At 36.4% G+C, this 72089-nt stretch overlaps 1 pseudogene; it reads left to right on the plus strand.

The window, feature by feature from the left end:
- Positions 1–25305: 25305 nt before the first annotated feature.
- Positions 25306–47053, plus strand: LOC111140826 (annotated as a pseudogene).
- The last annotated feature ends 25036 nt before the right edge of the window (positions 47054–72089 follow it).

Here is a 72089-nt window from a genome sequence, read left to right on the forward strand (position 1 = left end):
TACCAAATTTACCAAAATGATAAACAAAAAAAAGTGAATTTAAGTTTGTTGTTGAGATTTCTTGTATTAATTTTTGGGGGGGTCTTTATAACACTTAATAAATAACTTGCTCCACCTTTTGTTCATTTTTTCTCTAAAAGCGTTTACAATTTTTATTATTGATTTGTAAATGTTCTTTAGATATATACTAATCTTTGTCCTATCATAAATGATACAAATGTTTAATTACCATTTTTGGTGTCATTTAGGCCTAACTATTTTTTTAAGATTAAAGAAAAATTTTTTTAAGTACTCCCTACACCCATCATGAGACTCAAACTCACAGCCCCAAGATCAAGAGGTGGATGCTCCACCAACTGAGCCACCCAGGCAGCCCCAGACCTCATCTTCCATGTAGTCAGATCAGTCCATCTCTTCATGGTTCTGCTATTGCTCTTTTGCCTTTGAAGTTTTTTCCCTATGTCAAGACATATCCAATACTTACTGACTTTGATTTTATTCTAACTGATAGTTTCATTTTGTTTATTTAGTGCTCTAACTTCATGGAATTTACTTATTTATGTGAAAAGTACACATTCAGCTATTCTTTCCAAAGATTTCACCCACAACTTAGAACCATTTATTGAAATTTTCTTCTGCCCTCATTGATTTGTATTGTGGCTTTTATCAAACAATATATTTTTATATATACTAGTGTTTGTCCCTGAACCATCTGTGCCATCTTATTGCTCCATCTGTCTATTATGTAAGTCCCACAGTTTTACTAATAATATTTTGATGCATTTTAAATTACATTTAATAGATATTATTTTCCAGTGCTTTTTTCAGGCATCTGTTGTCTGTCAATCTCACATCAATATTTCAATCATTGCAACCATTTTATAGATAAGGAAATTGAATTCAAAGAGTTTTTTCAGCTAGTACATGACAGCATCAGGATTTAAACCTAAATTTGTGTAATTCCAAAGCCTCTACTCTTAAACAATTATTCTCCCCCTCTCCCTTCTCCATCCCTCCTCCTCATTGACTAAAGGAAAACTATTCAGTCTTCTTTTTAAAAGCAATCCAGTTTAAAAACAAGTTGAAGAGTGAAGAAAGAACATGAGATCTTTGGATAGACAAGGGAGACAGACATTGGTCAGAATTTCCATGTCAGATCTCTTCCATCTGGGAAATAAGATCCCGGATTCTGATGAGTTCATCATTTACTTCAGTCTTCTGCTCAGTGGTCTTCTCCAGCAACTGGATGTACGTCTGCTCCTTCCTCAAGCTCCCTGTGGATGGCCATAGCCTCTGGCTGGGCCTTGCCCCTGACCTAGGTGATCTCCTCATTTGGCGGCTTGAGTTTGTCTTCCGCGTGAGCCTTCAGCGCTTGGTATCTCCGGCCTTGCTTTTCAATTCTTACTTGTGTTATCCTCAACATACTTCAGCCGTTCTTCATTGATGTGGTAGCCTTCAATGATTTTCTGTTTCTCAAACCACTTGAAGAGGTCAGAGAAACATTTTTCCATGTAGTTAAGGTCTGCAACAAGTTGGCCTTTTTCTTTCAGAACCTTCTAGATTTAGGCTTCGGCAAGTTCTGTTTCTGAGCCTCCACCATGCCCTGGTACACCATCCCCTCAAACCCATCCTTGTGCTTTGCGTAGAGCTTCTCACCGCTGTCCTTCACCAACAGCGTCTCCTTTGGTATCCTTCCGCTGCCGTGTCCAGGTCCTTCTGGTTGCGCTGCAGCACGTCATGATGGGCACCACAGGCACCACAGACCTCCTGGCTTGAGGACACAGGGAGTGACCCGGCACTGGAACACCCGGAGCTCCAAAGGAATCAAGTTTTTGGCCGCGGGTGGGCTCCCTAAGGAAGTGATGTCTGTGTTCCGCGTTGTGTGCACTGCCGGTGTCAGCCGCTGGGGGCACTGGTCTCTGGGGCCTGTTTCTTAGCCCCAGGTAGAATTTAAGGTGTAAGGACAAATTCCCCAAGGCTGTCTCCGTAAATTCCAAACTCCGTAAAGTTCCAAACTGCTTCAGATAATCAACCTCTGCTCTGGTGCTTACGCAGTAGCAGGGTCTGTGCTCTTCACTGGGGTCCAAGGTCGACTCTGGTCCCCGCCGCGGAGTCGAAGGCACTGGGTCAGCGGGCGAGGCCATGGACTCTCGGTTGGACTCTGGTGGGAACCCATGCGGCAGAAGAGATGGCGGTGCCATCCCCAGCCAGCGCCAGCACCACAGTCTGCACCACAGGTGTGTCAGTCAGAGTCCGAAAGCAGGCGCGGCCTCCGCCGCAGCGGGCCTGCCAGTTCCAGGGCCGTTCTGGGGGCCAAACCTCTCCACCACGTACAAATGGGTGAAACTTTGGGTCTCCCAGGTTGTAAGACCTCTGGGGAGAGGAAACAGGACCCTTGTGCACCTCCTCGGGGGCATTTTCCTGCCTCGCCTCTGGTCTCTGCAAGGAAGTTTGGAGGCCAGGTCTCTCTCCCAGCTTCCTTAGTAGGGGTAGCCTTTTGAGGTTGGCATCGTCAGAGAAATTAAATTCTACCCCTATTTGGCCATTGGCCTCAACTTCTGAGGACTTGGGGACGAGGCCTTTGCAACCTTCAAGGGATGGCTGTCCCGGGCAGTGTTCCCAGAACCATAAAAGGGCGACTGGGGAAGGGAGCAGGTGACGCCCAGGTGCACAGGGCAGGCCAAGGCCAGCCAGAAGTCTGGGAGGGACCCTTTCCTAACTGTGGCCTCTGAGGCTACTCCCTGTCTTGGGACACCATCCCTGAAGTGTCTTCCAGGATTTCAGAGGTGAATGTAACGTCTTTATTTAAGGAATATCTAAGGAATACCAACCAGACACTCATCCCGGAAATGCCCTTTGGTTATCAAATCTTCCCAGGGTCTCAAGAGAGCTTGAGGAACCCAGGCCAACCAAGGAAGCCAAGCCAGTCTCACTGGAACACCTCTCTTCAAGGGCTGATTTCAGATCCCCTGGAGAGGGGGTTGGCATCAGTCACTGCTTGTTTCTGGACAATTCCATGGGTCGTTTGGTGTCCAGTACCTTGGTGAGCTGTTGATTGTCTTCCTGGATCCAGATCTGGGAAGAGTTTTCTAAGCCAAGGGTGTTACCCAGAGCAAAATAGCCTCAAGTTTGCTGTTCTTGCTAGGACTTAAAATCCTGTCCTTCCACGGATTCCCACAGAAGTGACGGAAAAATCTGCCTTCACAGCTTTGGCTCTGTCCTTGGGTGACACACTTTTCTTTCTGTGACAGATGAAGAACAGATGATCCTCTGGTGAGTTCTAGTGGTGAAAACAGAAGTCACGGTTTTCTGTACTTTTGTCACCAGTGACAACTTTGTTACTTAAAATTTGCAGACCCATTCTGTGGGCGTGCCTAGATGTTGCAGCAGCTGGTTTGGGCCATGCTCCTTAAATTCTTTACTGCATTGTTGTTCAATTTAGTCCCTCCTTCATATCTTGTCACCAGTCCTATGTATTTTGTATTTTTTGGTATTATGCTTCCATATTTTACCATCAAGTCTTCTAATCATAGCTGTTTATAGGAAAACTACTGGTATTTTTATAATATGTTTTATCTAGATGACTTGTTAAATTTTATATTCTACTTTTTTAGTTATCTTGGAGTTGTAATTAGGTATTCCTGTTAGCTATAAAAAATTGTTTTTTTGCCTTCTCTTTTGCAGCATCATTTTAAAGGCTTGTATATCAGCTGGTGATATGTAATTAATTTCTCAACAGTTCTTTGTGAGCATTTAGGTTGTTTTCAATTCACATGAAAAATCACCCATTTTGTCTGTTGGTGCAATGATCCCTCCTTCAGGCCTATTATTAAGAGGACAACTTTAAGGCTCATTCCCATGTTTGTGTCACAAACCATGACACTTAGTGTTATGGAGAATGAATTTCAAATGAATATTTCTTGGCTTCAGTAAATATCCAAGCAGTAGTTTCCTTCTGTGTGTCCAAAATCCCTCTTTAAAAAAGCAGAAATTTGGGCCCATTGAAAATGGTGAAGCAAGCTGTCAAAAACAAGCAGCGATGTTCCCTCTACCATATAGCTCATTTTCATTAATATTATTAAGAGCTAAATGACTGCATTTGTGTAGCTGTGACTAGAAGATTGATATGTTATCTGCAAAGTCATAATCTGTACATGAGAACAGATTACAACCTACACTTGCTACTCCTCATCAGGTACAATTTGTACCACTGAGAACTTAGTAAATATAAATATCATAAAAAGAGTCATAGTTTTCCCAAAATATTATAACAGAAGCATTTTTTCTTTTTCTATTTAGACACACATTGTGAAAAATAACTCACTTATAAGATAATTTTAGTCTGTTCTATTACCCTATTATATTTCTGGGACCATTTATAGAATATTATAAAATTTTCTTCGATCTCTAAAACGCTGGCTTTCATTATACTTCCATTGCTTTATATATCATTGGTTCAGGAAATGTTTATTCCTTTAAGAACAGAAAATGTTGAGTGCTTACTCTATGCTAATCTTTGATTTGGATAGTAGAGAAGATTGACCAGCAGCAAAGAAGACAAATAAGCATCCTACCTTTATAGGGCTTATATTCTAGTGAGGGAGATAGGCAATAATCAGAGTAGAAACTGCTCTGGAGAAAGAATCAAGCAATGTGAAAAATGTTATTTTCCTAACATTGGAGAATATTTATATTATTGATATATGTACCATCCTACATGTTCTTATAATGTTATATCAGGAGTTCTCCTTCACGAGGCAATACTTATATCTCCCCTTCTCCCTTGAAGCTGGGTAAACTTTTGCAACTGCCTCAACCCCAGTAGAATGAAGCAGAAGTAACATTACCTGACTTTCCAAGGCTAGATCATAAATAGTGAGATGGTTTCTGCCTGACTCTGTCTCTCTTAAGACATTTGCCTTTGCATCCTTGAGCCACATGTAAGAATTCTTACTACCAGGAAGAGGTCATGCTGGAGAGACCCTATAGAGAAAGAAAAAGGTGATTGAGGAGTCCTAGCTTTTCTAGTCCCCAGGTGTTTGAGTCTTTGCAGACCAGGTGCCAGATATGTGAGTGAAGGCTAAGAGATGACCCCTGTCACAGCCCACTGTCTGACTGCAACTTCATAAAAGACCCCAAGCCAGAAATGCCCAGCTGAACCACTCTCAAATTCCTGACCCACAGAAATGATGAGACATAATAAATGTCTTTTGTTTTAGGAAATATGTTTTGATATAATTTTTAATGTAGCCATAACAACTAGAAGAACACAGGTTAAAGGAAAAGAAAAGGATAGGAGGAGATCAGATTTAACATTGATATTCCGAGAAGGCTTCTCTAAAATTGTAACATTTGCACAGAGAATGAAAATAAAATGAATTTTTAAAAATGGAGAAGCAATGCACGTATCTATAGAAAGAGAATTCCAAGCACTGGAAACAGCAAATAAAAGCATCCGGAGGTTGGAGACTCTTAGCATACTGGCCAATGACCAAGGAGGTGTGTTACTGGTGGGAAGTAAACCAGAGGATTACTATAGATTATTATAGATGGCAGGATTCATATCTGTGTAGATACTCGGAAACCCCTGACAAGTTTGGGTATTTTATTCTGTGTGTAACGAGAAGCTCTTGGAGGATTTTGAACAAGAATAATGGGCTCTGATTTATATATTAAAAGTACCCTCTGGAATACTTTTCCCCTGACATTCTCTGTCACTGATTTTGCTCCAGCCACAATGTGCTTTTATCTATTCCTTAAACATACAAAGTTCTTTCCTGACTTAGGACCTTTGAGATTCCTATTCCCTCCTCCAGCACCTTCTTTTCATATCTTCAATGTGTGCTGCTGCCAGGATCCTTGGTCTGTCCATCCAACCCAAAACACCAGTCTAATTAAAGTGACACTTCTAATCATATCATCCTGTACTTATCTGTATATGGTAGGTTGCTCCTTCCCAAATGTAAACCCCATGAAAACAGGGACCATGTCTCTCCTGCTTACTGATATGTCCACAGCACCTAGAATAGAGCTTGGAATAAAATAAGTGGTCCACCAAATTTGTTAAATAAATGCGTGAATAACAACATCTCCTATAGATATTGTGAAGAATAAGAGATACAATGTGTGAAAAGATAACTGGCATTCAGTTTGTTTTTCATGAATTGTTAATTTGGAAAATTCTAGATTTTTTTCCTTTCCCAGTATTTTTCACCTTTTTAACTAAACTCCATCACTATTCTCACTTGGTTCATGCAATATAATGAAAATATCTTCAGAAATTTTGCTCCTTTGAGACGTTTTGCTTTTATTTTTTAGCTTTTTAAAAAGATTTATTTATTTATTTTAGAGAGAGAGAGCACATGAGCCATTGGGGGGGAGGGGGAGGGAGGGAGAATCTCAAGCAGACTCCCCACTGAGTGCAGAGCCTGACCCATGCCAGATCACATAACCTTGAGATCATGATCTGAGCTTAAATCAAGTTGGACATTCAATGAGCTGAATCACCCAGACACCCCAAAGTGTTTTGCTTTTAATTCAAAATTACTCTAATAATGATCCAAATAAGAGATAAATTTCAAAAAGTGTGAATAGGAATTTTATAATCTAAATATCCTCCAAGAGTGTTTTAGGTCTAATAGTCCTCTGCTCTGCTCTACAAAGTTTGTTAAAGCTGGATGAATCAAGTTTATTTGGGATTGAATTTTATAAAACTACTTTTAACTGGTAAAAAGTAATTCAGTAAAATCAAATATCAACATTATATAAGCTAAGATTTAAGCCTACAATAATAGTGAGTCATGGCTAGAGCCAACATTCATATCTCCAGTCATCTCTACTCTAATCCTATACTTAAGGTAATGTTGAAAGCAATCTGCAGTATTAGAAATGGCCAGAGTATCCACACCCTTTTTATAGGATCTCATTGGCAAGACCACTGAACAGAGGTAGGTCCCACAAAAGCAGTCTATTTTACTCATGGTGAATTACTGAGTTATCTGGATCAAATTTAAAATGTGTAAAATACATCCCATAACAGAACACAAGCTCCAGAACCATCACAGTTATTTGGGAGCTTTCAAGACTTTTCTCTCTCCTCCTGCAAACTATTAGGCTAAACAGTAGGCTTGTGTTGGTTTTATTTTGAGTCCCCAGAGCAGTGAGTTTAGGGGGGCACTCCAAGAGTTTCATGACAAAATTCTGAGAGGTTCTACCCCAAAAGAAGCATTTTTAGCATAATTCTGCTAGCTTTCAAAGCAATAAAATAAAAATTTTTCCACTTAACATAAGGCTATCTATGAGAATATTTAATTCATTATTAGCTAGGAAAAATAAAAACATTATGTTACTCCATTATCGAACACATTATAGACACATTATTGAATACACTGACCTAAAGTGCCAAGTTTATCATAGTGTAACATCAATAGCCTAACTATAGTTTCAATACAATGGACATTTAGTGACAATAAGATGCATTTTTAATAAACACGTGTGAAAACATTTGTCAAATGATCTCTTGGTTTCATCATCAATTTTATGTAGATGTGGAGTAGAAGGTCCCTTGACTATGTTCAATAAGTCATGTCCTTTCCTCCAAATATGTCACCCCACATTCTAGATGATCCTTAAAATTATGTTGAGAAGAAAGCTTTTATTGTGGCATTACTTTAGAATATTAACATGCAAATAACTCTTGGAGAAGTAAGACCTTGACCTAAAGTTCCACAGAGACATAAATCACTGGCATCAAATCATTTCTTAAAAAGCCAAAGAGAAGAAAGCATGAGCGGTTTGGTACATGAAGAAGGAGATGAAGGATTCAGAAAAGGAAGTTTATTTTACAAAGGACTAATTCCTCTTACTTCAAAATCTTGCCAAATTATCAAATTGGCCTCATTAATGTATAATAATTTTTTTAAAAGGAGTCTTTGGGTTAACTACGTTCTCTATATTTTTAAAACTTAATAGGTATATTTTTAAAATTTAAAAAGATCATATTCTTCATATTCAAAAATAATGGAATGTCATTTTGCAGTTTTACATATTTTTACATATGCACAGATTTTGTCCAAGTATAGGATTCTTTACCACTTAATAATTTCAATACATACAATGAATGTGCGTATATATCTCAATTCACATCAACAAAAAATACATGACTACATACTTGGAATACTATATTAATATACATGCATAGGACCTCTTTCCTCCCATAAGCTCATAAAATACTGAATATTCATTACCTAATTATATATTTATGCTTAGTCCATGCAAGAAAATTCAGCTGTTTTCCTTATTACCATTACCCAAAACCCCTGATAACATTATAGCAATCGTCTAATTGATTAAAAGAAAAAGGAAGGAGAACAGAAGAAGGCCAATTGACTATGATAGTAGAAGTCACAGAAATAAGATATATTTATATCTAAGAGGATAAATACAGTTCAAAATATATATAACAGCCTCTAATCTAAACCTCCTGAAATCATTGCTAACCTCCCATGATTTCAATGGACAAATTGATTTTATAAAGATGACACGAAATTGGCAGAGCATGATGGTACAGTAGAAGGAGTGCTAGGTTTGTATTCACAGTAACTGGTTCAGCTTCTGGCTCTACTCCTTGCTAGTGATTTAAACATGAGCTTTCTCTATTTCAGTGTCTTCACCTGAACATAAGATGACAAAAGAGGTAAAGATAAGCCTGGATCTATGCCCAGCCTCACCACTTAACAACTCAGTCACCTTGGGGAAGCTACTTAATATTTCTAGATTCCTCAGCCATAAAGTATCACTAATCATAGAACTTACTTCACTGGGTTGTCATGAAGTTCCAGAGAGATAATGCATGTAACTTAGTCACCAGGGTCCTTGGTTGAAAGACACATTTGATAAATGGGGGTGATCATTACACTGTTGAAAAAACGTAAGAAAAGCGGCCCTTCAAACCTACACTGTTCCTGTGAATGTTTATGAAAAACTATTACACATATAAATTCTTTTTAAAACTGTTCCAGGCTTACCATTAGATCTACATTTGTACCTATTTAATTAATTTAACTGATAATGGAGTATTAATGCAATGAACACAGAAGAAAATTGCAGTGTTTTTTTTTACTTCATCATGAATATTGATAGACAAATCTGCTTCTGATTTAATTATCTGCATATGTTAGAAAAGGAAATATTAATTGAGTTTTAGAATCCCACATTGCAATTGGAAATGAATCTTTATATGACTAGAGCAGGAAATGACTGGCTTAAGGCTATGCCTAGATATTAAAATTCCTTTTCCAACTAATAAATCTATCAATTACAAGACCAAATACCAAAAAAATTAAAATCAATTTGAGAGTTTTATGTTAGGAATTTAGAAACATTTGCTAAAAATAACTTAGTTTAATTATATGTAATTATAAAATATATTGCTTTTAGTCAATTATTTTTAAATTGAGCATGCTTTTTAAGTTAATTTATCATTCTCCCTGATATGAGGAAGTGGAGATGCAACTTGGGGGTTTGGAGCATAGGAAAAGAATAAATGAAACAAGATGGGATCAGGAGGGAGACAAACCATAAGAGACTCTTACTGTCACAAAACAAACTGTGGGTGACCGCAGGCGAGGGGGTTAGGGAGAGGGTGGTGGGATTATGGACATTGGGAAGGGTATGTGATATGGTGAGTGCTGTGAAGTGTGTAAACCTGGCGATTCACAGACCTGTACCTCTGGGGCTAATAATACATTATATGTTTATAAAAAAGAAAAAAATTGGTTTATCATTTTATAACATCTAAACCACTGTAATTTCAGGAAAAATATGTAGTTTAAGTAAAAGCCCAACCTTAAATATTTCAAAATATGTTAACATCTATTCTGTGATTTTTTAAAAAGCTATGCTCTATTTAACCAAAAAATAGGTACCTTTTGGTCTTTTATTTGACAGATGTATCTATGCACGTAACACTAAAGAAAATGCCAAACTTTCTGAACCAAGTAGATTTACCAAATAAATTTGGGGTTAAGAAAAAAAAAGCACTGGAAATGTATGAAAATATCCAACATTCTGTATGAATTAAACTTTTTTGTAAGGTCAATATAAATGTTACGTGTATTATGTAATGTTAGCCATTTACTTTGTCAACCACAATCATATTAGTATGTGTTTCCACATATTTGTTCTTTAATACATGTTTACTGAGGGCCATGCTGTGTTAGTTGCTGGATGAAACTAATTTATGTTCCAAATAATAACATTGACATAACTCTGGAGTTAGAAAAGAAAAACTAAATGTAGTTTATTTATTATACTTCAGTTTTTTCAAATTTTGTAACTTGTTTGCTTATGGTGATGACATCATCAAAAGACTGCTAAGATAATCTGTACATTGTTACTATCTATTAACTAGAATATTTGATTTGTCAGAGTTTTATTCTGTCATTTTGCTCAAACAGAATGAACTAAATTACATATAAATTCTAAATGTCTTGATTAACTATTTTGTTATTTGAATTTTTAGTATTTAAAGTTTTTGTGAATCTTATTTTTATTCTATATAGCATGTTACATCATTCTACTAGGCGATAAAATACTAATACCTATTTTGGGAATAGAAACCTCTTGGTTTCATGGCATTATCTTTAGACTTTCCACACCATGGATTTACGTCAATGGATGATAAGTCTTTGGTTCTTGAGGATGTCTAACTAATGTATAAAAGCCAATTGTCAAGATAATAACTTGGATGTTTCTCAATTTTCACATTTGTTTTGAATTCTCTGCCAAAGTCATATATTTATCTTTTAGGAGAAATCATGTTAATGAAAATAAGCATGTGTCTCCAGATCCAGAAGCCAGAACTTACAATGATAAAAGAAATCAGAGGGTGAGTACATTTGTGAGAATTATCACTGATATGCATTGCTTCCATATCTCTTTTTCCCTTTGCCCTTTGTAGGAGTCTGTTTTTGTGAGTGTGCTCTGAGTGAGTCTGCTCAAGGCAGCCACTCTCTTTCTCTTAAGTTAAGATGCAAGAAGCAATGGGTATTAGGGAGGATAGCCATCAGGAGACAGGGTAGCCCCCTTACACTGACAGTGTAAATATTGCAGACCATTTCAATCATGCCTTGTAGCAAAACTATATATAAAATGTTGAGAGTGTACATAGCTCAGGTATTAATATATTGATGAGATTATAGGAAATGAAGTCTAGATCCCTTTAATTTGTTTACATTTTCCAAAAATCATCCTGAAAGCTAAATAGAATTTTTATGATTAATTCCCAATGTCACACTAACTGTAAGATTATTCCCTAATGTATCACTGAACATTGTGGTGAATCACTATAACTTGCTCTTGTAGATATATCTCACCATAGAAGTCAGATTACAAGATTCTGAAGGTCAGGGCCTGTGATTTCTCCTCAGGATTTAGAATTAGAACTTACACCTTTATACATCAAGCCGCGAGAGGAAGAGGGCATGACCACATTACAGATGATACCTGGCTTTGGGAGGGTTGGACCAGGGTGGGGGATATTTGTTATATTTTGTTTTGTTTTCTATTGTTCCCAATATTAAAAAAAAATTTTTACTTCAATCAAACACATATAATTTGTAACTTTTCATTAGTAATTTTTAAAGAGTGGAAACACCTTTTAGAAGTAAGTTTATTTTTTCATTAAAAAAGTAGATGTCTCAATTTATCTTTCAGGGTCAGTCTATATTAAACTCAGAACACTCCTGAAAAATTCTGTGAATTATATTATGAGATTCATGACTTTTCCAAAACTCTCTTCTTAATAGAGTTTATTTTTAATAGGATATAGACTAAAACTATATAGCAATTGAGCAGAGCATTATGAAGCACCATATGTGCTTCTAAACTGAGAAGATGATACACATGGGTCCTGCCAACTCTTCCTCTCTGTCTTTCCTTCCCAACCTGCCAGTCTCCCAGCACATCCTGGATTCTGTCATGACATTGGGTGCCTTTGATATAAATTACTTACATGGTAGTTTCTGTGATTCTCAATGAATGTCTTTTAACCATGAAAAGCAGAAAATAAAAAGAACCCTAACTTTATTAAAAATCAGTCACCACTTTCAATGTATAAACTTTTCCAAATGGGGTAAAAGGTGACAAGCAATTATCTGACCACAATTAGAGACCAGGGGTAGGGGATGAATAGATATTGACAAAATTAGATCACAGTAAATTACTCAGAGCTGCACCTAGCCCTGACAGGTACTGGTAAAAAAGAAAGGGAAAAAAAAGTGTGAGAGAGAGAAAGAGAATTGAAGCAAAACACAGTTGTCTGGTTTCTCTCCCCTGTTTAGGGGCAAGTTTTAGGTATATTCTCGTCCATAAGAAAACAGATGATTCTCTTTTCTGTTTATGCTTCCTTCTGCTGTCTACATTTAAACCCTTGTGTCTAGATCCATTTAAGGCATAAGGAAAAAGTTAATAATAATAATAAAAACATGAGATTGGGGACATACAGCCAACTCAGAGGATTAAACATCTGTGGTACCTGTTCTGGTGGCGAGAAATCAAAATCAGCCTAAGGGAAAATAATGCAGTAGGAAGAGAATTTGATATAATCTTTCCTATTTACCTTCCTAATCCCTCCTCCTTCCCTTTACTTAAATGGGGAGAATGTCCATTAAAATTCTGAATACATAGTAATTGTCTCAACATTTTAATTTATAATTGCCGTTATTGATTCTTTTGATTCTTTCCACATTTTGTATCTCCGATGATCCCCACCCCCTCTTCTCCTCTTTATGGTTCTTCTTCTTTGTCTTTCTTCTTTTACTGTCATGGGAAAAGACAAAGAGGCGTAACTACAGTGAAAGGTATGATGAAGATAGGAATAAGTGATATAATGGCTATGTTTAATTTTATCATTTGCTATTTGTGTAATATTGGTTTTTCCACAAGAGCTCTTATATATTTTATAGCTGGAAGTTCATATCCTTCAGCAAACATCTCATTATTTCCCTCACTCCTCAACCCCTGTCAACCACTGCTCTAGTCTCTTTTTCTAGGAGTTCGGCTCTTTTAGATTCCACATATAAGTGATACCATATCATATTTGTCTTTCTCTGTCTGACTTACTTCACTTACTATAATAACCTCAGGGTCCATCCATGTTGTCGCTAATGGAGGGATTTTCTTCCTTTTACAGTTGAATAACATTCCATTGTATGTGTGTGTGTATAAATACATGTATATTTATATATACCATATATATGTGTATATAAACATATATGTATGTGCTTGTGTATGTATATGTAGGCTTATACACCACATTACCCATTCATACACACACATTGTGAATATATATTTACATATTTATACACACACACACACACACACACACACGCACACAGGCACACACCATATTATCCATTCATCCATTGAAAATTAAGTTGTTTCCATGTCTTGGCTATTGTGGATAATGTAATGTTTATTATTTTTATAATAATTAAGTACCCATCTTACTGGAAGATTGCTTCTTTTTACTCTTCAATTACGCTCCTTTTGAGCTAAGTTATTAGACATGCCATGTTTTTTCCTAGTCCATAGTTACATATTTCCTTAAATAGTACTATTAGGATTACTACATATCTATTCCTCAAAAGCAAGAATTAGAAAGAGAGGAAAGGCACGGGTAGAAGAATGTACCAAAGGGTACAAACTTTGAATTGTAAGATATATATAAGTTCTAGGGGAAAAACAGAGGCATAGATTGAAGTGAGAGGACAGATATTTCTTCCTGTTACCAGAAAACCCCACCCTCTGCAGTCACAATGTCTGCTGGGCAGTCCCTGTTCTGGGGTGAGCCCTTACCTCATGGGCTCCAGTAACACACTGAGCCCCAGGAGTGGCAGCAGCTTCCTGCAGCTGGTATCTTCTGAGTGGTTTCACTCTTTCCTATACTCTGTCAGGACTCGTCCATGACTAATGTAACTAGTTCTCTCTAATATATCCATTCCCCTTGAAACATGTAGTACAGTTTCTATTTTCGTGACCGACCTCCCCCCTGTGGATACAAATAGTATAGTCGGAAGATCCCTACAAATGAAATGAGACCTGATTGCACGTCCTAAGTATGACTAATTAGCTGGAAAGTTTGGGTCAGGTCTTTCAACCTCAGGTTCATAAAATTGTTTTATGGCTCAAATATCATAGTTTACTGTGAAAACTCTCTAATTCACCTCCAATAATAGACTTGTTAGATTCATAAGAACTCTCTATTCCTTTGTAAAACATACTAACGTCCATGTCACAGTGAAAGCTCACAGTTGGCAGTCCTCCTTCCAGGAGTCTCTCCTTCTCTTCCTACACTCTGGTATATGTTCTTACCAGGAGTTGATTCTCTTTTTGTTCCAAGACCTGTTTATGACTGTTGTTTGTGTCGTTACATAAAGTAATTAGTGAGTACCAGAGGTTAAATTGGTTTGGTGACTTTAACTATAGAGAAATATAAGAAAAGAACTGGAAGCAAATAGGGAGTGATATTCTGGAGCACTACCCAGTTGGTAGAAAACAGCAATTCCTCCCCTCGTCCTTCCTGTGGCTGAGGAAAAGCATTTGAACTGGTCCTTTGGCTCCATCCTTCCAACAAGAAAGCAGTGTCCAACTGTCACCCCTTGCTACTAAAGCAAGAACTAATGGTCCTCTCTTATCTGAAAGTGTTGAGCACCTGGTAAGCAAAACCCCTGATACAGCTGGAGTAAAGAAGGAGCAGGAAAAATCTTTTTCCTTTCCCTCCTTGCCAAACCAATACCACAGGAACAAGTGTGGAGAAGAAAGGAGTGTCCATGACCAAAATGAAAAGGTTTCTTAACTATAAATGAGGAAATACTATGTAATTTAATTGATAATGTTATTAAGGAAGCCCACTACCAAGCAGGAAAGATGGGTAACTTCAAAGAACTGCTATAGTAGAAGTATTGAATATTTTATCCATTTCATGTTTTTACCCCCAAGATAAAATTTCACCAATACAGTTACTTTCAAATGATTTTTATGATTCTATCCTTACCAGATAACTGACTTCAACTAACAGTATCTGGGGCTTCTTCTGTAGATGAACTCACATGTAATAAGAGTTGAATTTGGAATATAGGCTTCTTCAGCTCTGGTCTTGACCTCTGTCCACTATTCCTCTCCTGGTGTTTGAGCAAATATACATCAACTGACTTAAAATGAGAATAAAAGCAAATTCTCTTTCCAAATTTCAGGGAAGTTCTTTGGGAAAAACACAAAGGAAGGAAAGATGTTTATTGTTGGTTCCCTATTTATTTTGTTGTTGTGACAACAACAAAAGCAAATTAGTCTCTCCTCTAAAAAAAAGGAGAAAAGTAAAGCTGCAGGAAACCAACTGAAATTGATATGATTTAACCCTAGATCTTATGCCTTCCTGCCTTTAATGATAAGCATAGGACATCTGCTTACTGAAAGGACTCCAGACAAGAACTAATTAAGAACATCAGAATTTTTTCACATAAACTGTTTTTTATCCATCAGACCTACTTAACCAACAGTACCCAGTAAGTGCTAATTAAAATGCATAATCCATGCCATACTGACATTTGACACCCTCTTCAGATTACATGGGAAATTACATAGAGAAAGACTGGGGAGGGGGGAGGAGAGGGGGATTAAAGCCTACATTGATTTGCATGTAAATAGATTAAGCTCTAGCCTATGTAATGTGCTTTGGCAGCTATTGGAAGGCCCAGTCGGACCCAAAAAACCTTCAGAAATGTCCTGTCACAAACCCAGAAATTTCTGTAATTGGGATAAAGGCATTTAAATGACAATTAAATTTAAAAGCTAGGGGCACCTGAGTGGCTCAGTGGGTTAAGCCTCTGCCTTCGGCTCAGGTCATGATCTCAGGGCCCTGGGATTGAGCCCCACATGGGGTTCTCTGCTCAGCGCGGAGCCTGCTCCCCCCCCCCCACCCCGCCTGCATCTCTGCCTACTTGTGATCTTTGTCAAATAAATAAATAAACTCTTAAAAGAAATAAATAAAATAAAAGCTAATACACTCGTTATTCTTCAACACCTTCACATGACTAGTTCTAGTTTTCTGAGAGGTTAGTATAGGACAAGTAAGTTTTGAAGAAAAGGGATCTTCAAGAAAGTTAAATGACAGTGTTTATTGCAGCACTATCTGAGAGTCAGGGAGGTAGGAACTAGGAGAGGAATGTAGAAATGGGAATGGCGTGCCTTAAAACAATTGCCGGGGCGCCTGGGTGGCTCAGTGGGTTAAAGCCTCTGCCTTCGGCTCAGGTCATGATCCCAGGGTCCTGAGATCGAGCCCCGCATCGGGCTCTCTGCTCGGCAGGGGAGCCTGCTTCCTCCTCTCTCTCTCTGCCTGCCTCTCTGCCTACTTGTGATCTCTGTCTGTCAAATAAATAAACAAAATCTTTAAAAATAAAAACAAAAAAACAATTGCCATGGTTTCTCTGAGAACCAGGCTGCTCTACCATTTTGTTACTATCACAAGTTGAAGTAAAATAAACATCTTTCTTTCCTTTGTGTTTTTCCCAAAGAACTTCCCTGAAATTTGGAAAGAGAATTTGCTTTTATTCTCATCTTAAGTCAGTTGATGTATATTTGCTCAAACACCGGGAGAGGAGTAGTGGACAGAGGTCAAGACCAGAGCTGAAGAAGCCTATATTCCAAATTCAACTCTTATTAACAGGAAACAGCTGGCATTGCCTTCTTTTCCAAGACCTCCTGAATAGTTCTTTGCTTTTTAACTTTTGTTTTTAAACTACCTGAGCCAAAACAACGGCAAGCTTGATTTTTAAAATAGGATCAGTGACAAATGCTGAAATGCCAAGTGGAAACACAGGATACAACTAAGCAAAATGCAAAGGAAATTTGGAAGGCAGATTAGGGGAATGTGGGCCCAAATCTGTGCCTGCCAACTGCTCTCAATAAACTGCTGAGGTCAAAGATACACTTGGAAGTTTATTCAAACACACATACAGACCAAGGAGGCAGATGCTGCTGCTTCTTGAACTTTTAGGGAATATTTTTTAATAAGGGTGCTAGAATATTTCCCTGAAATTAAGAATTTCCACCTTCTTATGTGGATGATGTTCTTTCTCCCAGTGACTAAACATCCATCTGGGGTAGGTTAGACCTTTTCGGTATTTCCCTTGATCATGCAACACTAATATATTTTCCCCACTTGGGACCAGATTTCATTTGTGGTAATGGGTTCCGTCAGGTCACACTAAGGTCAAACAGCAACTCTATGACGGAAAAACTGACCAGTACACATTCTCTAAGTGTTTGCAGACCACTCCTGGAAGAATGTTCCATGTGGATATCCAACTAAACATATCCTAAAATCACAATTTACAGGGCTAACAGGAAGAAGAGATGTGTTTAAGATTTTAAACTCAATTTTACAGCTTATAACATGGAGTGAAGATACCTGTATTCTAGAGTACATTACAAAAGAAATTAATATTTATAAACTACTTTGAAGTTCTCAAATATAGTACGCTTTGGATTAGAGAAGCATTGAATCTTTAAATCATCAGGGTTTCAGAATACTTTGAAAAAGCTATTCTTAAGGAAAAAATATTTCAAAAAGTGTTAGAAGTATATTTGAATAGCCTTTTTAAGAAACGTCTTTAAAAAAATGTAACAAACACTAGACACAATCAATTCTTATTGAAGCTTTTCAGAGGATAATCTTGTACTTTAATTTGTAAGCCAGAACTATGTCTCTGTTAGTTCAGTTTTCGCCTCTTCAGAATTACAAATATTACTAAAAATAAAAAAAAACACAAAGCTAACTTTGAAACATTGAAAAGGATATTGAAAAGTCATGGGTTACACATAAATCAGGAATTAATAGTAATATAATTACAATACCATGTTATAATGGTAATATAATCACAGCATGTATTATATACATAAAATGTATAGTATGTGGCAGAATAAAAGAGTGAATTAGGAAATCAAAATATGATTTGCAGATCTCTGGCAAATGTCTCTAAATGTGATCGAATTGTCTATGTAAATAGAAAAACAAATACCTTTTTTAGTCTAGATTATATTATTGTAGCAAATCACTCAGGGCAAAACTGAAGAATTCTGTTCCAATTTAAATAGACATACAATACAGAAAAGAGAAGAAACAATAGTATTCTTAGCATATAGTATTTCCCTTCCTTCACCAAGTTACTAGGGTTCTTTCAGTGAGATAGTGAGTGTTTCTTGTCATGTTTGTATGTGTATTCATGCTACTTATATACAGAATCATTAAGTAGTTTGTGCTGTCTGTGTTACATAATTTCATTTGTGCAAATAGTAACATTTGATTAAGGAAAATTGATATACACATTAAATCAAGCAGAAAGCCTAATTATTCTGAATTTAAGTATTATCTTTATACTTTACTTAGCTTTTCCAGGGAAATTTTTTATTTGTACGTACATTCATAGTCATTCAAAGTCATCAGACTTTCTTAATCCATCTATGAAAAAAAAGTAAACATTTTGTAAAGATTTTGTTTATTTGATAGAGAGCCAGAAAGCTCAAGTAGGGGAAGTGTCAAAGGGAGAGGAAGCAGATTGTCTGCTTTGATGGGGGGCTCGATCCCAGGCCCCTATATGCATGACCTGAGCTGAAGACAGATGCTTACCCCCCTGAGCCACTCAGCTGCCCTGAAATATAAACATTTTTGATAAATGTTTGATAAATGTTGAAAGATTTCAAGAAAAAAGTATATTTGTGACCTCAAATATCCAAAATAATCATAAGTATTAAAATATTAAAAATATAAAATATTAAAAATATTAAAATAAGGACTTTAACTCTGTCCACCCTACTATAGAACTCTTTCTATAAATAAAGAAATGTGAGAATGATAAATATCCAGTTCAGTTTGTCCCATATCTCCTGAGTTGTAAACAACGGTTTTAAACATCAGGAAATAAATAACAAACTAATTTACAATTTTAAATCTGGAATAGATCAATTCACAGAGTATTTCATTGGCCTTTGTATTCTGTTTTTATAGCTACAGTAGGACCCTGTTCTCCAGAGAAAACATGCTCTGAGCAACTACTTTTTTGGGCATAGATCTTAAGAATTCAGGGAAATTCAAACCAGGACATATTTTCTGTTAGCCTTAATCTATTACTAGTCTGAAATACTGGTTAAGCAGGTACTAGTGATTTTGAAGTCTTTAATTATATCATATTGAAGAAAAAAGGAAAAATATATCTGTTAATGAGCAGGTATCATGTTCCAGCCACAATTCAAGGGCTTAAGATACATCTTTATATGATTTAAGATAAGATAATTGCTAAGCAATTTTAAAGGTGTAACACAACAGAATTCTACTTCTGTGTCAGGTAAGAGATTAATGAGTATGTTTGATAAGCAGCTCTCAGGAGGTGATTCAGGAACCCAAGTTGTTCCTATCTTGTGGCTCCATTATCCTATAAAGAGCATAAGCCAATTGTTGTATCTCAGTGTCCATACAGCAGAAGGGGAAAGAGAAAGGTCATGGAGGCCAGGCCTCAAAATGGTGCACATCACTTCATGCACATTCCACTGGCAGAAAGAAGTCACAAGGATACACCAAACAGCAAGGATAGCTGGGAAATATAGGACATCTCTGTGCCCACGGAGGAATGAAACAGTTTTGAAAAGTAACTAACTGATGCCTTCTATAACAAGTAAACAAATAGGAAAAAAAGATCTCTGACCTTGAGGAATGTATATTCTACCTGGGGGAAACAAACAATTTAAAACAAACATAAGGGGCACCTGGGTGGCTCAGTGGGTTAAGGCCTCTGCCTTCAGCTCAGGTCATGATCCCAGGGTCCTGGGATCGAGCCCCACATCGGGCTCTCTGCTCAGCAGGAAGCCTGCTTTCCTCTCTCTCTCTGCCTGCCTCTCTGCCTACTTGTGATCTCTGTCTGTCAAATAAATAAATAAAATCTTTTAAAAAATATATATATAATATTATAAATTATACAGTCTATTATAATTGATAAGTAACAGTTGTAGCTGCAGATGGTGGGGAAAGGGAAAGAAATTGCAGAGCAAAGTAAGAGGAAGAAGGGTCTTTGTCAATGGCTGTGGGTGACTGAGGTAGAGTGGAAGACAGATCATTGTGGAAGAGAATAATTGGAGGCCGATTATTGAAAGGCTTCATCTTTACAAATACTAGCACGATGTTAGAGAAAGTGATGATGAGCCAGGAACTACAATCATAGAGAAATGGGGGTTGAGGATGTCCCTGAGTTAGTTGATAATAGCAATAATGAGAAGCAGTGGGAAATTTGGCAAGGAATTCAGGGTTGTAGAGAGGATAGAAAATGAATTATCCAAAAGCAGCAGTGAGGGACAAGAGAATGTCTGCCTGCATCTTTACGTCTAGCTGTAAAAAAGCTACGGAATAAAAAGCAGCCACCACCTGAGAAGGCTGCAGGGAAGGAGTGACCTTATGGGGGAGGCCAGTTTCCATAAGAGCAGGAAGGTAAAGGGACCATTCCAGCAGTCAAGGATATTGGGATTTCATTGAAGATGCAGTTGCCAGGAAACCTGGGGCTTTGTGTGATGACTGGCAAGAACAGGGATAGACGGCAGGTTGAAACAAGTCTCAGGCAGGCAGATCAGTGGAGGAGGGATTTCGATATTTAGATGAGATACAAGGGCCTGAAGCAAGGCATCTCTCAAAGAAGCTGCACCATTTTCTTTGACTAAATTTAACCCACAATATGAAGAGAACATTTGTTTTGGAACGAAATTTTCTAAATTATTTCATATTCCTTTTTAGTGTTTTAAATTAAAACTGATTTTAAATCCATCTTTGATGAAACTTTAGTCACGATTCTCCTTCTGAAGTCTAAAGGTGCATAAAAATACATCTCTTACTGATATAAACATAGAATCACAGATTCTCGGGGTTTGAAAGTTTTAATTCACTTGGTTCAAACATCCAGCTGATTTTGGAAGCCTTTCTTGCATATTCTTGCCAAATCATCTTCTGAACTAGGTTTGAACATCTCCATGGATCATGTATCATATGTAGTAAGGTGGTTAAGAGCGTGGGCTCTATAATTCAATGGACCTAGATTTGAATTCCTATTCCATCACTTCCACTCATGTGAACTGTGGCAAGTTAACTTTCCTCAGAGTTTCAGAATCTTCCTCAGTACGATAGGGGTAATATTACTACATAACTCAGAGGTATACCAGTGGAACAATACATGGGCTTCACTCAGCACAATACCCAACAGATAATAAGCTCTCAAAAAGTTTTGATACTATAATTATTTTTATTAAGCCATTATTATTATTACTTTCCAAGGCATCACCTTTTAATGTTGGATAGCTACATTAGAATTTTCTTCTTTGCGCCACTTTGAGACCCACGAAAAATCTGTTTTTTTCAGAATATAATTTGGTGAAATAAAGTCAGTATTCTATTAGCCATAATTCATCACAAAGTTTGAAAGACACTCCTTGTAAAATATATGCATAATCTCATAGATACCCTGTTAAGATCTCAAGATATCTTTTCAATAGTATAAAAAGAGAAACACTTGAAGTATTAAATCTTTAAAGCCTTGTCAATGCTATCTGATTCATAACACTCATGTAAAGTGAAGAGATGTGGACAAGAATAATCTGTTACCTGACATCACAACTGGGCAGTGACTCATATGGCAAATTTAATTTCAGTACCACTCACAGTAATCATTTCCCTGACTTCAGAGCTTTCAGTTGACGTAAGGTACCCCAGACAATCAACAGAACCTTCCTGAAGGAAGGTTTCGGTGAAGCTTCTCTTAAATTCACAGAAAACAAATCTTCATGCTACCTGAGTTCCTTACATCATTTAAACATATTGCTGATTAATGTTTTTGTCAAGATGTTTGGAGTGTTTGATAATCAAAGTAAGATAATAGAATCAGAATTTCAAGAACTACAATAAAATAAATTATTTCTAATTCATGGGGATGATACTTGACATAACTAGTAAATTCTGATATATGTGAATGAACTTTTTTCATGACAATTATCCAGTTCTTTAAAATCATGTCTTCTATGTTATAGTGTCGTGGGGGAAAAAAAATGTCTTAAAAGTCATTTAACCCTTTCTTCACCATTTAAGAACCTGTATTGAGAATGCATATATTTTGCACTGAGAAAATCTTTGCCAAAATATATTCTCAGAAAACGTTTGATATGTCATTATTAGTTACCAGGAATCTTTTTACGTTAATCTTCTTTGACTATAGCTTAAAAATAAGGCAGTCTACAAATGGAAGACAGAAGTATTGATAAGTTGAAGAGGGGGGAAGTTAACTTATTGGAAGGAAAGTAACAATAAAAATAAGAGGATTGATATACATGAGCTCTAAAATCCTTTCCAACTATAAAGTTGTTATTCCTGTTAAATAAAAGAAATCAGAACTCACTGCATTAAAATTAGTTGAGATTGTAGCTACAAATATGAAGCTAAGAAGAACCTTGGGAAGAAATACCTATTTAAACCATATTAAATTTCCCACCAAAGACCTCAGCCAAAAGAAAACATGGTAGTGTTCTGGGCTGGGATCTGAAAGGTAATTTGGCTTGGATGTTAAGAGAAAAAGAGCCTCAAGCAGCCAGGATATTGTGATTCTTCTCAGTTAACTTGCAAGTAGTTAAATTGATTTGTAGATTATTCTACATAGTGTTAATTAAATTTATTGTCAGAAAATGCACAAGTAGCTTAAAAGTCTTCCTGTAATAAAGGTTAAAGATGATGTAATAATAATGTAAGCACAAGCAAATAGCAAGAAATAGAGGAAGCTGACACTTCTCCCATCAGAAAGTGCTCTTCGGTATCACAGCTAGAAAGACAATGACAATCTAATTAGGTCTTTGAAAAATTTAAGTTTATAAAGACTATTTATAAAATGGATTTACATTAACTCTCATTTATGATGAATGCATTGCCCTAATTTTATTTCTTATTGTCTAATGATTTTAGGAAATGATGATAATTAGCAAGCTGACATTTAAAAATATTATTTATACCATCTTTACCTCAGCCTTTTTCAATTTCCATTTCTCTGTTCATTTTGTAATGTACTTAATTTACTAGGTATTTAATATACTTGGCCTTGTATTTAAACTGCTAGGACTAATAGTACATGCATATACTAATGAATAAATAAATACTAGTGGTACAGTAAATATGCATTTTCACTGAGTTAAGCATTAGAATTAGTATTCACTCAAAGCCACATATCACCATCATGGAAAGAACATCTGGTGTATAATAATAAACAAAATTTTATCAAAAACATTGATTACTTCAGATTATTAAAAATTCTAGTCATTACCTTTCTAAGTTTTGTAGTATTGTCTGAGAATAATTTCTCAGCACTGTCATCTCTAGATTATTCTGCAGTCACTAGACATAAATTCTTACTTTAACTGGTCCACTTAATAAAGGGCTAAACTCTTCAATGCATTGAAGAATATAATTCTGGAAACAGTATTCTGGTAGCATCTTTCCTACTGAGAATTTTATACTAACATCCATAGCTTAAGCTAATCTTAAAAAGTCCTCATTATCAAGTACTGAAAATGCCTAACAGTCTCTAGAAATGACTTCACCAAGATTTCTATTGAAACTCTAAACTGCCATAGCCACAAAACATTAGGAGCTTTTCTTTTTAGAATTGGTGTTATAAAATCTGTTGTTTTGAAGTTTGATTAGTGAGTATAAAATGTGCTTTGGATACCTTATTTTTCTGTAACACTCTTCATTATATTTTTATGTTCTTTTTTACGTTTGAGTTGAAAATCATTTATAGGTGTTTATACAATTTTGTAGGATTTTTCTTCCATGTACATTTCAAAAGGACAATGTGGTCATCTTTCTATTAATCTATTTTCTCCAGATGTGAAGAATTTTCAAAGAAACATGGAACACTTTAACAACTTTTTTTTTCATAAAACAAGTACACCAAATGAATCTAAAAATATTAGAATTATGATATAATCTAATATATATTATTAGATTTTTTGATTTATGATTTAGATTTAGATTTTATTTTATTAATTTTTGTAATATTTTGTAATATTAATATTTGTTGCCTCAAAAAGAATATATTGGTCTTTTCAAATTTGTCTACCTAATATGCTATTTGATGTTTATCTGGACTGCCACTCTATTTTTCTATTTAACTCTTTACCAATTCATAAGAATGCAAAATAACAAACTTTAAACTTTTGTAATCAACATTAATTATCATACTTCTAACATGAGAAACAATACTGCAGTCATAAATGTCCTGAATCCATGCAAAACCATAATTGTTATAAGAAATAAAAAGTACCAGATATGTTCATCTTTTCCTGTCAACAAACGTATAATCAATTAGAATGTTATAATACTGACAAAATAAATAGTCAAAGTGAAACAGCCAATTGTTCCTTGATAGTGCATGACAAGAATGATTTATAAAAACCATGCTTAAGAGAAAGGATTCCCAAAAATGAAAAATGTGCTTCTCATTTCTCAATAAATCACAAGGTACAGTATTTAAACTGTTAGTGCTCAAATTGGCATCTTCCACAAAGAAAAAGGCACTCTTCCTCCTAAGTCTGATTTGGAAATTTCTGCAGATCAGAAATTGGACTTGAGTCAATATCAACACTTCTTTGACCCCAGTGACTCTGAAAGGCTATCGAAGAGAGTTTTCTCTCCTCCTTGCTTGGGCAACACATTCTTAGTGATTTTTGCTGACAGCAAAGCCTAAGCCTAAATCCAGAGGGAAAACAAAATAGTGATTTTAAAAGTCTCACTGTTCCCAAACTTTGGTACTTAACCCCAATCAAGGTGAGCTTTCAAATTATGTCTGGTCTCCTTATTTCTACCTAAATTATCACCTTTTTACAAAAACATTGTATTAGAATTAAAATCTCAATGAAGTGAATAAGTAAAGATCTAGATGAAAAACTAGTATAAGATTTCTAAAGTGAGAAAGTGCATAATTTTCAAAAGACAGAAACAAAGACTACAGAATTAGAACCTAGAGAATAGAGAAGATTGTGATATAAAATGAAATCAGAGATAGGCTGAGCCAGACCATGCAGAGGTCTGTAGGCCGTGATAAGAAGTTTGGATTTTATTTTAGATGATACTAGAAGTCTTTGGGGGGCTCTTTAAGAAGGAAGAGATGTAATCTTATTATGGTTTTCAAAACCATAAAACAACCAGCTTAGTTAAAATTACAACTACTGATAATGGAAAATGTTGGCAAAGATATGAAGCAACTAGAATTCTCAGACACTGCTGGGGAGAAGGTAAGATGAATATGAGCACTTTGAAAAAAAAATATGAGCACTTTGGAAAAATATTTTATAGTGTCTGCTAAGTTTAACGTTTTCGGACAAGTCATTTATTGTCTCCCAGCCCCAAGCTTTCCTTCATATTCTACTCTTCTATTTTCCCTTTATTGAACCATGACAAATCTTGGTCAGAACTTTTTGTTAAATTTCTCCTGTTTTAAGTCAATCCACTTCCCACAGTGATATGTCTGCCACAGCTTTGTTCCTACACCTACTAATAATGTAATTTTTGAAGTTACATTTCATGTAAAATGGGAAACTTCCTAGTCATCATATTTCTAAGCACCTTAAGACTAAAAAGAAAAAAAGGAAGCAAGATAAGAAATAAGGGAGGGAGAAAGGGCAAAAAAGATTTCATTTTACTTCTAAATGTTATTTTGTATCATAATATATGCTATGTACTATATATATGTCATATGCTATGTGTAAATGCTATGATATAAGAAAGAAGAGGTGAATTGTGGGCATTAAATTTTAAATATTTCTTTCCAGTTCCTCAAGGTATGATTTCTAGTATGGAACTGGATAAAACGTGAGTTCTAGTGTGGAACTGAGTAAGTGTTAAGTCTTTATCCTGAAAATAGGTCTTTATTTTTTTTTATTATGTTATGTTAGTCACCATATGATACATCATTAGTTTTTGATGTAGTGTTCCATGATTCATTGTTTACAAATAACATCCAGGATTGCTATGGTCTTCAAAAATTGTAAGTCCGTAAGGAAGGGGCTGGGGATGGGAAGGAAGTTATAGGGAAATACAGGATCTAGCCAGTTTTGTCAGGAATTGAGTATGTGCTGCCAACCTCTATCCTCATTTCCTTAGGGTGGACCAGGTTCCTGAAACAAAAGGTTAAGAAGGGATGAGGGGAAGTTTGCAGAAGAGAGAAAAAAGTTACTTTAAAATCAAGCTTCCCTCAAGCATTCGTGCAGCCATTTTGATTTTTGTTCACCTTTATGCTTTTATGTTCAACTTTGCTTCAGTTTCAGTTCTGAAGTTTATATCTGAACAGAAACGTTTATGAATCTGGGAAACTGATATTAGTGATTTGTAGTACATGTACCAGATCTTTCCTTTCTAACAATCTGAGATCATCTACCAGTTAAGACTTTGCTTTTCATCTTCTCTAAATAGCAACACTGCTATGTAAATATATTTTATAAACTTGACCTTTGCATAACAAGTTCAAGCAATCAAATTTTTGTATTTATTTTTGTGAGTACCTAGATTTGACTCAGCATTTCTTTTTGCTTTGCAATTTAGAGATAATCCGTAATAACCTTATAAATTTTGTTTCTTACATAATCATAGTTTGGAATGAATAATTTGAAGTGCTAAAAGTCCCAGAAGAGTCTAGCATTATTAATTAATTAGTAATTAGTTATTCTCTTAAATGCAGAAACATTCTTTTCTGCCATAACCAAATTTAGCTACATGATATTCTGAATCACTCCCACTGATGCCATTTCATAACAATTTGCTGCAACATTACCATGAGAAGTCAAGGATTAGGAAATGAAAGGGCACCTGAGTGGCTCAATCGGTTAAGCATGTAACTCTTGATTTTGGCTCAGGTCATGATCTCAGGATAGTGTGTCTGTGCCCGAGTTCAGGCTCAGCAGTGGGTGTGGAGCCTGCTTGAGATTTTCTCTCTCCCTCGCCCCCTGCTCCTCCCTTGCTTACTAGCACACGCGCACTTGCTCTGTCCCTTTCTAAATAAATAAATAAATAAATAAGGAAATCAGTAAGAAATTTACTTGGTTACTACAAAAGATTTGGTTCCAATTGGTACCATCCAATCAGATGATTAAGAAATATCATTTTCTTGGCACCCAAGTATTTGTTCTTGATATCTCTGCCAGCTGGTGACCTGATGCTCTAAGGTAATTTTCCAGAAGGGGAAGGAATTTTACAGCAGGAGTACTATCCATATACTTCTGTGGTGCCTACATAAGAAACCTGGAAGGTGACACACTTGCCTCTCAAAGTAAGGGTCAAATAGTTGTGAAAAATAGAATCTTTACTCATTTAAACATGAAACACCACCAAATTGGGAGATTTCAAAAGCATGTATTTTCTCATCTTCTGCATTTCACAGTAAAAATTGTTTTAATAGAATTCTTAAGCAAATAGAGTGATTCTTTAATTTACACCAGTTTGAAGCATGCAGAGACCAGAAAAAAATGTTTTAAGACACTAATTATAAATCTCAGCTTGCAAAGTTGGAAAATGAAAAAATAATATTTATCTAAGTGTAGTTTACATTCTTGGTTTGAAAGAAAACTTAATTTTTCTTATTAATTTTCAGTACCTTATATATAACAAATTTTTGTAATGCTCATCTTTTGTAAACAACTTTTAGTACAGGAGTATATAATTATTTTTAGTTAGATTTTCAATTTAAGATTTAATGCTGTTTTTTAAAGGATTTTATTTATTTATTTGAGAGAGAGAAAACACAAGCAGGGTCAAGGGGCAGTGGGAGAGGGGGAAGTAGACTCCCTGTTGAGCAAGGAGCCCAACTCAGTGCTCAGTCCCAAGACCCTGGTATCATGACCTGAGCCCAGGTCAGATGTTTAACCAACTGAACCACCCAGGTGCCCCAGGATTTAATACTATTTTTATTCTGTCATTTAATAGTGAGTTACTAAACTGAAGTTATATTTATAAACTTAAAGAAAATATTTTTTATTGAACTCATATTACTGATTTCTTTAGCTGATACTAACACTGAATATATTTCTTTAAAAAGATTTATTTATTTATTTATTTATTTGGGAGAGAGAGAGAGAGAGAGAGCACTCACACAAGCAGGTGGAGGTTTAAAGGGAGAGAGGGAGGAGAGAATCCTCAAGCTGACTCCCCACTGAGCTCAGAGCATGACACAGACCTCAATCCCAAGACCCTGAAATCATGACCTGAGCCAAAATCAAGAGTAGACCACCAAACTAACTGAGCCACCCAGGTTCCCAAAACTGAATACATTTAATGATTATTCTAAATGTGCCTTCTGTCCTTTTAGAAAGTGTTTTCATAGTAACAGTAAACACAGACTAGGTATATATTTCCATATTTGTCACTGGTATAAAATGTAATTTCACTCAGAAAATTAGTTCATACAAGTTAACTAAATATTACAGCTTAGAAACTTTTGCTTGAGAGTTCATATACAATCAAATTTATTTCATTTAATAATAAAATCGAGCCTATATTTGTTTGCTGGACATCAGCTCTGACCCATGGTTTTTCACTGTGCTTTATATGATTTCTCTACCTGGGCCAGAGAGTTTCATTCAGGAGGAACTGCTTTTAGCTGTAAGTCAGAGGAACCTGGAAAATAACCTTTTAAACTCACCAGGCTTTAGTGTCTCAGATGAAAGAATCTGGAGATGGTCAGTCTAGGGCTGTCTGGCAGCTGCAGGAAGGCATCAGGGACCCAGGCTACTTCCAGCTCTCTACTCCACTATTCCTGTGTGTAGTCTTAATCCTCAGGGTCTAAGATTCTCACTTGAGCTCCAACTCTTCTTTGGCCTTCCAGGCAGTAGGAAAGACATACTCCCTCTCTTTGAGACTTTCCAAAAGTCCTATGTGGTGACACAACACTTCTGCTTGCATTTCACTGCCAACAACTTATTACTTAGATGAAACAGGATTCAAAGTGGAGATAGAAAAGAGTTGTTACCTGCTTATATAGTTGCTCTGGTATAAAATTAAGGTTCAGCAATTGAGATGGAGCAGGACAATGAGTTTGGAGCAGGCAGCTAACAATCTTCTGCCATGTTTATATGTCCATCGTCATTTGAATAAACCAGATTTCCCTTTCTATATCTTGTTTCAGGAAACTTGCTTTTCCTAAAAAAGTCTTATCCCCTTCCCATACTATTCTTATTGAAGTTCTAGCCCTTCTTCAATGGCTGACATTGTTTCTATTTCTTCCTGTTTTTCCCGCTTCCCCAGAGCTCATTCAAAACTCAGATAGTATTATATTTTAGATCTATACTACCTACTTGGAACTCACAGTGAATTCAATCTCATTACTAATTTGTTTCTGTGTATGTGCTACATTCCCAACTGTTTTTGAGCTTCATGAGATCAGAGATCATGCCCTTTATTTCTTTGCATCCTTCGGGCTTGGAGGATAAAAGATTATATCTGTCTTATTCCATGAGAGATTTGAACTAGCTTACATAAAACATTGATAAAACGTCAATACAAGTTTGGAGCACAGAAAGTATAAACTGAAATAGGAGAGGAAGGAAGTACAAAGTACAAAATAGGAAAATGCAGATTGTAAGAATGTTTTAAAATTTTTAATATTGAGCTAGTATTTGACTCTACGATACATCCTTGACTAAGATACATATGCTATTCCAGGTAACCAAAGTAATGAAAAGGGAAATATGGACAATTGTAAATTACCATTGAAAGAGGGATAATTTTTCAGTGGAAGCAAGTCCATTTCTTTTCGCTAAATTTTAAAAGAAATTATTCACTGCAGATTTTCAATGCAGGACTAAGAAATAGAGTAGAGAATGTCTCTAGTAGCATTCGTATGTTAAATACAGTAATGGGTTTATGAGGCTGTTTCTTATAGCACCCATCGGTAAGGGGCATGTTATCAAACACAGTAATGAAGGTCATTTTAAAGAGAGTCAAGATTCAATAGTAATTTTCTTATTGTTTGAAGTATGATAAAAATAAAAATAATCAGAGCAATAAAATAATTAGAGCAATGCGTATCTTTCAAACTGTCATTAGTACATAACTCTCTCTTAACCTCATTTCTGAGTTAGGCCGGATGGTGGAGAGTTTAAGGGTGTAGACAGCCACGTATTAGACATATGAAGCTGTGTGGGGAAATAGCACAAGAGAAAAGCACACAGGCTCAGCCTCTTACTGACTGTAGAACACTGGGTAAGTTACTTAAGTTCTCTTTGCTTTCATTTATCTACAAAATGAGAATAGTCACATCAATGAGTTGATGAGAACATTATAACACTAGTACTAATAAGATTGTTAGAACGAGAGCTGGCACGTGTTAATTGCTATAAAAGTGGTCACTTTTTCATTTTAAGTAAATAGTGATGTCGAAATACTTACATAAAAATTGAGACGGTGGACCAGAGATTTTATTTAATGGCTGCCCACAAGTCATTCATTCAGTTCTTCCTGATTACAAAGAAAATGGCAAGAGCTAAAAATATGGATGAAACTTACTTTGTAATTCACAATTTTAGGATCATGTATTTTGTGTGTCTTCCTTTAAAATTTAAATCATGGAAGTCTTACCAAGTGGGAGAGAATGGAAAACAAAAATGCAAATATCTCTAATATTATTCAACAAATCAAATTGTAGAAGAGATGATATAACGAGACAAAGAAAAGCTCAAGAAAATGGTATATAGTCATCTATGAACTTTGAGATATTGGAGACTCATTTAGCCTTTTATTACTTCAATTTCTTCATCTAAAGTGAATGTGGAATTGTGAAGGCAAATGTCATGAGTTATAAGAAGGATAATCTCTCTCTCTATGTCATTGTTAAAATGAAAATCCTAGTAAAATGTGAGAACTGCTTATTAGTGGATCAAAGGCAATATACAGTGATACTTCTGTATTACATTACAGCAAAAGAATGTGCTAACTACTGAGTTATACAATAAACTTACATTTAAAAACTAATATTTTAAAAATTCATATATGAAATATATATTTTAAATATATATTTTTAAAAATAATATCATCATAGAAAATGTTTTAAATTCCAGTAAAATTGATTTCTGAGAGTAGCAACAAAGCTTGAGCAATTTGCAGGTCTAAAAGCAAATTATTGGGAAGGAAATCAGTGTAAAAGCAAATTATTGGGAAGGAAATCAGTTCCCTTATGCCAGCAGAATCTAAATCCACAACCTAGCAACAGCTCAACCTTATCTCATTATCCAGAAAAGGTCCTTTTTAAAATTGACCTTTTTCTATGTTCACTTCTTAAGAAAAGCTAATTGTCATCTTTGTAAGACCTCATGATCATTCACAGATCACCACTTCTCTTATACGTGAGGCATGATCTGACTCCTATTGGGAAGATAATTACAGAATGCACCATAAGCTCCTAAAAGGCAGAGACAGTGGTTTTTATCTGTCTATGGATTCAGGAACTGACACTGTGCCTGACGTTCAGCAACTGCTCAGGAACTCTTTATTGTTGAAAGAATGTAAGTCTGCAAGAAGTCTTCCCAGGCGTATTTAGGTGCTTTTAAGAAACCCTTTTTTGTACAAACAGATAAGATGGAAGAAATGGGAAGAAAGAGCCTTCCCTAAAGAGAGTGAGAGAGAGATTCACACAATAATCTTTCCTCTTCTCTTGGCCAAAGAGAACACTTGAGTAATGCAGCTCTGAAGGGATCTGGTAAGGGAGAAAGGTGAGAGGAGAAGGTTGTTTAAACCTCTTTTAATTTAAACAGCCAGCCTCCTTCTCTTCGGGGTTGAGAGTTTGTTACCTTAAAGCCTAATGACTGTAACCCAATTTAGATAAATATAGCAAGATACCAGCCCCGGACCTGCTAAGAAATTGTTTACTTCATTATAAAATCATTGCTAAACATTGATATAGTCCATATGGTATTTTAGAAGTGAATAACAAATCATATATGTCACCACTGGAGGAGACAACTACGTTCAGTCTTCACTCTGAAAATTGATAATTAAAAAAAAAAGAGATTTAAATATCTAACTTGCCTTTTTGGAGGAAGTCTAACTCATGGCCATTTTTAAATTCTCAATGAAATACTGATTTAATCGAAGATCAAAAAATGTTAAAGCCACCTCGGGTAAGGCTGGTCAGGAGCAGGCTCAGTCGCAACCATTATTCCATAGTTTGCTTGGCAGTTACATGACAGCCTTTACAGCACAGACATTTGACTGGGCTTCCTAAGCAAACTCTTCGAAGGGCAACCTGTCTTATGTGACTTGTGGGAACTAATATAAAGTCAACACTGGTGAGGCATTCCTGCCAAAAATGCTTCATCTATACTTGAAATTTACTAAGAGGGTAGATCTTAAATTTTCTCAACACACACACATATACACACAATAGTAACTATGTAGAGGTGATGGATGTTGTTTAGTTTGATTGTGATGATCTTTCCACAGTGTATACATAGACCAAAACATAAAATTGTACACCTTAAATATAAAATCTCTATATGTCAAAGATACCCCAATAAAGTTATTTTTAAAAATCTCATCTGATTCTCCTCAAGACTTTAGACCTATTTCCAGCTTTATAGAAATAGAGGACATAAGAGAACAAACTGAATTGTGTCATAAGGAAGTCTTTTTTACTTTTAAATCAAAAATGTATGATATTTCGGGACGCCTGGGTGGCTCAGTTGGTTAAGCAGCTGCCTTCGGCTCAGGTCATGATCCCAGCGTCCTGGGATCGAGTCCCGCATCGGGCTCCTTGCTCGGCAGGGAGCCTGCTTCTCCCTCTGCCTCTGCCTGCCACTCTGTCTGCCTGTGCTTGCTCTCTCTCTCTCTCTCTCTCTGACAAATAAATAAACAAAATCTTTAAAAAAAAAAAAAAAAAAAAAAAATGTATGATATTTCTCAAAACAGTGCTTTCTCTTCAAAAAACCAATGTTATGGAGAAAAACAAACATGGAGTGTTGTGACTAAACTAGAAATAGATTCTAGAGACATAACAACCAAACACAGTCCTTGAGTCTTAAGTGTATCCTGGTTTAAAAATCATCTATTAAAGATACTCTGGAGACTCCTTAAGATATTTGTATATAAGTAAATAATATATGATATTAGGGTATAGTTATTTATTTTCATAGTTATAATGGTATTGTAATTATGTGGAAGTTTGTTCTTATTTTTAAGAAATGCATGCTAGAATATTTAATTAAGTGTGATGATTTCTGCAAGTTATTTTAATGGTTCAGTAAAAATACATTTTGTATATAAAATTATATAAAAATTTTATATATAATGTGTATAAATAGGTATAAAATTATATAAAGTATATAAAATATATTTTATATATAAATTCTAATAATATATAAATCAAATAGATACAAAAACATGTATACAAATATACATACGTAGTGTTATTAGAGTGAGGAGAAGATATATACATCTGTAAAACATATAATGAAGTGCTTAAGAACACATCTTATAAGATGATTCTAATAACATAATTGAAATTTGCATTCAGCATAATGCTATTTCATTTAGTGGAAGACACACCAATTCTGTAATACTTACACTGAACTGCTTAAGAACATTTCTTATGAGATGTTTCTAGGGGCACCTGAGTGGCTTAGTTGTTAAGCCTGTGCCTCTGGCTCAGGTCATGATCCCAGGGTCCTGGGGTCAAGCCACATTGGGCTCTGTGTCAGCAGGAAACCTGCTTCTCCCTCCCCCTCCCCCTCTCCCACTCCCCTTGCTTGAGTTCCCTCCCCCCAACCTCTCTGCCAAATAAATAAATAAAATTTTTTAAAAATATGTTTCAAAAAAGTTTCTTGTAAGACAGACTTAGCATAGTATTATTTAAGTTAAGTGGAACACATTCCCATTTAACTTCATTGAATCCTGGTTAAGGATATACAGGTGCCTATTATGCTATTTCACCTTTTCTGTATGTTTGAAGGGCTTTTATAAATTACAGATAAAAGAAGCCAGAAAAAATTAGAAACCCAGTAAGATAAACACTGTTGTTAGTAATAACTATTTACTGATCACCTACTGTAACTAGAAACCATACTAGTTTCTGTACATACATTATTCATTTTTTTAAAATTGTGGTAAAACACTTTTTACAAAGTGTTTTCTTAAATTGTGGTAAAATATACATAATATAAAATTTACTATCTTAACTATTGTTATGTGTACAGTTCAGTGGCATTAAGTACATTCATGTTCCTAAGCTGCCATTACCACCATCCATCTACAGAATTCTTTTCATTTTACAAAACTGAATCTCTATACCTATTAAACAAGAACTTCTTCCTTTCCCTTTCCCCAAGCCCTTGACAGTCACCATTCTACTTTTTGTATGAATTTGACTACTCCAGGTACCTCATAAAGTGGAATGATAAGAGTATTTGTCTTTTTGTGACCAACTAATTTCACTCAGTGAAATATCCTCAAGATTCATCCACATTGTAGTGTGGGTCAAAATTTCCTTCCTTTTTAAGGCTGAATAATATTCCTGTGTGTGTGTGTGTGTGTGTGTGTGTCCCAAATTTTATTTATTTATCTATTCATCCATTGATGGATACTTATTTTTGCCTTTCGGCGACTATGAATAATGCTACTATAAATATGAGTGTACAAATTATCTCTTCAGGATCTTGCTTTTGGATATATATCCAGTAGTGTAATTACTGAATCCAATGAGTTTTCTAATTTACATTTTTTGAGGAACTATCATACTTTTTTTTTTCATAGCAGATACACTATTTTACATTCCCACAAACAGGGCACAAGGATTCCAATTTTTCCATATTCTTACTAACATCTCTTATTCTCTGGATTTTTTCTCATACTAGCCATCCTAATGCATATGAGATGACATCAGTTGTTTTGTGGTTTGGGTTTGAATTTCTGTAATGATTAGTGCTGTTGAGCACCTTTTCATCTGTCTATTGGTAATTTGTATATCTTTGAAGAAATCTCTATTCAAGTACTTTTCTCATTTTAATTGAGTTTTCTGTCTTATTGTTGTGTTGTAAGTGTTCTGTATATATTCAGGTTATTAATCCTCTATCAGGTATATTATTTGCAATATTTTCTCCCATCCACGGGTTATTTTTTCCCACTATAGACTATGAAGTTTAAAGTTTTTAATTTTGATATAGTTTAATTTATCTATTTTTTCTTTTTTTGCAAACTGATTTGTTTTTCATATCACTCTGAGAGATTGGTATTATAGCCAAATTTATACATGAATAAATGAAATCCTGGGGGAAACGATTAACTTGGCCAAGTCTATCAACTCCTACAAGGTGAAGCTGAGTTTCAACTTCAGTTCTGTGTGTCACCATTCTGCAACAAGAGTTCTGTTATTTATGTTGTTACAAAATTAAGAATTAATTAGAATAAACTTTCTGTCCCATCCTGAATGTGCAGATTTGTCAGTTAACATAGAGTCTGGTTAAATTAAGAGACTCTCTTCCCCAAATGCAGAGCTTGGACAGCCAAATGCCTCAAATATTATCTTTGACATGGAAGTACTTAGAATCAGAAAAAGATAAATAGTCATGCAAGACTTCTGGCAGACTGTCATTTTTTGGAATAACTAAGACAAGACTTGAAGGGGTCAAACGTCATGATAGGGATTGTCTGAATATGACAACATGTCCATTGTGGACCTGTTTTGAGATAGTCTCAAAAATTACACTCAACAATCTACAGAATTGCTAAAGAGAGTTTGATGTTCACCTTCTCAGTAAATAAGAATGAGGAATAATTTAATTAAAATAAAAAGTATCTTGCACAGACCATAAAAAAAAACACCTTTTTTTTTTTTTGCCTAATTTTCTGAACCAATGATTTCATCTAGAAGGAGCCTAAGGTCATAAGCTAACTGAAGTCATGAATCCCTCATAACAAAGCATAACCTGGATCGATTTTCTTCTGAACTCCTGTCCGTTCTTTGGAATGAAAGAGAAAGCAAGTTTAAGGATCCTCTTCTATAGTCTGTATATCTGTCAAGCTTACCATCTGAGCTTCTTATGAATTTTATTCTGATTATAGGAGACTTAAACACTTCCAACATATCAAAAAGACAATATTGTCTGATTTCAAAAAGAAAAGTCTACATTTACAGGTTTAAATGAGTGTAGTTTGCATATTAGAATCTGACAAGATCTATTTTAAAATATACATGAACTTTGACCAGCAGACTTACTTTTCATAAGCTTACCATTTAAGCTTACCATTTAACAACAAAGAAATCAGGGGGGTTGTAAACAATCTTAATGCTCATCAATAAAGGAACACTTGATCTGTGCATTTATACAATGGAAATTATGCTGCTATTTTAAAAATAAATTAGATCTTTATGTATATAATTAAAGAAATGATATTTCTTTTCAGTGAAAACAGCAAATTATGGGAATGTATATATTTTTACCCTATTGTGAGCTCAGAAAGGAAGTGTAGACAGTGGCATGTTAACATGGGTTATTTTAGGACTGGAGGAAGAGTTGAAGGAAATATGATCAGTGTCTTTAACTCTCCTATTACCATTTTTTGCATCAGCAAGGTACTACTTTGTAATGTTGTATATAATAAAAAACAAAATGAAACATAAAATTCTGTTCAGCCCTCAAAGTAAAATTACTAAGATCAAATTCTAGGCAATAGAATTAATTCACTTTCCTTTTCCTAAAGGTTAATCACAAAAAGGGAATTTTTTAATTTTAATTTTTTTATTTACTTATTTGTTTACTTTGAATGAACTAAATAACCTGAAAACTGTTTTGTGAGATCATGGACACTTAATCCTAACATATAAGGGATTGCATATAAGGGAGAAATAGGGAGCCTAATGTATATTAAAATAAACATCCTACTATGGATTTAATAAATGCTTTTTCATTGGCTCATCTGTAAAATGAGATATAATTCCCTTAGAATAGTGCCAGACGCATAATGAATTTTCAGTAAATGAGTTAGGCACATTGCTATAGGATTCAGTTACTGCCCTCCAGGAGATCTTAGTGGAAAAAAAAAAAAAAAATCTTAGTGAAGTAGGGAGACAAACTTCTAAAAATTAGTAACTTAGCTAATGAAAATTTCTCTGCAAAGGATCACAAACATTTTTAATTGTCCCTCAAGTGACATGGTTTGTAGTAGCTTGGAGGTCAGGTAAGGACTGTCAGTGTATATAGTTACTTAGAATCTTTAAAAAAAAAAAAAGAAATGTTAAAAGGGACTCTTTGAGTGGAAAGGAAAGACCATAAGTGGGAGTAAGAAAAGTAAAAAGCACAAAAGCAGTAACATTAAGTATATCTATAAAAATTGGTCAAGGTATTACAAAAGGATGTAAAATATGGGGAAGAGAGGAATAAGTAATGGATGCAAACTTTAGCCCTAACCATCAACTTAATATAGACTGTTGTATGCACAAGATGTTGTATGTAAACCAGTGGTAGCCACAAATCAAAAAACAGGTAATAGAGATGCAAAAAATAAATAAAAGGAATCCAAGTATATCACTAAAGAAAGCCAGCAAACTATGAAGGACGAGAGCAAGAGAAGCAAGGAATAAAGAAGAACTCAAAAACAACCACAAGATAAGTAACAAAATGGCAATAAATACATACCTATCAATAATTACTTTGAATGTAATTGGACTAAATGCTCCAACCAAAAGACATGGGATGGCATAAAGAATAAAAAAGCAAGACCCATCTATATGCTGTCTATAAAAGATTCCGACCTAATGATACATGCAGACTGAAAGTGAAAGGATGGAAAAACATTTATAATGCAAACAGAAGTGAAAAGAAAGCTGGAATAGCAATACTTATATTAGACGAAATAAACTTGAAAACAAAGACTATAACGAGACAAAGACGTATACTACATAGTCATAAAGAGAACAATCCAGGGGCGCCTGGGTGGCTCAGTGGGTTGAGGCCTCTGCCTTCAGCTCGGGTCATGATCCCAGGGTCCTGGGATCAAGTCCTGCAACGGGCTCTCTGCTCAGCAGGGAGCCTGCTTTCCCCTCTCTCTCTGCCTGCCTCTCTGCCTACTTGTGATCTCTGTCAAATAAATAAATAAAATCTTAAAAAAAAAAAGAGAGAGAACAATCCAACAAGAATATATAACAGTTGTAAATATTTAGACACTTAACATGCATCCAAATATATAAAGGAGCTATTAGCAATATAACAGAAGTAACTGATAGTAATACACTAATAGTAGGGGACTTGAACATTTCAATTACATCAGCAATTTAAAAAGAATCACTCATCATCAAAGAAATACAAATCAAAACCACGATGAGATATCACCTCACATCTGTCAGAATGGCTAAAGTAAAAAACACAAGAAACAAGTGTTGGTGAGGATGTGGAGGAAAAGGAATCCTCATGCTCTGTTGGTGGGAATGCAAACTGGTACAGACACTGTGGAAAACAGTAGGGAGGTTCCTCAAAATTTAAAAATAGAATTTCCACATGATCCAGTAGTCACACTACTAGGTAGTTACCAAAGAATATGAAACATTAATTCTAAAGGATATATGTACTCTTATAGCTATAGCAACATTATTTACAACAGCCAAATTATGGGAGTAATCCAGATTTCCATCAATAGATGAAAAGAAGTGGTATATATTCAGTGGAATATTGCTCAGCCATAAAAAAAGAAAATCTTGCTGTTTACAGCAACATGGATAAATCTAAAGGGTATCAAGCTAAGTGAAATAGTCAGTCAGAGAAAGACAAATATGATATGATTTCACTCATGTGGAATTTAAGAAACAAAACAAATGAACCAAGATAAAGAAGCAAACAAAAAAAAAACAGACTCTTAACCATAGAGAACAAACCAGTGGTTACCAGAGGGAGGGTGGTTGGGGGATGGGTGGAAAATATAAAGGTGATTATGAGTACACTTTTCATGACAATCCCTGAGTAATACATAGAATTGTTGAATCACTATATTGTACACCTGAAAGTAATATAACATTGTAATGTTAACTCTGTGGAATTCAAATGAAATTTTTTAAAATTCGGAAAGAGTTTTTAACTACTTTCATATAAACTTTTATAATAAATTGACATAAATGTATAATTCAGATAAAAAGAAGATGACTTTGGGCATTAATTCCATGAGAAGAGCAAGTAATGAGGAAATGTCTGGCAAACCTTTTATTCCTACTGATGCCATCAGCCCTTTATTTCATTAATGGCTGACTATAAGCAATATGATTTTATTAAATGCCGATTAATATCCAGGCCCTGTTTGTAGTTCATTTGAACTAACACCTTTTGTGAAGCCAATCAACTATGACCACTCTCAATTTCTAACAATAAATAAACATATTAACCATTTGAATTTCCTAAATTTGCACATCCTATGACAAGGAATTCACTATATTTCCCAAATCCCTCATGGATTAAATTGTGTTACTCAAAAATGTATGTTGGCATCCTAACCCCCAGTACTTAAAATTTCCTAACTATAATATTAAAGCAAGTTCTTCAATTGCTCCAGGTAAAACCAGAAATGACAATGAGGAAATTTTGAATGATGTATCAAAGCAAATAGGTTTTTTATGTAATAGTTTTAAGTTGTTTAGCCTAATATTAAAATAAAGCAAATTACCTGATTGTCCCTACCACTCAAACCCAAAGTTCACACCCCAAGATTTTAATCTGCAGGCTTTCCTAGTGGCAAGGATCCAATTGTCCAGTTAGATGGACTTTTTTAAAGTCAAAAAATATAAAACAAGGAACTAGGCAGGAATCTTCAAAGTTATGTCAGTTGGCATGAAAATGTGAGTATTCTCTTAAAAATGACGTGAAAATTAGTCTATATCATTTAAAGAAAAGCTACTGAGTGCCTGCTACATGCTTTTTACTATGTAAGATATAGTTGGTCATTAATATATAGTTCCTGCCTCCAAGGAACTCATGTCTAACAAAGGGAACAGATGCAGCACCAAATAATAACATAGTAAAAGTGAAATTTTCAAATAACATTTAAAGTACTACAGAAATAGGAAAGTTTGCAGGGGTCTGAAACACTAAGGGTCTGGAACACTAAAGAATGATCAAGAATGAGTACATGGACAAAAGAAATGAGAAGATGCCATTTTGGCAGAGGAATAGCTTGTAATAATGCAGATGTGTTCGTCAGGGAAGATAGCATTCCTGTCTCCCAGTCTCTGTGGAAAGATTGGAAACTAACTTTAAGGGATGCCTTGCTCCAAGTTGTAAAACTTCCTCCTGTCTTGAAGATATGAGAAAGTTTACTTTTTCGTTGGGTTAGGCCAATTAACAGATACAGTGGGTATATGATTTCTGCCCCCATCCCAGTTCTTACAAATTCTCAAGCCTTCTGTTTCATTGAAGTTGAATTCAAACTCTCTTCCTTATTGCCATAGTCTTGAGGAAATGTCTTCTTTGCCTATTTAACTTGCAATTTTAATTTGACATTAATGACATCAAAAACTAGTCATGTATTCCTGCTCTACTATGTTCCCAATCAGTGATGGTATTTGCCTTCATCATGCAATGTTTCAAAGCAGGCATTTAAAAATCACCCATGAAGTGTTCCACAAAATGCCTATATAAGATAACAGATTATGGTGATGATTTTTTTCTACAGAAAAAGCCAAAATAGAAATTATCTAAAGCTTAGGATTCAAAGTTAACAATAGAATTGGATCAAGATTCCAAGTAAGAGATTCTAGAGTACTATTAAATCCTTTAACGTGTGATTGAATGATTAGAAACAAAGATGTTAAGTGATCCAGAATGGAAAATTGATTGTTGCTACTTTCTCCTTTAGTTAGAAAGGCAACTTCAGAAAACTTGCAAGGAGCCAGAAGGAGTTGCCAAAGAGAATACAGCAGTGTTACATTTGGAGAGACTTCATTTGAATTGTAGCTTCACCACTGATGATCTGTGTGACTTTGGGCAAATTGCTTCCTTGTCTTTAAAAAGAAATTAAGAATACTCTCTTAGCTGGGATATTGTGAGTTGTGTGTGAAAAAATGTGTATTAGAGAGGAAAACAGTAGCTTTTACCCTTCTTAAGCCACTGATGTGTTAGGTGGCTGTGCAGTGCTTACCATCTAAAAGGGCATCAATAGATTGTGCCAGGGCGGAGTCAGACTTCTCCAAGGTGAACTCATCCCTCAGCACCTCCCTGCCCACCTAGAGGGATGGGAGTCTTGTGCCAGTATCTTGTTGGTGGTTGTAGTAGAGGCTCACCTTTTAGCAGGGAGCCAGGTTGAGCCACCAGTCTAGCTGCACCAAGTATTTGTTCTCTCTCTTTTCACCCAGGAGAATACATTCTTTAAACCCTCTTGAGCAAAGGAGGAGAGCTTAGCCCAATCATTAACTATACAAACAGAACAGATTCAATCTACTCGGAATGGTGAAATGAGAAAGGCTTTCCTTTTTAGTTAGTTCTATAAAAATACAAAATACATAAAACAAAATCAAACAAAAAACCTGATGTAAACAAATGGGAGGTCTCTTCAACTTAATTTTTTGAAAAACTATAGAAAATAGATCCTAAAACTTTTAAACTTAAACAGAGGAACACAACAAACTTAAGAGGTGGATATGACGGTGATAGGAATTGCATTTCAGATCTAACTCTCATATATAACCCATTTAGTCCTTAATATGTGGTGAAAATCATCTGGAAAGTATTGGTATCTTCCAAGAAATCTCACCAAGCTACATAGCAATAAGTTATCCTGATGAAAACCAGATTCATATCAACATGGCTCATAGGACATCCCATTTAAAATTAATGGTGTAGTGGAACAGAGTAGAGAGCCCAGATATAGACCCTCAACTCTATGGTCAAATAATCCTTGACAAAGCAGGAAAAAATATGCAGTGGAAAAAAGACAGTCTCTTCAATAAATGGTGCTGGAAAAATTGGGCAGCTATATGTAGAAGAATGAAACTCGACCATTCTCTTACACCGTACACAAAGATAAACTAGAAATGGATAAAAGACCTTGACGTGAGACAGGAATCCATCAGAATCATAGAGGAGAACATAGGCAGTAACCTCTTCTAAATCAGCCACAGCAACTTCTTTCAAGATATGTCTCCAAAGGCAAAGGAAACAAAAGTGAAAATGAACTTTTGGGACTTCATCAAGATCAAAAGCTTCTGCACAGCAAAGGAAACAGTCAACAAAACAAAGAGGCAAACCACGGAATGGGAGAAGATATTTGCAAATGACAGTACAGACAAAAGGCTGATATCCAGGATCTATAAAGAACTTCTCAAACTCAACACACACAAAACAGATAATCATGTCAAAAAATGGGCAGAAGTCATGAACAGACACGTCTCCAATGAAGACATACAAATGACTATCAGACACATGAAAAAATATTCATCATCACTAGCCATCAGGGAGATTCAAATCAAAACCACATTGGGATACCACCTTACACCAGTTAGAATGGCCAAACTTAGCAGGACAGGAAACAATGTGTGTTGGAGAGGATGTGGAGAAAGGGGAACCCTCTTACACTGTTGGTGGGAATTTAAATTGGTACAGCCAATTTGGAGAACAGTGTGAAGATTCCTTAAGAAATTAAAAGTAGAGCTTCACTATGACCCTGCCATTGAACTACTGGGTATTTACCCCAAAGATACAGATGTAGTGAAAAGAAGGGCCACTACACCCCAATGTTTATAGCAGCAATGGCCACGGTCACCAAAAGTGGAAAGAACCAAGATGCCCTTCAACAGATGAATGGATAAGGAAGATGTGGTCCATATACACTATGGAGTATTATGCCTCCATCAGAAACGATGAATACCCAACTTTTGTATCAACATGGATGGGACTGGAAGAGATTATGCTGAGTGAAATAAGTCAAGCAGAGAGAGTCAATTATCATATGGTTTCACTTATTTGTGAAGCATAACAAATAATATGGAGGACATGGGGAGATGGAAAGAAGGGAATTGAGGGAAATTGGAAGGGGAGATGAACCATGAGAGACTATGGACTCTGAAAAACAATCTAAGGGTTTTGAAAGGGTGGAGGGTGGGAGGTTGGGGAGCCTGATGGTGGGTTTTATGGAGGGCACGTATTGCATGGAGCACTGGGTGTGGTGCATAAACAATGAATTCTGTTACACTGAAAAGAAATTTAAAAAATTAAATTTAACTTAAAAAATTAATGGTGTGTTATGTTTATGAAATGTGGTTTAGGAGTCTCTTCCCTGTTGGGTTAATTTTTATTCTTTTTTTTTTTAAGAGAGAGGGAGAGGGCAAGAGAGCAAAGGGGAGGAGGAGAGGCAGAGAAAGAGGCAGAAAGAGAATCTTAAGTAGGCTCTATACCAAGCACTGAGCCCAGCGCAGGACTTGATCTCACGACCCTACAATCATGACTATCATGACTTGAGCCAAAATCAAGAGTCAGATGCTTAACCAACTGAGCCACCCAGGTGCCCCTGGTTAATTTTTATTCTTCAATGTTCTTAATCTTAGAAATTTTCCATTAAAATTTGCTTATAAAGCTTAGATATAATGGTCATATACATGAGTCAAATTGCAGAATTCACTTAGAAACCGTTTAAGTTTGAACATTTTTATTTCCTAATTCAAAAAGCAATTCAGAATTCCAAATTAATTGATAACATATAACTTTCTTTAAGGCAACATCCATCCATTTTCTTTTTTTTTTTTTTTTAAAGATTTTATTTAATTATTTGTCAGAGAGAGAGAGGGAGAGAGAGCAAGCACAGGCAGACAGAATGGCAGGCAGAGGCAGAGGGAGAAGCAGGCTCCCCGATGAGCAAGGAGCCCGATGTGGGACTCGATCCCAGGACGCTGGGATCATGACCTGAGCCGAAGGCAGCTGCTTAACCAACTGAGCCACCCAGGCGTCCCATAGCTACTATATTTTTTATAGGCTGTGACCTATTTATTTCTCTAAGGCTCAGGTTCATCACTTATAAAATGACATACTATTTTTTTTTTTAAGATTTTATTTATTTATTTGTCAGAGAGAGAGAAAGAGAGAGAGCAAGCACAGGCAGACAGAATGGCAGGCAGAGGCAGAGGGAGAAGCAGGCTCCCCGATGAGCAAGGAGCCCGATGTGGGACTCGATCCCAGGACGCTGGGATCATGACCTGAGCCGAAGGCAGCTGCTTAACCAACTGAGCCACCCAGGCGTCCCATCCATCCATTTTCTTAATCTTATACCTTTTGATTTCCACCCACATGACTTAGCTTTTATCATGGTAAAATAGATAATAACACAAGGTTAACAAGGAGAGCAACATCTGTCCTGATTATTCAGAGAAGCACAATATTTCTCATCTTCGTACATTTGTTGGAAGCAGAAATCATTTTTCTCTTCGTTTCCATAGATACAATACATCTGGTTATTAATCAGAATGATAGACCATAAATTACAGAGCCAGTTAAATATCATTTGTCCTTACCTAATACTCCAAACATTTTCTTATTTATTAATTGGTTCCATTTTTTATACTGTATATGATTTTGAAGGCCAGTTTGATTTAAATTTAGATACATTTCAGATATATATATAGAAACAATGGTCTTACTATGCTTAACAATAAATAAAACATGATCAAAGAAAGATGCTATACAGATTGTATGAAATAATGTGTCCCTGTTTCTAAGAAGACAGGCAGAAAGACAATGTTTTCTTTATCCCCTGTTGAAATCACTTTAGGTTCTCTGTGCATCTTTCTCCCACAAATTATGGTCTATTCACTTTCAGTTTTCCTCCTCAGTATAAAAATTTAGAATGTATAAAGACAATATATATTTTATAAACTCCACAACTGAGTGACAATTATTTTATGGAAAGTATAAAGAACTTAAGGTAACACAAAAGAGCAATAACTAGAGGGAATAAGAAGAGAATTATACATACACTGGAAAGCACATCTAAACGTGAACATTTTGACCTCGTTTACTCAGCCACCACACACTACACACCACTAACACCAGAAGACTGGCTTCCATTGCTCTCCATGACCTTCGTTCTGAACCACTCTCCTTGGACCTCACTTTGAACTGCTTCCAAATATCCCAGTTATTTACATTTGCTACTCATTTTTTCCCACTACTTTCCCCTAAAGATACTTTAGGGTAAAGTATAACCTGTTACAATAAACACAGTATTATTTACACCAGAGCTTCTTGGTCTTGACACTATTGATATTTTGAACCACAGAACCCTTGTTTATGGGGGCACTGACCCTCCTGCACTATACAATTTTTAGCAGCATCTCTGGCTTGTACCCACTAGGTCTCCTAACACCACTCATCCCAAATCTTATCAATCAAAATGTCTCTAGATATTGCCAGATATTCACTGGTAGGTAAAGTCAATCATCCCTGTTTGAAACCACTGGGTAACATCGACATTTACTTATTTATGCATTGATCCATTCAATAAAAGTCTATCAGATGCATGTTTTGTGTCAAGTATTGAACTACAATGGTTAAGAAAGATGTAGTGTTTGCCCTCTCCTATCCTGAGTCTAGTTATAAGTATGAACAAGTAAATTGTCAATTACAATTTAGTATATAAAATATTATCACACAAGGCGCCTGGGTGGCTCAGTGGGTTAAAGCCTCTGCCTTCGGCTCAGGTCATGATCCCAGGGTCCTGGGATTGAGCACCATATCGGGCTCTCTGCTCAACAGGGAGCCTGCTTCCCTCTCTCTCTCTGCCTGACTGTCTGCCTACTTGTGATCTCTGTCTGTCAAATAAATAAATAAATAAATAAAATCTTAAAAAAATAAAATAAAATATTATCAGAGAGGTAGGAACAAAGTGCTACTGGAGCATAAAGAACAAAATATTGCCTCTCTGCTCCTCCCTTTCAACAGACAGCTGCATCTTCTGGTGCTGTGACAGCTGCATCCCCAAGACACAATGGGAAGGTCAGAGTGAATAGATTTGGCCATATTGGTCACCTGGTTACCAGGGCTGCTTTTAACTCTGGCAAAGTAGGTCTTGTCACCATCAATGACCCTTTCATTGACCTCAGCTACATGGTCCTGTATGATTCCACCCATGGCAAATTCCATAGAACAGTCAAGGATGAGAACAGGAAACTTGTCATCAATGGAAAGTCCATCTCCGTCTTCTATGAGCGAGATCCCACGAACATCAAATGGGGTGCTGATACTGGTGCTGAATATGTTATAGAGTCCACTGGAGTCTTCACCACCATGGAGAAGGCTGGGGCTCATTTGAAGGTTGGGGCCAAGAGGGTCATTATCTCTGCTCCTTCTGCTGATGCCCCCATGTTCCTGAGAGGTATAAACCATGAGAAGTATGACAACTCCCTCAAGACCATTAGCAATTCCTCCTGTACCACCAACTGCTTGGATCCTCTGGCCACGGTCATCCATGACAACTTTGGCATCATGGAGGGACTCACAACCCCTGTCCATGCCATCACTGCCACCCAGAAGACCGTGGACAGCCCCTCTGGGAAGCTGTGGCATGACGGTCAAGGAGCTGCCCAGAACATTATCCCTACTTCCTCTTGGCACTGCCAAGGCTGTAGGCAAGGTCATCTCTGAGCTGAATGGGAAGCTCACTGGCATGGCCTTCCATGTCTCCACCTGCAATGTGTCTGAAATGGATCTGACCTGCCACCTGTACAAAACTTCCAAATACAATGACATCAAGAAGGTGGTGAAGCAGACAACAAAGGGCCCCCTCAAATACATCCTGGGGTACACTGAGGACCAAGTTGTCTCCTGCAATGTTAACAGTGACACCCACTCTCCCACCTTCAATGCCAGGTCTGGCTTTGCTCTCAGTGATCACTTTGTCAAGCTCATTTCCTTGTATGACAATGAATTTGGCTACAGCAACTGGATGGTGGACCTAATGGTCCACATGGCCTCCAAGGAGTAAGAGCCCCTTAGACCACCAATCCCAGTGAGAGCAAGAGGAAGAGAGAAGCCCTCAGCTGCTGGGGAGTCCCTGCCCCAACTTATCCCCCAAAACACAGAATCTCCCAACCTCCACCATTTCCATCCCAGACCCCCTGAAGAAGGGGAGGGGCTTCGGGAGCCCTACATTGTCATGTCCCATCAGTAAAGTATACTGTACCCAGCCAAAAAAAAAAAAAAAAGAAAGAAAGAAAGAAAGAAAGAAAGAAAGAAAAAATAAAATACTTACTAAGGCACCTGACCAAGTTGGCCAGGGTGGAGGTTGGGGGAGTCCAGCTTTTCACAAAGAAAGAGGTACTTAGCTGATACGTGGAAATTAGTTCAGTGAAAAATTTTAAAAGGACAGAGTGTTCTAGGTGAAGAGAACAATTACGTGAAAGCATGTAGTTGAGAAAGCAGGTCAGCAGTACTGAGGTACTGAGAACTGTAAGCAAGGACCAAGTCGTATGAGGTCTTATGTTTCATTTAAAGGCGTTTTGACCTTATCCTAAGGATGGAGTGAGCTATGCTCTAGCTCTCCAGGGCAGTGACTCTGATTGGCTGACTTTTGTAATTTCAGATAAATGTCCTTCCAATTTAAATCAGTCTCGAGTACATGTACACCAGCCCAAAACTGCTCCAAGTTCTTTACTCTTTTACCAGGAACAAAACAAACCATCAATCTTCCCAGTCTATCCATTAAAAAATGTGAAATTGGAGCACCTGGGTGGCTCAGAGGGTTAAGCCTCTGCCTTCAGCTTGGGTCATGGTCTCAGGGTCCTGGGATAGAGCCCCACATCAAGCTCTCTGCTCTGGGGAGCCTGCTTCCCCCTCTCTCTCTACCTGCCTCTCTGCCTACTTGTGATCTCTGTCTCTCAAATAAATAAATAAAATCTTTTAAAAAATGTGAAATTATCTCTGTAATTTAAGCTAAAGCTATCCTAAATTTTTCACTATTATAAAAATAACTCTAAATTCCTTTTTAAATAGATTTTATTTATTTGAGAGAGAGCAAGATAGCAAGAGAAAGAACATGAGCATGGGGGAGAGGGAGAAGAAGGTTCCCTGCAGGGAGCCCGACATGGGGCTCTATTCAGGACCCTCAGATCATGACCTGAGCAAACGCAGATGCTCAATTGACTGAGCCAAATTACAACCCAAGCACACCAAATAACTCTAAATTCTAAAGATACTGCATGTGATTATAATCAGAGTATCAACTTTTCTGTGTACTAATTAAATTAATGCTCAAAAAAAATTTTTTAAGAAGATAAGGCAAGTGCATAGTTAACTTGCCATATATAAAAAACTAAGGAAAAAGCAAATCAGTGGTATGTCAGGTTTAGACAAAGCCTGCTGACTTACCCCTCTCCATGGCTTGAGGTTTTAGATTTGTCTAGAATTCAGTTGGGAATTTCTGAATTATAAAGACTTTTTAAAATTGAATGTCTAATATATTTATTACATAAGCACTAGATTTGGTTCTTTGTGTGAATTAAGAACCTTAAGTAGGCAAGTGATGTTTATTCAATACACCACACAACTAAAAAAGACATTTAGCGTGAGAAAACACCTTGATGTGACTTAGAATAATATCTGAGTCACATAAAGTCAAATGAATGCTAAGCATATTGAGAGAATTTATTTTATTTATTTTTATTTTTTACCAAACAGTGACTGTGTTTTAACAGAATCTGGTTTTGGTAGAATTCGTTTGAAATTTGAAGGATGAAAAATGGTAGGGTTGCTTTGCTATTTAGTATTCTTAACGCAAGGCTTTGTAGAATATGTCTATTTGCAAGTAAATATGTTTGAATTCATTTCTTATCGTGTGTTCACTACAGCATAAAACAAGGGAAAGAAAGCTCTGGAAAAAATATAGCAGGGATGAACTTTCCACCCAGTTCTTTAAGGAACCACATTTACTTCTAGAGAAGTGGGTCAGCGACCTCTACCTTTGAACCGTACCACACTTCGAAGCAATTCTTGTCTATTGATTTTTCTCTCACAGGTAAAAATTCTTCCTGGAGTTTTAATTTCCCATAAATTCTTTCTCTTGCATTTTTCATTCTAAATGTTTAGAAAGCCTTTCAAGTGCTAGAAACCTGACCTTCCCTGAAACACTTATTTCTGTCTAGTTTTCTTTTAAGAAATGAATTTAAATATCACGGCAGAGTCCCTAAAAATGAACAACCATAGGATCCTTTTATGATATTATCTGTTGTCTAGGTTTTAGAAAGGATTGCATCCTTTCTAAGTGGTTATAGCTAAATATCCAGTTAAGATTATAAAACCTACCAGAGGAAGATTGGAACTTAATTCTTTGTTCATAACATTATTTAAATTTTCAACAGTATTCAATGAAAGTTAAGTTACAATTTAAAATAGTAAATTTAAAAGATCTTTAGTCACAATTATAATTTTTTTTAATTTAGCAAGATTAGACTTGATTTTTTAAAAGGGAAAAATGGGGGCACCTGGGTGGCTCAGTCAGTTAAGCCTCTGCCTTCGGCTCAGGTCATGATCCCAGGGTCCTGGGATCGAGCCCCGCATCCGGCTCTCTGCTCGGCAGGAAGCCTGCTTCCTCCACTCTCTCTGCCTGCCTCTGCCTACTTGCGACCTCTGTCAAATAAATAAATAAAATCTTTAAAATAAATAAATAAATAAGTAAAAAGAGAAAAATGAAGAAAAATACAAAAATAAGAGAGAGAAAGGAGGGAAACAGAAGAAAAGAAGGAAGGGAGGAGGGAGGAAGTGATGAAAGAAAGGCGGACATGAAGAAGGGAGAGATAAAGGGAGGATATTATGGTTTATGTCATAATTCATAGAAGCTACAGTGTGACAATCTCCACCGAGATTTAGAGGCAATAAATAATGCATGAATGCAGAGATTCCTGGCCAAAAAGATAAAATTCAATCTGAGTGAATATAATAATCCTTAAAGAAAGAAAAATTTCCATCATAAATTGGTAGAGAATATGGAAAAGCCGGAGTGTTCTCAAATGAAATTCTTAAAAACGAAAATTGGAAGAGCAGAAACTGGGGTGCCCAGCCAAGCTTCATTCAAGGAAGAAAGCATCCCAACCAATTACACTTATAGTACTGCAGTCCCATGACAAATGCTCTCCCTTTAAGGAAGATGGATACATCAGACTAAAAAAAAATTGTATCTAAATCTCACACCTCTGATTCCGATTCCAAATGGAGGTGCCTATGGTCAATACTCTGATCATGCCAATACTTGAGAATATTGTTATACTAACAATATTGTCATACTAACAATATTGTATGCTATAACTATTAACTATGTATGCAGTACACTAGTCTCATGAGTCTGGTTAATGGAAATTCATCGCAGCAGTGGCTAGCACATCCACTCTCAGAGTTAACTATACAAGATTTAGGATTACATACTTATCAAGATAATAAATGTCACTTGCAAGTCCTCTTGCCCAACAATCAACTAGTCTTTCTCAAGGGGACACCTTGACCATTCTATTGCCTATTTGCTTTCTCCATTTGAAATTTCTACAACTAACATTCACCCATTTCTTCTGAATGTTAAACAATCTGTAGAAGTCATAAATACAAATGATATGTACCTTTTCTGGATGTAGGAATAAGTGATGATATCAGTTTATTCATTCACCTTTTAAACATAACTCCCTCTAAGTACTACTGTAAGTGGGCCATTCCCACCTTGAAACAGTTCAAAATCTAGGGGGGAGACAGAAGTGTGCATTAATGTGATGGACTTTGAAAACACTACAATGGTGGTTTGTAGAAGTGAAATTGTAGCAAGAGGAGAACCAAGAGACTTTATTAAATATTTTGTTGCATTTTCTATCTCATGTATCAATGATTTGCTGCTCTTTTACCTATAGATTCTCTAACTTATGAGTCATTAGCTCAGATATTTTTAAATTTTTTATTATTATGTTCAATTAGCCAGCATATAACACATCATTTGTTTTTGATGTAGTGTTCAATGATTCATTAGTTGCATAAAATAAACAGTGCTCACAATCACATGTGCCCTCCTTAATACCCATTACCCAGTTACCGTATTCCCCCACCCCCCTCTCTTCTGTCACCCTCAGTTTGGTTCCCAGAGTCCAGTATCTCTCATGGCTTGTCTCCCTCTCAGATATTTTATAACCAAAGGTTTTCACCAAAATTTAGGGAAAACTTTGTTCTGGGAGTAGAATTTATGTTGGAAAAATTGGCAATAGCATGGGATCTTCATTCTTCCATTTTGCTTTGGAAATAACTTGCCTATTAGCAAAAGGCTAATTTCACTATGTTCCCAATTAGAACTCAGACATATTTCTAATATAATCCACAGGAAAGCAATCACTATGTCTATCTTGCTTACCATTACATCCATAGGAACTATAACCATGTCTGGTACAAAAAAGAAGCTCAATAGCAACTACTCAGTGTATGCACAAATATTTAAGCATGTTAAAAGCTCCTCAAAGCTGTGAAGTGTGTAAGCCTGATGATTCACAGACCTGTATCCCTGGGGCAAATAATACATTACATGATAAACTTAAAAAAAAAAATGCTCCTCAAGATCCTGGGTAGTAAAGGTCACAGAAGGTTGAAGTGATATCTTGTCCTTTGGGAACTAACCTAAGCAAAATTAGGTATGCACAATTATTAGGCTATTTTGATAAATATAAATAGTATGAGAGGGAGGTAAAAACTGCAGGTCTATGTTCTGAAGATCTCTTAACACATCAGGTGTTCTATTATAATGAGAATAAGTTTCGGACTGAATCCTACAACACATTCAAACACATATTACCAAGCAGGCACAGAAATAGTTAAGTTCCAGTTCTCTGACCTCACAGGAACTCCAACTAGCACCTTCCATGAAATGTTTACTGGAGGGAATTGCATCAATATTTTAGTAGCAGCTGTCAACTAAATTTCTAGTCAGAAGCAGAAGACAGACTCCAAAGAAACAAATAGATAGACCTAGGGCAGCACTCTGAAGAATGTAAGCTATGGTTTCTAATGTTGACATTACTAGTATTTTGGGCCAATAATTCTTTGTTGGGGGGAGGGGCTAAGGGGTGGAAAGTTTCTGTGCATTGTGGAATTTTCAGCAACATCCCTAGCATCTACCCACTAGATGTCAGTAGCAGCCCCCTTTCCCAGTTGAGAAAACAAAAAATGTTGACATTGCCAAATCACAAACTTGCCCCCTGATCAAGAACCACTAGTCTAGGCTGCTTGGTTCATGGGAAATTCTGTCTCTCTTTATGTAAGTCACAGGTACCTATGCAATATTTCAAACCAGCCCATATATCTTGAACATTCTCATTTCATCAATGAAAACTCATTTCAATGTTCCATAAGTTATAATTAGGACACCTAGTAGTAGTGATCAAGATCTAGATAGTGAGAGTCCTAGAAGCAGGTGCCTCAGGAAAATGGTCTCCTGATTAGATTCTTTCAAATGCTAACTAACTGCTTGTCTGAGTGTATGCCTGATTGGAGTATTTCAAATGCTAACTAACCATCCCTCTGACTTCAAATAAAATTAACACTTGGTATCTAATTTAAACCCCATGTTAGTTGTACTTCCAGGTACTTTACAGCAGCAACGACTGTAAAGGCTGAACTCTTGGGGGGAAAAGTAATAAAGTTAATAGCAATAGTGCAAACGCGTGGGACAACACAAGTACACATGTTTAAGATCTTGTTGGGAGAACAGCTAGATAGATGTAGCATGTTTTACATCTTCTCTCCCTGAGTCCTGCCCAATTAAAATGATTTTGCTGGTGCACAAATATATTCATTATAGCAGGTTTTCAGTTCAAAGAATGAAGTATGGGTACAATTTTGCAGGAATATAGAGCAAATGCTTGGATAATGGGATCTGAATAGTGAGGGATATCTATATGTACGATGCTTTTCTTTACACCATCAGGTTCCATGAGTCAAAATTGAGACCATCAGATTCCATGAGTCAAAATTGAGAGGTGCTGTAGTTTTAGATTATTTCAGTTTTGGTTTTTGTTATGAAATGATGATGATGCTGACAAAAGTCAGGTAGTTCCCACTTTTCTTTGTGCAAAATACAGGCAAAAATAGGACAGGACAAATCAAGTGAGTCCAATTAAATAATCACAGCCCAATGAAGGTATTTTAGATAAATTATGCCCCTGGGCAGGGTAGTAGAGATTTTATGCCTGACCCAATGAGAAAAAGAAAGAGGGAATCAGAAAATCAGTCAGAGAAGGAACATTTGTTCCTTAACATTTGTTAAGGCACATTACCCCTTTCACACACATTGTTCTCCATCTCTGAACCCAGAGGCCTTGTCTCTAAGAGCATAGTAGTCTATAAACACAAAGGACAGCACTCACTTGGGAAGAGATCCAGTGGGACATCTTCAGACAAACAGGAGAAAATTCTACCTAATAGTTATCTACACAAGACATTATATCAACTTTCACTGACTTATATGGTTGGGGGGTGGGATATGATAAACACACCCCTTATAAATTGGTGAGGAGAGGGGGAAACCTTATTCCTCTCATCTGATATTTTCCTGAGTCTCTCAACTCCCTCATCACTCACTCCTTCTCCCCATAAAAAGAGAAATGATGTAACTAATTAATGCATCTGGGGAAAGAAATGAGTTTGCTTGACTTAGCATGTTCAGTTTCTCTCCTTTAAACCTTCCTACCAATAGGAATTCTACCAATTCTACCAATTCTCAATAGAAAACACGCTGGGATGCTCTCAGCCCTATAGGAAATCCATCGTGCTAAGTTACTGTTTTCTAGATTCATCACTTCCTGAATGGTTAAGTCAGGAGTGATGTGTTAAGAAAGTCATTATGACAGTACATCTACACTACAATCTTCAATCCAGTTTTCACCTGTTATGAAGCTGATATCTTCATTTCTGTCTGCTCCCTAGTCTATGTCTCAGTTAGCTCTGGATTCAGAAAGATAATAGAATAATAAATATTTGCTAATTCATCAATAGAATAAAACACAAGAAACCTTGAGAAATAGGAACAAGGACGGACTATCATAGGAAGGAAACAGCACTTCAATACTGAGGTTTCTGGTGTGATCAGGTTAGGTGGCTCTAAACTTTAAGAGCTTAGAAAGAGTTAAGTGGGATTCTGACACTGTAGTGTCCCGGCAGCTTATAGTAGCTTTACCCACAGGTGAAAGATTACATCCTTTTAAAAAAAAAAAAAAATTTACTTATTTATTTGTCAGAGAAAGATTGAGAGAGAGAGAGAGTGCTCAGAAACAGGAGGAGCAACAGGCAGAGGCAGAAGCAGGCTCTCCACTGAGCAGAGAGCTGGACATGGTGCTCGATCCTAGGACCCTGGGATCATGACCTGACCTGAAGGCAGATGCTTAACCAACCGAGCTACCCAGGCTAAATTCTCTTGTTCATTAAGGTTTTCAACAGACTAGAAGTCACCACACACACACACACACACCCATAATAATAGTTTTAAATTGGATCTAATTTATTAATTTTATAATCCATGACTATGAGACCTTATTATATAGGAAATATACCATCTTCTTCAGTTGAAATAAAAAATATATATATATATCTCAGCAAAATTATTGGAAATACAACAGCTATGTAGGCAATTTAAAAGAACCGTTGTTCCTGGAACAATCTGTCTCTGGAAATCATATTTGCTCCAAAAAGAATAGATTGAATTAGCTGTACAAAAAAAAAAATATGCTTATACAGAAGGATGATAATGAAAGAACAATGAAGGAAGGGAAGAAGCAAGCAAGAGATTGACCTAGGAGAAAAGGATTAGATTTTGGAGATCAGACTGAAAGTATATAAATTGGAAAAGGAGATGGACTCAGGTCTAGTTGCTCTTAAAGAGAGGATGTGTAAAGGAGAAGATATTTAGTTATCGCCTGATTAGAAAGTGTGACTGAGGCTTAAGAATCTGGCAAAGGAAAAGACCCAAGTCCTCAGAAAGCAAAAAGGACCCCAAGGGAAATAAAGATCCAAAAATATGCAGTGACTTCTTTCAAAAACGTCAGAGAAATAGAACCTATAATAAAAACAATTACAACTTATTTCTGTGGTAGCAGAATAGTGTCCATCCTCTAAGATATCCACACCTTACTCCCTAGAACCTGTGAATATATTATGTTACATGGCAAAGGGGACTTTGAAGATATTATTAAGATTGTGAACCTTAAAATAGGGAGATTTTCCTAGAATGTCCAAATTGGCCCAACCCTTAAAATTAGAATAGGAAGGCAAAAGACCGTGTCAGAAAATTGTGGCAGGAAAAGACAGAACAGAATCACGACAGCATGAGAAGAATTCAAGGCATCATCACTTGTTCTGAGATGCAGGGGCTATGAGCAAGGACTAGAAGGAGGCCTCGAGATGAGGCCAGCCTTCAGCTGACAATCAGAAGGAAATAGGGACCTTAGTCCTACCACAGCGTGGAATTGAATTCTGTCAACAATGCAAATAAGCCTGGGAACAGATTCCAACCCCAGAGCCTCCAGGTGGGAACACAGGCCTGCTGACTTTAATTTCAGCCTTGTGCAACTTGAAGCAAAGGAAATAACCAAGCCACTCTGGGACCAGACCTTTGGCCTACAGACTGCAAGTGAATAAATTTGGGTTGTTTCAAGCTGCAAAGTTTGTGATAATTCATTACAGCAGCAGTAGAAAAATAACATAACATTCTTTAAAGATTGGGACAGAAATAAAAAATGAAAGGGTCAATTTAGTGATTTGACAAGATCAGTGAAAAACACTCAAAGCATGAATGGTTTAATATCAGGGAAACATTAGGTAGGCACACAGGTATTTACTGTGCTTTGAGAACATTCTCTAAATATTTATGGATGTAAAAGTCTTTGCAGGAGGCACAGATAAACTAAGGCATAACTCAAAGGCAGCCAAGCAGGACTTCCATTTCCAGTCAAGATGGAGACAGGAATATAACTTATCCCTTTGCCTAAAATATTCAAAAAATGGGCAAAACATCTGAAATACTGGTCTTCAGGGCACAGAATGTTAGACAATGAGGGCTCTGGGTACGGATAACAAGAGTTGGGGAACAAATGAGGTATTCTCTACACTGTTGCTCCAGCTTACTGCTTTGAGAGGGTTTCCAGGCTGCAGCATAAGAGGGGGAATCCAGGAAAAGCCCAGTTGACTCCCTGACTTGAGAAGACAGACTTGAGACTTGAGACAGAGAAGACAGACTTGAGAACTCAGACTCCTAGGTAACCAAGGCAGCTTGACAGGCAGAACTCCATAGGGGAAAGAGTTGTGCAGAGAAACAACTCCAGAAAACAGCAGAGGTTCCTGTCAAGCATTTACGAGTACTAACCAACCATTAATGTAAGGAAACTACCTGAGGGCAAGAAAAGAATTACCAAGAGGATTAGCTTTGCCTCTGCCCAGAATTCACACAGGACCAGAAATATCGCTGGCTCCTGCCAGCCAGAATGGAAGACTTCATGCTTCACAGGACATTAGGACATACAAAAAGATCTTCCCTCATTATTGGAGAATGAATAGACTTAGACTGAGAACTCTTAACATATCTTAAAAGTAAGATTTGACAGAATTAAACTGTTTTCAAGTAACTTTACTGCATTGTAAAACAAAGCTCAACAATATTTGTTAGGAACACAAAAATATCCAGCACTTTGACATTCCCCCATCGAAAGATGGAAAGTTAGTTTCTCCTCTGAACTTGGGTGAACTCCCTTTGTGAGTGCCTCTGTAAATAGAAATGTAGTAGAAATGATGCTAAATGACACCCAAGACTAGATCATAATGGGCTTCCACCTGGATCTCTCCCTTTTGGAATGCTACTCTTGGAACCCGGCTACCGTGTTGTAAGGAAGTCCAGTCCACGTGAAAAGATTTATATTTGCTTGAGCAATCAGCCAGCATCAACCGCCAGACATATGATTGAATAAGTAAGTCTTCAGTGATTCCAACTCCTTTGCCTTTGAGCTGTACCACATGACACTAAGTAGAATAAAAGTGAGCCAACCCAATCAAGGCCCAAATTGCATATCCTTGAGCAAAATAGATGTAGCTGATGATTTTAGCCACTAAGTTTTGTTGTGGTTTGCTATCCAGCAGTAGATAAATGAAACATTCCTTTTTTGGATTTAATTTCAGGAACAAGTTTGTCACATTCACACTTTTACATACTTCTATTTAATCAAATGTAAGTTTTATCAATCAAACAAAAATACATAATTTCTAAGCCTCTAATGCTCAATTAGTTAGGATATATAGGATTTCCTCTTTTTTTAGTAATTTCACTAGAGTATGTCTTAGTGGCAGTCATTCGGATCAATATTCTCACATACTGATAAGCTCTTTTTAAAATTTACTTTCAGATATATATTTTGTAATTTTAGGAAACTTTTCTTAAATTTCATTTTCTGGTATTTATTTTTCCCTTGCTTTGATTTTTCTTCTTAATAGACTGTTATTATTCCTATATTAGACTTTCTTTTTCTATCTTCAATATCTGTCACTTTCTCTCAAATCTTTTATTTTAAATTTATTTTGATTTAAACAATTTTTCTCTTTTTGTCTTATAGTTCTTTTATAGCACTATTCGTTGTTTATTTAGTCTTGTAGTCCTTCAATTTAATCGTCATTTCTAAAATGATTTTTCTTCAATTTCCAATTCTTTCTTACATTCTGTCACTTTCTTAGATTTCTAAGTCTTACTTATATTGTTTTTCATAACTTGTATCATTTTCTTAAAGTCTATTACCTTACTTTTAATTAGTAGGTTATGACTTCCACCTCCTTTAAGGACACGTCTTCTTAGCAGGCTTATATTATCTGTAAAAATGCTATTCTTTTTATTCTTTTTTATTTCTGTAACAACTTTTGGAGACTTAACCTCAATAGTTTCTGGATAGTTTATGTAAAATTGATTTTCATGAATTTTTAGAATTCAGCTTTTCTTTTAATTTTAGAGCTCTCTGTAATGTTTGTATACTGTTAAATAATAAGGAAACTTGCTGAGATTTCCTGTCTCTTTCTCCTCGCTCAATCTTGTCTAAACATTGCCCTTTGGTCCCCTGGTTGTCTCTCTGTTTGCCAGTTTTTAATCCACTCTAAACAGTTTCTTCTTGGTGTGGGATCTTGTCTTGAAAAGAAATTCTAGATGGTCAATTTTAAGAGTCCAAAGGCCCTAGACTTCTCTAACACTTTTAGGCCTTACTGTGAAGGTCCCAGCACTCTCTCTCTCTCTCTCTCTCTCTCTTTCTTTTTTAAGATTTTATTTATTTATTTGTCAGAGAGAGAGACAGAGGGGAGTGGCAGGCAGAGGGAGAAGTAGGAGCCCCACCAAGCAAAGAGCAGATGCAGGATTCGATCTCAGGACCCTGGAATCATGACCTAAGCTGAAGGCAAACAGGTGACTGAGCCACCCAGGTGTCCCCCCAGCACTTTTGATAGTGGATAAAACCCATTCCCATTATCAGCTGCGGTTCTCAGATTGCCCCCACCATATTTTCAAGTGGGTATTAGTTGGTTATTTTAAGATCTCCTGTTCTCAGGTCCTTCAGACTCACCATTGTTTTCCTCTGCTTTCTCCTGAACATAAGACAGTATCTTTGTGTTGTTACTCTTGGTGGTTTGTACCTACTTGTACTTTTGGAATTCAAGAGACCATCATGCCACCTAATTTTATTATGAATATTGTCCAAGAACACTTTTTGTTTTGCTCTCTAGTTGCCAGGTTATTCCTATGTGGGGATTTGAGAAGATACAAAAACCATCTCTATTTTCCATCAAATGATTTTTCAACAACATAATTTATGATGACACATCATCAGAGTTCAGAAAGGAAATATTTTTTCAGATTTCAAGTTAACACTACGTGCCTAATGCCAAATATTCTATTTATCAAATATATTGATTGAAATAGGTAAAGACAAGCTAACTTTATTTCCTAACATTAAATTTTATTTTTTTAATTTTATTTATTTATTAGAGAGAGAGAGAGAGCAAGCCCGAGTAGGTGCAAAGACAGAGGGAGAGGGAGAAGCAGAACAGGGAACCCAATGTCTCTCCCCTCAACCCCACCTCCCCACGCCACCCCCACTCATGCTCTCTTTCACTGGCTCTCTCTCAAATAAATAAATCTTTTTTAAAAAATGTAGTTACAGGCCCATACACATGCAGAAAGTTTCCCAGTTAAGGAAAATTAGCTTGATGTTCTACTTCTAATTAACCTTTGTTTTCTTCACTTTTAAACTTGTACATGCAGGGACTTGTATAAAATTATTTGGAAAAAGAACAGGAAAAAAAAATAGGTGTTTGATGTTTGTTCATTTGTTTCCGTGTCACAGAGAATGCTAAAGGACCTCAGGAATCCAGGGGTGATGGATGCCAAAAGCAATTGAATGTTTCCAAAGATGTGGAGGTCACAATGGTCAATAAATCCCTGTCCCTTTTGGTTCATTTGCAGGATAAGAAATGAAATAGAAAATGGATAACTAATATTCTCAGATTTTTTATTCTAGAAAGAAAATCTTCCTGGATATTAATATTAGCACATATGAATTATGCTTTCAATCCTTTAAGTTATACTCTTCTTGGATATAAAGACCATATTTAGTTTTGATAAGTTGTAAGTAAAGCAAATCATGTATACATTGACGAACAATAATAATAATGCTGATGCTTAAAATTCTAGGAAATTAAAAATGTGGTTCAAAAAAACACAGATTTAACAAGTCAAATAAAGTAAGTGAGATCAATATCTACAGGTGTTATAAACATAGAAATTGTTATTTACCCAGAATTATCACAATGATTACTGTGCTTGCTCTCTCAGTCCAAAACAATTATAAACAGGTTAACTCTGTTTGACTTCCCTACCACCTGCTGGTGGAACTTGGGATCAAACCTAGGGATTAAACTGGACAAGTGTGCACTTGAATCCAGTTATGGTTGAAGTTTCATTACTAAAAGATCAGAAGGTAGACATACTTATCTCAGGAATGTGAGCAGAAGAGCATTATAGCCAGACCAGGAAAATGGGAGGGATTGGCAGAGATCAAACAGAATGCCCATTGCTGTACTGTTTTACCAACTATGTACTCAAGGAATTTGGGCTCCACGATAGCATGATGTGGTTCCACTTAACGCAGGACAGAATAATCCCTCCTGATGAGTCAGACTCGTGGGAGAGAATCTGTGTTGGGTTTGAAAACTCCTTTAGAGTTTCTGCCAAGCAGCATCTTATACTAAAAAGATATATAATTATATAGAGTGACTAATTCATTTTTGTACATCTCTTAGATGATCTATTAGATGGGGTTATATATTTACCTAATTTGTCTCCACCATTTGGATTGTGCCCTTTGAGACAGGGGCTGCGTCTCCTTCATCCTTTCATCTCCGTTATCTAATACAATGCCTAGAATATGTTAAGTATCCAATAAAAGTTTTTTGATAACTGAATAGGTAGGTGAGTCTTCACTCAGAAAATTTAGTGGCATCTGCAGATTTGAGTATTTCCCTGTATGCTCCCAGGTGTCCTTGTAACTTCAAATGAAACTGCCTTAAAACTGCATGAGAACTGCTTTTTCTACCCCAAACTACCCTTCTCCTGTCCCTTCTGTTGTTCATTTTTATGTTTATTAAAAATTAAACTTGGGACGCCTGGGTGGCTCAGTCAGTTAAACATCCAACTCTTGATTTTGGCTCAGGTCATGATTTCAGGATTGTAAGGTGGAGCCTTCTATCAGGTGCCATTCTCAATGCAGAGTCTGCTTGAGAGTCTCTCTCTCCCTCTCCTTCTGTTCCACCCTCTGCATGTGTGTGCCCTCTAAATAAATAAATCAATAAAATGTCTTTAAAAAACTTATCAAAGCATCTTTGAATCTATAAGTATAGGGAACCATAGAGTCTTCTCAGCTTACAAATAAAAATATCTGTGAAAACAATAAGGTGGGGTTACTCTTTTCAAAGGTTATGCTATGATTTGTTTCCAAAGTGACCTTATATTTCTTAAACAACCTAGTCTTAAATTAATTTTTCATTTACTTTCAATACTTATGCACATTAAATCTGACCCAAATAATTTATTCATTCCTAGGTTACCAAATTATGCAGAGAATACCATCAGCTTATAACTCTCTAAACCTAAAATGTGAATCATCTCTAGATAGAGTTTAAGTATGGCATATTCCCCCAAAGTATTTCTTGGTAAAGATTTAAGCAATTGTTGAATATCTGTACTGTCTCCTTTCCAGCCCTCATAACAACTCCTACACAGTGACTCTTGAGTAGTATTCCTTTGTGTTAGCAGCTGGCTTCCTTCTTTCAATATATTTTAAGAACCATCCTAGTTGCAAACTAAAGTTCTATTAAGGCATTCCCCAAATTCATTTTGACTAATCTAAGATTTGGTTTCTACATGGCATGACTTTTCTTAGTCATAATTAAACCAGATATAAAGTGGACCCCAAACAGATTTCCAAAATTAATTTCTTAAAAAAATGTTTTTTTATAGGATCACTTCTTGTATAGTTATATATAAGAATGTGTATCTTGCTAAACATTCACCTTCTTAAACATTTAATCTTCTTACTGACAACACGTAAGGAGTGTTACTTAAGTCTCTAAGACAAAAGTCTAATCAAGTCAGCTGCATTCTTTTCCACCTTGGATTTGGCAGCTATGGAAGTTCAAAGATAGTGAAGGCTTGGCTTGGACATGGGTGTTTTCACTGCAGGTACCTGCCAGTAGAGCACTGACAGCCCTTCAGGCAAAGGGGATTGAGAAGCTCACAGAGTGACAGAAAAAAACCAGGGTTGACAGTATCCTCACCATATTTTTCTGAGGTACATATGAGACACAACCCCACCATATTCAGAAGGCTGAAATCTTAAACTGGTGAATGCTTGTAAGGTCCTAAAGGTAATGGGAGAGCAAGGGACAGTGAAATTTGAACTATTAATAATAGATAGATAATCTCATCTGTTACCAAAGTCTAGTGATACTTTTTAACAATTGATTTGAATTTTAAGTATTGTTATTTCTTTAGCATAAGGTTCACTACATGCGAGGTAACAAATTGAAAAGAAATAACGGTATCAAATTTGAGAACCACAAGTAACTATGAGGCTATCATATGAGTTATTCACATAAATAATAAACTGAATGGATGGATGGATAGATGAGAAAATGCCAGATTTGGGGCAAAAACAAAGAAAGTAGAGCAAATGCCAAGGTCTCAATGAAAGCTGCAGAATAACCAGAAAGCTAATTAAATAACAACAACAACAAGGAGGAGAAGAAGAAGAATAGGCAAATGAGGGATGGAGGATAAGAATTTTTCATACAAGGACTCTAAATACATGATCTGGGAGATTTGGTGTCCCTCTTAGAATTACATAAGTTCTGAGAGATGTAATTGAATATCAGAATCTTGGGATTTGTGAAAAATTTACATACATGAAGATAATGAAATTGTTTGTATACTACTATCTTGGAAAATTACACCTATGTGGTCACCATGCCTCACTAGGGAGAAGTAGGTTTGGACGCATGTGAAGGAGCCATCAGTAGGTTCAATGGACAGCTTGAAGGAAACTCAGAGAAACCAGTGCTGATAGACGTAGCAGGGGAAGAGAGGAACTGATCAGCCCAGAAGCAGTGTGAGAACTGAAGGGTCCTGGGAAGGTCCAGAGAGGTGCAAGGGAAGAGAAGAGACCAAAAAATACGGGAGGGAGAGGATGGAAGCTGTTTCAGCAACCCCTTCTAAAATAAAGAATATAGTCCTATATATGTAAACAGATACTCTAAGTTTTAGCTTTATTTTGAGTAATGTACAAACATCCTTTACAGTATAAGCATCTCCTGACATTGTAAGGACCTCAAGGAAAAAGACTCAACTATCAATATCATTCCCTACAACGTCCACACGTGGTGCCTCTCAAAAAATCCTTTCACAAAATAAAGGCCAGATATTCTCTTTTGCTTTTATCTTTGGTTGTTATAGCAGTTTGGAGAGTTTTCCAAAAACGTTAAGGCATAAAGGTAAGTCTCTTTTCACCAAATTGCTTTGCTCTCCCATGAAACTTTCCTGTTCTTTTAAGAGAACATTTTAGAATGCCCTTATTTCAGAATTTTAAAGAATTATGAAATTTAAGTAACTAAGTTATCCTGGTGGACCACAGATTCAAAATTATTGCAGTCTGTTTCTCAGTTTATCAGTCTCCCTAAAGACCATTAAGTATTATGCACAAACAACCATACATCTTTAAATGCCCAGAAGCATAGCCCAGAAATTAAGATGGGAGTTTAATTTATTTCTTCTCCATTCAGTTTTCATTCTTTTTTCTAGTGTTTTGTAAGCTGGTTTATTTTTAATTGTGATTATTCTAAGAAAAGAATTTTAAAGAAAAAAGAACAAGGATCTTTGCCATTAACTTTGTTTTCATGCTTTTCCTTTCTCATTGTCCATGTCCTGTATTGCCTGTCAAACTCTGCCTTTAAAGTGGGGGAGAGGGACCAGAAAGGGGAGTACCACCCTACCCAAACTTTTGGTGACTGCTTCCTCCTCTAAACTGTCATAGCACAGATCATGTTAAACATTCACTTTATTCTTAACATGTGTATTATACTTACTATTACTACATAACAACAACAACAAAAAAAAACTTAGCAGCTTAAAACAACCACTTCATTATAGTCTAGGACTATGAAAGTCAAGAATTCAGATACCACACAGTGGCAATGGTTTATCTCTGTTCTACAACATCAGCATTTCAGCAGGGAGTTTCTTAATGGCTGGGGGTTACAATCATAACTGAGAGACCATTACTGAGATAGGGTGGAAAGAGAAGAGGTCACAGGAAGAGAGGTTAGCCCAGCAATTCAATGGGATAGATGTGCCCTATGAAGAAAGTTGACTAATTGAAAAAAGATACAGAAGTTAAACAATGTTCCATAGGTTGTTTAGAAATTGGCTTAATAATCTTCTTCCTGTTTCCTTGCCCTTGAGTATTCCCCTCCCACACCGATTCTGGGCTTGGTCATGTGTGTTGCTTTGGTCAATGGCAAACCTGACATAAGCAGAAATTTGAAAAGTGCTTGTTTATTAAAGGCTTATCTCTTGTTACTCTTCAGAATTCTGTTGCTGCTCTCACGTTAAAAGCCAAGGCTAGTCTGCTGGATGATAAAAGATGCCTGGTCTAATCAACCTCATTACCATAGCCAAGAGCCAACATCAACTGCCCAATAGATGGGAAAGGCCATTCTAGAACACCCAACCCACAGATGGTTGTAGAACTACATGACCAACCCATAGACACAGGAGCAATCATAAAATGATTGTTACCTTAAAGTTTTGAGGTGATTTGTCATGGAGGAAAATCTAACAGATATAAATATCTACAATCTTATTTTAAATGGTACGCTGTCCTGTGGTAGAAACTCTTTTTTGTCCTAAATATGAAATAAAAATTTTCTAGAGACCATGTTGATGATGATTTGGAAGCAGAATAAAATTGGGCAATGGTGGTAATTGAGAGATGGAATAATTGGACAACATGTTATAGGAAAAGAATTAATAGAGGCAGAAGATAAATAGTATAATAGACAAAGAGGATAAAATAACATCTAGAACTCAAGCCAGTAGTAACTCATTTCATAAAACTGAAGTCATGAAACTGGATTAGAAGTTGGAGCCAATTTCATCAAAAAATTGATAAAGAATATAAGATAACCCAAAAGCCCTATTGAGCATCCAAGATGTTGACATGGTGTTATACTAAAAAGAAAAAGAGAGAGAGAGAGATTGAGAGAGAACATGATGGGGAATCTAAAATACACTCTGTCTACTAGTCTTTGATATTAATTTGAAAGGCAGCTTGGACGGGACTTAAGATTAACCACATCCATAGCTGTGAGCTGTGAGCTGAAGCTTCGTTTCTTGCTTCTAGAAGTTCTTTTACCTTTCCTGTCAGTATTTGTTTAAGAATTTATGATTGAGTTGGCTAATATTCATTCCATGAAAATTTATTAACTATGACCACACTGGTAACCAGAGAAAGGTAGAATAAGAGGGGTGAGTTGAAGTTTGTTAACAGTTACAGGTAAGGTACTCAAGTAAAATGCAGACTGCAAGAGTATCAAAATAGAAGGTTAATTTGTCTGTATTAAGCAAGTCGTTGAAGGTTTATTTTGTTCAACAAGATGTAGCCTTCAGCTAAATTCATTTTTAAAGACAGAACTCAGGTTAACAGAAAACATTATCCAAAAGCACTGCTATGCCACCTGAAGTTGCAGACTAGTCTGAAGGTGTGCAGACGCCCTCTGTGCCTACTCAGCAGTTCCATACTGCAGGAGGGAAGTGGAGGGCCCAGCCGGCCACTGAAGACTGGTTTGCAGCTCTCACTGCTCAGGCCCCTGAATGGGTAAGAATAACCACTGAGCAGTCTTATGCTGCTCTTCCACAAATGCAAACAAAATGGAAAACAAAATGGAAATAAGGTTGATGGAAAATAAACAGTTTCTTAAAAAAAAAAAAAAGGATAAAGAAAGATAAACCAGTTTTATAAATAGATATATTCTAAAATAAATACATATTATTCCTAAAAATATGGTTTTCATAAATAAAATATTTTATACATTTTTCCTAATGAATACTTGACCAGAACTACACATAAAGTGCCTATAAATTGTGGAGGAGAATTTATAAGAATACTACAGAATAAAAATTTTAAATTCATATTTGAAAATTATTATGAAATATCATAAGCAAATTTTATCTTAATTTTTTTATTTGGAATACTTTTGGTTAACCTATGGTGTCAATGCATTAAAATAGATATCTCATTTACATGTAGCAGTGTTTGGATAACTAGTCTCATTATTTCAGTGTTATCAGCTTTTCAAGCCATTACTAAACTAGCAATAGCATATTTAAGATATTACCCAAGAAATTTCAAGAGAAAATTTGCTAATTCCTGAAAATTTCCCAGAATACTAACTGAATGATTTTTATTTTAAACATGCTGTCAATCATTATAATTATCAAAGAAGACAGAGTTATATTCAGGGAAAAGAAAAAAAAGCATTTCCTATGAAGAACCACTTAAAATGACAGAAGTAATCATTTGCTCAACTCAAGAATATGGAGAACACAGGGGGACGTTAAGGAAAAAAGAATCAATGGGAGAAATTGTAGGTTTTCAAAAACCAAGTTTTTTTTTAACTTTTTGTTTTTAGAGCAGTTTTATATTCACAGCAGACTTGCGGGGAAGATACAGAAATTTCCTATATAGCACTTGCTCCCACACATGGATAGCCTTCCCTTTTATCTACAACCCCTACCAGAGCGGTATATTTGTTACATTTGATCTACACTGAATATCATTATCACTGAGAGCCCATAATTTACATTAGGATTCGCTCATAGTGCTGTACATTCTGTAGATTTGGACAAATGTATAACGACATGCATCCAACATTAGAGAATCATACTGAGTATTTTCACTGTCCTAGAAATCCTCCGTGCTCAGCCTTTTCATCCCTTCCACTCCCTCTACACGTGGCAACCACTGATCTTTTTATTATCTCCACAGTTTTGCTTTTTCTAGAATATTATATAGTTGCAATCAAATAGCATGCAAACTTTTCAGACTGGTTTCCTGCACTTAGTAACGTGCATGTAAGGTTGTTGTGTTCCATGTGTTTTCATGGCATTATAGCTCAGTTGTTTGGAGAACTGAATAAAATCCCAGTGTCTGTACGTATCATAGTTATTCAACCAATTCACTTACTGAAGGACATCTTAGTTGCTTCCAAGTTTTAGCAATTATGAATAAAGTTGTTATAAACATCCATGTATAGTTTTTGTGTGAACATAATTTTTCAACACCCTTGGATAAGTACCAAAGAGTGGGATTGCTGGATCATATGGTAAAAGTATGTTTAATTTTGTAAGAAACCACCAAACTGTCTTCCAAAGTGTCTGTACCATTTTGCCTTCTCACAAGCAATATATGAGAGCTCCTGTTTTTCCACATCATCAGCAGAATGTATTGTTGTCAGTGTTCTGGATTCTGGACATCTAATAGGTGTGTAATGGTATGTCATTTTAATTTGCATTTTCTGATGATATATGATGTGGGTCAGGCATATTACTTTTATCTGTTTCAATTGGATCCCTGGCCATGACCTTTTCTTGTTCTGTCTTTTGAAATGAATTCCTCCATCTTGGCTTTTCGTCTGTCTCTTCTTCTGTGTGTTAGGAAAGTGGGTTATGTTTCCTGCTCCTGAGAGTAATGGCTATATGAGGTAAAGGTCATATACCCTCAGGGCTTCAGGAAATATCTCTGGTGTATGCTGCATACACTCTACTGTGTTTTGGATGCTCTATCCCTCAGGTCAGTCCTCTGCAGAGTTTCTGCTTGCCTGCAGTGGGGGATGTTTGGGCCTTGGCCAGAGTTAGGTGTGCTCTGGCCTACATGTTAAAAGAGACGTGATGCTATTTCCACTAGAGCTGAAACTTTGCAGAACTTTATGGTCAGTAGATGTGGTGCAAGTGGAGCTTTGCACTGATCTGGGGGGAGGGCCTGCGGCTCTGGTTCTCAGGCACACTTGTTCAAGAAAAGCAGTACCAGCAGAGTGCAGGGTGGCAGGGCTTGGTGTAAGCAATTTAGGCCACCAGTGGTGGCACTTGCTCTTTACGGAAGTTTGTTGATGCTAAGGGGCAGGGGAGGGAAATACGACCAGTCCGCCCCTTCATCCCCAGAGAGGGGAATTTATCCTGGCTGCTGTCAGGGAAACCCTCCCAGAAGAGCGAACAGCTCCCCTCATGCATCCCATGTATCCTTTAGATCACCGCCTTCACACAGTGTCCAGGTTGCTTGCCTGCCTGGAACAAAGCAGTGCACTTTGGGCTCTATACTAGTCAGGCTGGCTGAGTCTTAAAACTCCAAATTTTAGTGACCTGGTGTGACAGGGACCTGTGCCTGTCTTCTGGGGGAGATACTTTTGGCACTATGATTGATGCAGGCTTGACCCAGAAAGGCAGTTGCACCAAACTGGAAGCATGGTGTAAAGCACAGTAAAGAGCCAGTGTCCAGCTTAGGAACCGTCAGCAGGTGTATATATGCCCATGCTGAGGGCTAGAGGAGGGAATGGCACCCATCCACTCCTTTGTCCCCTGAGAGGCAATGCCACTTCTTTCAGTTGTGCTTCTAGAAGGCAAAAGATCTCTCCAATGCATCCCAGGAGATCCTCAGATCATGCCTTCTGCCCCTGGGCTGTCTGCCTGCCTTCTGTACAGGAATTTTCCTGTGAACTTCAAACCACTTTTAAAAATTGTCCTCATTTTTAAAAAATGTTAAGACAAAACCAACAGCTCAAAATTCAATATTGTAAGATAAAACTAAATTATAAGAAAGTCATAAAATTCTTACTTAAAAAAAGAGGGAAAAGAAATTAGAAAGTGAAAGTAAAATGAAGTATCTTAAAAACAAGATGATAGAAGCCAAAGTTACACTCTTATTTAACAATATAAGCTATTAATACTATGAACACTAAGAGAATAAAATACATAAAACTTGTTTTAAAGTATTTTATACATAAGAGGTAAGGAAAGAAAATGCGAGCTCAATGCAGACAATGTCAAGAGTTTTGGTTTTTTGACCCCTTACTCGTCATCTGAAGATATAAATCTCTTTGGAAAGATTTCCAAGTAAAGTCTCTAGATTAGAAACAAAAATCTGAGATTATCAGAGCCTTTAGAGATGATCTTTGCTGCTTCTGTCTCTCCTTTCCTCACTCTTCCATCCAGGGCACATATAACATTTAAGCAGTAAATGTGGCTCTACCCTTATAATGGCCAGTTTTCTTTGTCTTTCCCTGGACCTCCAATCTTCTGACCTCTGTCCTTGAAGTGCACAAGTAAATAAGTCAGCCCACTGCCAATTCCACGTATTGCCATTTTGAGGTGCTATATAACACAGAATTGCCCAACACCTAAGCTACTCAGAATTCCAAACTATTCACCACTTACAATGCCGGTGTGGGGGAGAGAGTTGAGAAGTGGGCAGAAACTAGGAAAAATAAGTTTCAAAATAGCACTAGATTGAAGTGACATCAAAGAGAAGAAACACCTTCCCCCCCAAAATGTGTCTCAAATATGTATGCCAAAAGAAAGATTTGACATAAAGAAAGTAATCCCAAGGCACAGTATTCCTTTGTTATACTTTTCATCAGTCTAGTCTTCTTCAACCAGTACCAATAGTCAGCAAACTTAAATTTCAATTCATTTTCCATTTTGCTTGAAATAGCAGTGGCTTCCAGAACCATAAAGCTTGTAGACTCTGAAAATTATGTAATTTTATTCCCTGGCCTTAAACTACAGCCTTGGTCAATAGAAGATCAAATATTATTAGTTATTGAGATATTTTGAATGTATGAACATGCCATAGGTTCAAGTTCTAGTTTCAACACTTCAGAAATTACTGAACTCTGAGTGTTCCAGCCTGGTGTGATGAGACAATTCCCAGGGCACCATAGGATAGTTTACCTTTTCAAGGGAGACATAATGATACTTGACATATTTTCAACAGAGTGCAAACTACTAGCTCAAGCTAGCTTACATTATCAACATTAGATCATGCTACGTTTCTTTCAGTGATGTCGTATCTTTGCAAAGCTGGGTTTTCAGCAATTGGTGTAATAAAAAGCAAGTATCATTTGAAAGTCAACATAAAACAGGAAATGAAAGAGGTAATGGGCAATCTGTGCAGTTTGGAAAGTTGTTCAGGGCCTATCAGGCATACACATCCTGCTAGCATTTGTGGGTATCTAAGAATGAAGTAAAAATATTAATTTTGGTTTTAATTTATGTATATTTCATTTTCAAATGGGTACTGAGTTGTTAGAACCTGAGTTTGGACCAACAACTTAATAAAGGAAACTTTTATGTGTGTCTTTTGGCAGAGTAATATCATGAAAACTTACTAAGACACAAAGCATACTGTAAACTGAAAAAGTTTAGGATCCTGTGATTTCATCCATCTGAGGTGAATTTTCTTTATCTGTAAAATGAATATAAAACCAATTTCATTTGTGAAAGTTAGAGTACATAATTCATGTAAAAGTATCTAAAGGAACAACCATAGAAACTACAAATTTTCATTCTCCAATTTCCTGAATGATTAACTGAATTTTTCAATTTTGCAATATTATTATGTGAAAACTTTATGAAAGTACCACTTTAATATATAATATTTAAAATAATCTAGTTTATCTATGCAGTTATACCTGAGGAGATGGTATTCTGATTCTAGACCATAGCAATAAACTGTTTCATGAATTAGCAAACATAAAGTACAGTATGTCCTGTAGAGTTTTAATATTGAAAGGATTTTTGAAATAGATAAATCCTATATGGTATGTATAGAAAGGCTTGGTTAACCAGAACATTCGCTTAACTAGAATACTCTATTTTCCTGAAAAATTCACTTGTCATTGAGTTCAGATTCATGTCATTTTCACTATTTCCTATAATGAGGTGGCTGTAACAAAAAATTTGAGGCTGTGTGAAATTTTTAAATTTCTTTTTCTGTTTCCACAGACGTAAGGTCCAATGAAAGCCTCCTGAAGAAAAGCCAGTAGACTGAGGTTCTACTCCCTTTTTAATGATTAACTTCAAATCATTTGACGTCCCTAGGTATCAATTCTGTTCCCTCTAAAATGACAGGATCAATTCCCCTCATGCTGCAAGAGCAGTAAGGGATGCAAAAAAGTATGAGCCAGTAGCATTATTAATGAAAAAGCCACGAACATATTTAACTTTAATAAGTTCTAATTTATCAGCCATCAAATGAAAATTATAATGTCACTTGTTCCACAGGGATGTTATAAAAATTAAATGAGTTCATTTATGTGTTAAGTTATGTGTTAAACTAAACAATTTGGCACTGTGGCTAGGATAAGGTTTTCAACATTTAATCCTAGGACAACTTACGGGGTACCTACTATTATCTCCTTTTTATCAGTGAGGTAGCTGGGACTCAAAAGATTACTAACCTGCCCAAAAGATGAGTGGCAGCAGCCAGAGTATTAGGTAAATTCATTCAGATTGCACAGCCACAAAGACAAGTTACCTCTGATGATAGGTGTCCACTCCACTCCAAGGATAAGTTACATACAAGAAACGAACTTAGCAGTAGTAGAGTAAGTCCTCATGAGAACTGGCATGTCTCTCTGGGTACCTCAGCAATTCCAGTTGAAAACCATTCTCTTGACTCAGCTTCTCTACTTATGCTTCTTCTCCCGAAGCTGCATCTTTGTGTACATCTGCAGCCAGTTATGCTAGAGAGCATCATGCTTGTGAGAGTATCTTTTATAGGCAGAATTCTTTCAGCTATTTCATACAGTGGTTCCCATACATTAGAATTACCAGGAGAACTTTAAAAAACATAGCAATCCTGGATCTGGCCCAGACAAAGTGAATCAGAATCTCTGGGGCCGGGGGATGTAGACGGAAGTCAGCAATATCAAGTGCCCCTAAGCAAGCCCAATGTGCAGCCAAGGCTGAAATCCGCTGGACCTCAATGAATGCTGTTGAGTCAGGAGTGACCCCTGGTCCATTGAGTGATATCTTATATACGACATCTTCTGAAGGAAATATGGCTGGAATTTCAGATTTTTCCGATGTGCAGTAAAGTATTAACCTTGCCCATGCGGTGCCTGGGTGGCTCAGTCAGTTAAGCAGCTGACTTGTGGTTTCAGCTCAGGTCATGATCTCAAGGTCATGAGATCGAGCCCCACGTCCAGCTCCCTGCCCAATATGCAGAGTCGGCTTGTCCCTCTCCCTTCCCCTCTGCCCTTACCCCACACACCCAGGCACACATGCACACTCTCTCTCACTCTCTCTCAAACAAATATATAAAATCTTTAAAAAATAATAAAACAAAATAAAGTATTAACCTTGCCCAAAGAGAAATTGGCCTTTG

The sequence above is a fragment of the Enhydra lutris genome, unplaced genomic scaffold (assembly GCF_002288905.1).
Source record: "Enhydra lutris kenyoni isolate GAN:26980312 unplaced genomic scaffold, ASM228890v2 scaffoldscaffold1, whole genome shotgun sequence".
Taxonomy (NCBI): domain Eukaryota; kingdom Metazoa; phylum Chordata; class Mammalia; order Carnivora; family Mustelidae; genus Enhydra; species Enhydra lutris.